We start from the raw sequence: 72,089 nt of genomic DNA, 5'->3' as shown, positions 1-72,089 counted from the left end.
TATATGTTTCATATATATATATTTATTGTTTGCCAAACGGAAGTGTTGAGGTATGGTTAACGTTCGGTCAACATCTGATCTCTAGTTGAGTAGTGGGTGTGAACAAATTGAATACATTCAACGCCTAATAGGTGCTTCCCATACAATGGTGGAAGGTTGTGATATCAGTGATTCTGCCCCAAAACAGCTTTAAACTGTGGGATTAGTGTGTTGGATTTTCATTCTTGAACAGTATTTCAGTACCACGGCATGTTTAACCTAACGGGGGAGGACAGACCTGAGAGATGATGACCTCAGACGTATACCACGCTAATAAAACTCACAATAACGGGTATGGTACTGACGGACACGGAAACATGATAAGCGCAAAACGGGAATCGAACCCGGAATCAGTTTTCTGTCATTCCCAGTGAACGCAGCTCTTCACATCAAATCCTTAACCCGTGCCAATGCAGCGTTAATCAAACTCACTCTTTCATTATGAAAAAGCTCATACTCACCAAACTGCGACGATGTCCAGAGTAACGTTTCCTTCAATGTCTGTGCTTTATATACATATTGTATAAGATTTTTGGTCCTCCTTTTTGATACTCTATCATTCTGTGTGACAGCCTGAAGAAAAAGCAATCTGGCATTATTCATTTACATATGGTTTTCTTTGGTGTTATGACACATATGATTGATGTATGATGCTGAGTTATTCTTTTTAATTTAACAAATAACTCGCGACGACGTCATCAATGAAATGATAAAACGTTTTAGGATTCGCATGACATGTATGGACTTTTGAGAAAGTAGTTCGTGGATTGTCGTAATTTGCATGGTTATCAGATTTTGATACCAAGTTTATCAGATTGCTTTATTGCACCGATAACACCCTCCATTAGATGATAAAACCATGTACTGCAGCATATGACTTGTTCATCCTTGGTAGACATAGATGCATTGTCCTCAGCAGATCCCCTAACTCTTTCTGCATTAGATAGCGATACAACTGAATCTGGCCCAGATTATTAATGAGACTATGGAACAGTTACGGAAATCTGAATTAATACTCCTCTGGTGATAGGATGTGTCTAAATATGTTGAGGTGGTCTCACTTGTCTCCTTAAATTCAAACTCAGGTGGGTAAATCAGCGGAAGGCAATTGGATATATGATGGTTATTGAACGATATTGGATCATGGAAGTACCGGATGCTTAAGTGAAACTTGTCCAGATTACCTTGTCTTGATTTTGCCAACCCACGCAGAAATTCTTATTCATGTGAATGAAGAGACAGATCACAAATAGTTTCCATGGGGATGCCTACTTGGCGAAATGTTTTACCACCAAATTTCACAAAGATGTTATCGATGAGAAAGTTTTGTACTTCACACATTGTTTTCTCGGTAAACTTCAAATGACATTTGCTGTCTTTTGGACAGATCGTCCTGAACCTCTGAAAACAGATATTAAAGCACATCTTTGTTCACCACGTTTGTTTACCAATGGATCAATTCATGGATCAAGGAATGACGTTTTTCCTTACGTTTGTCATGTGGATTAGTGGTATACAATGTTGAAAATGTAATGTTTTGACAGAACGGAACTCGGTCCGTTTCTGATATATTGTAAACATGTAAGCAAATCCTTTGAGGTTTTGAGAATCCACATTGTATTCATTCCGCTTGCCTCAAAAACTTTCTGTGAATATCAAACAAATCCTTCCTTAATAGTATTAAGGATTATGGGTAATCTTTGAGACAGGGATTTGGTGGTACATTTGCTGGAACCATAACTATATCTCTCCTTGTGCAGAGTTTTATTGTTGTTTTTGAATCCAGTTACTGTACAAAGGAGGAATTGACGTTTCTTCATGTTTAAGAGTCAAGCGTCACGTATCCCAAGCCCTTTGATCAACCCTTATGTAATGATGTTTACATGTTTAACACAGGAATGGTTCACAAATGACAGTTAGGACGAACCTACTAACATTATGCCATACATTTAACCTGGAGTCTGAATCATTATGCCACTAATGTGAGTACAAATCAAGGAAAGGGGAAGAAGACACTGCGTGTTTGGAACACTAGCATTTGTGGTTAGCGATACAAATGACTCACATAGATTGAACGATATCAGTTTGTTTCAATACAATTATTTGTTATTGCCAACTGACCTTTATATGGACTGATAATATATATATGTTATCTTGTATCTGCATGGATATCCCCAGTAAATGATGAAAACAAATGTAATTAAAGGATCAGTAGTAGGTTATGCTGGTTTTGGTACTCCCTCCCCCTTGTATATGTGCTGCTACACAATCATGTATATTCCTAACCACAACCGGCCTTCTAGGTAAATTCCAATGTATAATCGACATATAGAACCAGTCCCAGTATAACCCAAAAGATAACTAAAACAAAAACAATACCAACAATAGTTCAGATTCTCTACCACTTCTGGGAAATTACCAAATTCAAAAATCATACGAAAATTAATAATGCAATCCTCTTTCTGGTTTTCATGCTGTTCTTTCAAACAATAAATGACCCGGAGGGATCGTATGCGAAAAATACATTATATCGGAAGGCGCATGTAAAATCTCCAAATAATCATCCTCATTGTTTGTTTGTTGATTCGATCTATGCAGTATGAACAGGATGACATGTATCAATCAAGTCAGCGAGCCTGACCACCCGAGCAGGTTTGTCGCCTCTTACCACAAGCATGGGCTGCTGAAGACCAATTCTAACCCGGATCTTCACCGGTCTTATCATCATCGAATATGTCCTGCTTCTTCCAAAATTCGAACAACTGCTTGGTTCTGTTTCGTGGACGATTTTGACATACTTTGTCTCTGATTCCAATCCAATCAATTCTCATGATTACCAATAAAAAACGCCCATGTCAGAATAATGTTTCGCTTTGTATAAAAATGTCCTCCTAAAAGAAGTAGGGGAACCTGAACTTTTAATTTGGATAGGAATTATAGCGTTAACAAACCTTTCAAACACAGATATCTTAGGAACACACCACCATTTCTCTTTATCACCATCCATGGGACGCAACGCATGGGATGCACGTGCACAACGCAGTAGCCCCATACACGTGCTTGGGATGTTATTCTTGATTTTGATAACTGTAGACCATTAATTCTGACAATCATCTTGCATCACACAGTTGTTAGTGTTTCAAGCCGGGTTTTTTGTTTAAAAATGAAAATCGTAAACATGAAAATTTCACGTCATACTCCAATCATCTTTCAAGAGCGAATACTGTACAAACAACTATTGTCATAAAGAAGTGCAAGTGGTAATGCACTCTCAAGACATTTATTATTATCATATCAACATTGACTGACTCCGATATATCTCCCAATGGTTTCAATCGTAAATTAAAAATGACGTTCCCCAACTTTTTGAAGAGTATATTATAGATAAATCTCGCATACACTTTTCCATAACTCTTTACATGGAATATATTTGATGTTATGCGCTTTGAAGCTTTGACATTTTAAGAAGTCGCTAGTGTAATAAACTTAATGTTTGGTGATATCCAATACGCAACGACGTATTGGCCAGACAAGATATACTCATGAATACCTATTGAAAGGTGAGGATCATCCGTTTTGCATCCCTTGTGATGAAAGAATCACGGTCAAGCATGTCTTGCTTGAATGCTTTGAGTATTCCATCACAAGGGATAACTATTTCAATTCAAGAGGCACCCATGAAGGGCCACCTCCTCGTGGTGGGTGCTGGGTCACGCTAAGCGCCCTTCAACCCCCCGTTGTGGACCCGGGGGGATATTTGGTCCACCAACCCGTTTGCCGTGGGTTGCGCCCCTGTGTCGGTGGAGGACGGGAGGACTGGAACCACTTCGCCCCTTACTTCACCTAGACGGGTGGTAGAACTGGCCCGATTATATCAATCTGCTGGTCACGCCATGCCCTGTGCATAGTGAATATTTTTGCACATTTAACTCTTTTGGGGGTTTTGGCCATTTTGATTGTGTATTTATAAATTCTTGATCTATTTAATTGCCTAGAGTCCTATGCCAGAAGGCGGTGGCTCATGGGCCAATCTGGCACTATTGACCTCCGGGTTCTGTTTGTCTTCAGGTAAATGTCTAGGGCGGAACCAGCCTTACTTTTATTCTGTTTGATTATTGTAGCTACCCGTGTCTCTTTTGCTGGAGTATAGCATCCCTGTAACCCTGGTGTTCGTAGTCGGCTTCCACTTCGACACTGTCCTTGTTGACACTCCATGGTGGGTGGGGAACAGGGATGTTGAATGATTTTCCTTATCATGGCATCCTTACAATCCACTGGTTCTCGATCGAAAACTAAAAGAAGGCATCTAGATACCGAAATTATTTCTTCTGATGACGAAACTGCTTCACAAGGTAATGCTGACTCATGGCCACGGTTTCTGGTGGTCGATGGAATTAACGGGACACCTCTTAAGATTAATCCTTTTGTTGTGTCCAAGGCTGTTGAAGGGATTTGTGGAGACGTCAAGAACGTAACGCGTCTACGAAACGGATCCCCGCTAGTCGAATGCTCAAGGCGACCACAGTCTATGAATTTACTCAAAGCTACCCATTTTGGAACCACTGAAATATTCTGTTTCCGTTCACAAATATCTAAATTCTTGTAGAGGTTTAATCCGTGATCGTGCCAGATGTCTGTCTGACATGTCCGAGGATGAGATAGCGCTAGAGCTGAAGTCTCAAGGAGTGACGTCTGTGAAAAGATTTACCAGGAAGGAGCAAGACAGGGTTGTTCAAACGACCACTTATCTCATTACATTTGCCCTACCCAAAGTACCATCTTCAATCAAGGCTGGTTATTTTAACATTGGAGTTGATATATATATATACCGAATCCACTCCGTTGTTATAACTGTCAGAAGTTTGGGCATGGGGCCAGGTCCTGCACTAAATCTCCAATATGCTCTCGTTGCAGTAAAACTCATGAAGGTATTGATACCTGTGTAGATGATATTAGGTGTGCTAACTGCAATGGTGAGCACTTCTCCTCTTCAAAATCCTGTCCATTCTTTCAGAAACAATCACAGATTACCAAACTTAAGTATACAAATAACATTTCCTTTTCAGGCGCAATTAAATTAATGACAACTCAAACTCATCCAACCGCACCGCCACTTTCTCACTCTTACTCTACTGCCGTTACTTCCTCACAGAACACAGTTGACGCAGCATGTCAGACAGACATCTGCTGGGTCACTGACGAGCAATCAGTTCTAACCGAAGGCAACAAATCGTCAACGTCGGCATCACAGACTTTGATTCATTCTGAACCACAGACTGTACCAGTACCAGACACTGAGATTGAAACCGAGGCAGTGAAACAATCACAAAATAAAGTCAAACTTACAAGCAAAGAAAGGAAACTATTACAGAAGAAAAGTTCTAGGGCCCTCAAACCTGTGGAGGTGCCATCCCCATTGACATGCCCTGTAGAGATTCATAACAGCTATGAACCTTTAGACATGGAAGTCAATCCATCTCCGGTTACCCTGTCGTCACAGGACAGGCGGAGGAGCTTATCCTCCTCACATTCACGTGAGAGATCTCCAATTGTACCACCATGAGTCAGTTGGCAAATATAATTCATTGGAACTGCAGAGGACTTAGAAATAATTTTAATGAGATACAGTTGATAGCTCAAGACTTTTCACCATCGGCATTATGTCTACAAGCGACTTATCTTAAACGTACTGATACAGTTGATCTAAGGCAGTACACATGTCACCACTCATTTTCTCCTCCAGGGGACAAAGCAACTGGGGGTGCTTCTATATTAGTCAGAAATCATGTCATTCATAGTGACATTCCCCTGAATACTAATCTTCAAGCCGTAGCTATCCGCATTACTTTGCACATTGCATTTACCTTGTGCTCACTGTACATTCCACCTTCATCTGCTCTTCACCAATCTGATCTTCAGAATCTATATGATCAACTACCTAAGCCCTGTATCATCGTGGGCGATTTGAACGGGCACAACCCTCTATGGGGCAGTACAAGTACAAGCAATAAAGGTAAGGTAATTGAAGATTTTATTTCTGATAGTAATTTATGTGTGTTTAATGATGAATCAAGCACCTATTTGCACCCTGCTACAGGAACCTATTCTTCACTTGATCTGTCCCTCGCAGATGCGAATATTTACAACGAGTTTGAATGGTCTGTTCATGATGACCTTTGTGGCAGCGATCACTTCCCTACTGTCCTGAAAGCTATCAGACCGGATGATGATTCCCCTTCATCACGGTGGAATTTCTCCAAGGCCAACTGGTCCTTAATTTGAAATAATGTGTGTGGACAAATTTATACCGGACAACTTTAATAATGTATCAGATCCAATACAGCTGTTTTCCGCTGAACTGAATGAAATTGCTGACCAAACAATTCCTAAGTCCTCTGCAAATCCTCACATTCGTAAACCATGGTTTAACAACGAATGCAAACAAGCCAGGAAATGCAGGAAGAAGGCAGAAAAATATTTTTGCCGACATCCTACTGTTCATAATTTAAACAATGTTAAAATTACCAGTGCCAAGGCACGACGGGCATATAAGCAAAACAAGCGCCATTCTTGGAGAAACTATGTCTCCAAAATTAATTCGCGCACACCAATGTCTAAGGTGTGGAACATGGTTCAGAGAATAAAAGGCAAAGGCTCCAAATCTGCTGTTCATCATCTTAAATATGGTGACAATTTAATAACTGATAAATGCAACATTGCAAATAAAATTGGCGAAACTCTTGCCAAAAATTCATCATCGGCAAATTATGTCCCGTAGTTTCAGAGATATCAGAAACAACAGGAAAAGAAAAAACTTACTTTCGACTCCAATAACGGTGAAGATTATAATGAAGTGGTTTCATTACATGAGCTACATACTGCTCTTGAGCAAGATCATGACACTGCAGCGGGTGATGATAATATACATTAGCAGCTATTGAAACACTTACCGGAACCATGTCTGATGACACTTTTTAGATATATTTGACAAAATATGGACGTCTGGGGAATTTCCTCCTTCATGGCGTAATGCCATTGTAGTCCCAATACCAAAACCTGGCAAGGATCATACTGATCCGTCAAATTATAGACCGATCTCTCTAACTAGCTGTGTCTGTAAAACCATGGAACGAATGGTGAATAATAGATTAACTTGGTATCTTGAAACCAATAACCTCATAACAAATATTCAATGTGGTTTCAGGAAAAATCGTAGTACCATTGATCATTTGGTACGCTTAGAATCCTTTGTTAAAAATGCAATCGTAAATAAACAACATGCTGTATCAATTTTCTTTGATCTTGAGAAAGCTTATGATACAACCTGGAAGCATGGCATTTTGAAGGATTTACATGATTTTGGTTTAAGGGGTCGTTTACCTCTTTTTATTTCTCAGTTTTTAACCGACAGGCAATTTCAAGTCCGAGTGGGTTCAACCCTGTCTGACCATTACAATCAGGATCAGGGTGTCCCACAAGGCAGTATTTTGTCTGTAACATTGTTTAGCATTAAGATCAACAGTTTATCCAAGGTTTTAAATGATTCAATTGATGGATCACTTTTTGTGGATGATTTTAATATTTCTTGTCGCAGTAAGAATATGCATACCATTGAACGGCAACTACAGTTGTGTTTAAACAAAATAAATAAATGGTGTCTTGAAAACGGCTTTAAATTTTCTAAATCAAAAAACTAATTGCATACATTTCTGCCGTAAATATAAACCACATAAAGACCCAGAACTGTTTTTAAATGGCACTCCCATCAAGGTTGTAAAAGAGGCCAAGTTCCTCGGTCTCATTTTCGACTCCCTGAAAACTAAATGCCTGAAGGCACTCGATTTATTGAAAGTCGTGTCTAATTCAAGGTGGGGAGGGGATCAAGCTACGCTCCTACACCTTTACAGATCCCTTGTCCGCTCGAAGCTTGATTACGGCTCTATCGTATATGGTGGGGCCTGTAAAAGCAACCTCAAACTACTTGATTCTATCCATCACCAGGGTCTAAGACTTTGTCTTGGGTCTTTCAGAACCTCTCCCATTGACAGTCTCTACGTTGAGGCCGATGAGCCATCTTTAAAACTTCGCCGTATCAAATTGTCCCTACAATATATCACAAAGTTATCTTCTAATGAATCCAATCCTGCTCACACTTGCGTTTTTAATCCTCTTTATGAGGATTTGTATAATAAAAAAAACCTTCACTTGTCCCACCTCTTGGGATAAGAATCCAACAATATATTTCTGCTGCTGGCATTGAGTTGGAGAATATATCTCCTTCCAGTCTTCTTTCTTCTCCTCATTGGCAATTGGTTAGGCCACAAGTCGACCTAACACTCACTAAATTTAAAAAATCAGAAACTAATGACTTACACTATAAACAAGAATATAATCAATTAAAAAGTAAATATAATGCATATATATCCTTATTTACAGATGGGTCCAAGGATGGTGGCGCGGTTGCTTGTGCCACTGTCATTGGGTCCAGAACAATATCTTCCAGATTACCCAATGACAGTTCAATTTTCAAAGCTGAAGCAAACGCAATCCTAACAGCTCTCAAATATATAAATAGACACCCTAAATATAAACAATACATAATCTTTTCTGACTCTCTGTCTTGCCTTCAGGCGATTAAAAATATTTCTTGTAAACATCCACTTTTAATAGAAATTATAGAATTATATAATGATCTTGCAACTGGCCAATGCGACATCGTCCTCTGTTGGTTACCCAGTCACGTTGGTATTTCTGGGAATACAATGGCCGATCTTGCTGCAAAGGCAGCACTCAAAAAATCTGTGACATCACTTCTTATTCCTTACTCTGATTACAAAGCAAGCATTAGAACCTACATCCGTGATCTGATGCAGAAGAAGTGGGACACCCAAGTAGGTATAAATAAATTACATGAAATAAAACCCTATATTGGTTACACCTACTTGGGTTGTCAGTCCAGATTTGAAGAGGTTATCAACTGATTTGTAAATAGATATATATTTTGTTATTGGTAGTTTAAATTAGTAACTGAGATTGTTAGTGGCTGTACCCTCAAAGGGGGGTTGAAGTAGCGTAAAATTATTGTCCTCCTGAGAGGGTACGAAAGTCCCAAAACATTTAGTCAATTTAAGTGTACCAGGTTTTTAATCCTAGAATATGTGTAATTTTAATTTATGGCTAGGTTTCTCTTCTGTCGCCAATGGCTGAAGGGTTGGTGTAAATCCAGCTATGGTCCATGCAGGAAGCAAATGTACTGTAAGTCCCCATGGTCCCTAGTATGGTGATCTACCTTCAGTTGTTGGTGATCAATAGCCTGTTTTTTATATTGTATCGTCTTGTATAGTTCAAATGTTTTAGATTTAGTTACTAGTTTTATATCTATATCTGTGATAATCTAGTTATTTTACTGTCCTTCGTCGGCAGAATTTTATAATTTCACTTAAATTGTTGATATATTTATAACTTGCTTTAGTCACGATATGGCTGAAATATTGCCGATGTGACGTTAAATATTAACTCACTCACTCACTCACTCAAATCAAGAACTAAGAAGGATATTTTTACTAAAATAAGTTCTCATGTTATTATTGCATTTTAAAAGAATTAGATTTGTTAAATGATTTGTAAATAGATAAATATTTTATGATTGGAAGTTTGAATTAGTGGCTGTATCCTCAAGGGGGATCAAAGAACTGTAAAATTATTGTCCTACTGAGAGCACACGTAAGTCCACAAACATTCAAAGTAAATTGAAACTCTCCACTAGTTTTAATCGTAGAATATGTGTGTTTTTAAATGTATGGCTAGATTTGTCTACGTTGCTAACGGCTGAACAGATGGTGTAAATCCAGCTAGGGTCAATGCAGGAAGCAAATGTACGGTAAGTCCCCATGGTCCCTAGTATGGTGATCTACCTTTAGTTGTTGGCAATCTATACCCTGTTCTTTTTATTGTATTGTCATTTATATTTCCAATATTTAATATTTAATTACTAGTGTTAAATGGATATCTTTGATACACTAGTAGTTTTACTGTTCTTCGTCAACAGGTTTTTAATTTCTAACTTTATTGATCTTTAATATAATTATAAACCGTTCTCTTTACGATATGGCTGAAATAGTGCTGATGTGAAGATAAATATTAACACACTCACTCCTTCAAATACGGAAATGCACATAAACTAGACATATACTAGTACTGAAAAAATGGTAATAGTCTTCTCCTTCCTGCTTTTTGCGCAATTTCCAAAATATATATTTATTACTTGTTCATACTACCGCATTCATAATGTTGACTTAGATTGAATGATTGGGTGAGTGAGTTTGATTTTACTCCGCTTTTAGCAATATTCCAGCAATATCACGGCGGGGGACACCAGAAATTGGCTTCACACATCGTACCCATGTGGGGAATCGAACCCGGGTCTTCGGCGTGACGAGCCAACGCTTTAACCACTAGGCTACCTCACCGCCCTCTCTCGTCAGGAAGAGGCTCCAAATATTAATTGATTGTAAGACACCTAGATACCAGGCTTCCCCAACAAAAAATTTTCACCACATAAAATGACTGTATTACCCAAATTTACTAACGTCAGGAACTACTCCTTTCATCCGGCCGCCACATGAACAACGTTTGAAATCTACGTATCATCTGGCCGTCAGATTTACACACGTTTAAAGGGGGGTTAAAATGAATGAACATTCTACTCTGCATTTACATGTATTTCACAGGTGTGTAAATCTGGCCATTGTTTTCATTTGTTTCCTAACATGTGTAACAGATGTAAATGCTGTGATTGTAGGACATGCATTTCAAAACCTTTGAAATCTCGTATGAACAGGGTTAGGTTTGTCATATATTTAGTACATGCGTAAATGGTTGGAAAAAGGGTAAATATAGTGTTACAAGATTAGAACTGCTTTAACATGTATTTCAATGGTTCTGTAATGTAACCGTCACATAGGGTTTGTTAGCGCGTCCGACCACACCATAATGTACTGAGATAATTAGAAACACATGGTGAAGTGATACCCATGACTGAGCACCACTAATAACATGCGTGTCTTTCTTGACACACACATGGTGTCTGTTTAAAAGGTTCAAATATCGGGTTTATGGGCCAGAGCGATATGTATGTTAGGGAATGTGTATGTGTGCAAGGGAGAGGGTGTGGCATGGAGTAGTCCTAGGGTGGGGTGGTGGTGTTGGGGTACTGATAAGTCTTTCTGACCAGTAGGTATTATGGTTTATACTTTTTGTAATGGAAATTACATAACAGTTTAAGTAACTGACCTTAGGTACACTTCTTATATATGCTATACAAGGAGACACTGCTAATTACAATAAAACACAGACAGATGTGTTCACACAGACATGAACCGGTAGGTCCCTAATTTTAGTGCTCACTTGTATGAGTTATCCGACTGATCATAACTAAACACATTTCATTGTCTATACTTTCATAAAAGATGATTACAATGTATTAATGATTCCCGGTGTAAAGTACTGTTGTAAATGTGTGAACATGCACATACTTGGTATGACCTCTTTTTGATTCGGAATACAGGTATTATCCCATACGGACGTTTTCTCAAATTTCAGTTACCCGACGGAATATACTGTAGACATATTTTGTTTCCATCTCTTGGGTAGACTATAGAAAATTGTAGTGATTGTAATTAGCTCATCATTTTCATAATAGACCTATTTTGTTTCCATCTGTTGGGTAGACTATAGAAAATTATAGTGATTGCAATTAGCTCATAACTAAGCACTTTCGATAATTATTGAAAGCTTACTACCTGACAGCATTATGTTGCTCATGCGTTTTCTTTTTTGCTTTTGCTTTTTGATATCTAATTTGTTATACATTTTGGTATCTTAATATCATGGAATATAATGTGTACTTATTATGAAATCTATCAAAGTACCGAAACGTATTATCTGTTTGCTTTACTGTTATTGGGTGAAACTGTTAAAAGTACCTTCGTACAGAATTTCCAGGAAATAGAAACTGAAAATTACTAAATAAATGGAAAAATAAATTTATATTCCTCTATTTATTTATATTCCTCTTTTAAAATTATGAGTGTGCAGATCACGTCACTAACATACCAACTGAAGGATATATTGTAACAAAACTGGGTTCAATCTTCAATGTGTAATAAATGTACCCATGTATATTCTTTAACAGTATCAAGGAATGATGAGGGTACGCTCGTGGTTAAAATGTTCGCCTGTCAGGTCAAAAACCGGCACATTAAGACTGAGAATATTTTATTTTGATAAAAGGCAAAGATCTTAATTTCAACTGAAAAAAGAGACGAAGTAATTTGGAAGATTTACAGACTAACAACATCTATATTGGGGCTACAGGTGCAGGAAGCATCTTCAATTATAAAATCACAGTTCACAAACATTAGATAAAGGTTTAAATGACAAGCATATTTATTGGTATCTTGCCAAGCTCTGTCCTCTCTCAATGCAGTATAACCAGAGTGCTGTGGTCACTACCTCAGGTGGCCAAATTCAGTCATCCCCTTACTTTACAGTATTTTCTTACAAACATATGTATGGAAAATTAACTTTTACGGGTGTGGAAAGAGTGGGGGGAAACACGTGCAAAGTATTAGTCAGCTGAGATTATCCTTCAAAAACATCATTTGTACAACAATCACTTATCATTATGTATAATGAAAGCATTACAAAAAGGCCATATTTCTAGACAGCATAACATCACCTTTGGCCGGAGTTTCAAATAATATGGCGCCGAAAGCCTGTCAGTTAACGCAAAGGAAATAACCCATGTGTTTTAAAATGATGCCTTAATCATAGTCACTATGAAGTGCAGGTTGCCGTGCATTTTCTAGTTTGTCTCACAGTCCCTGAACCTCATTATTTCCCCTACTGCCAAGCCCTCTCTGCAATGCTAAAGCCTTAATTGAAGCATGTCTAGATCTCCACAGTTCCAGGGTCTGTTAACATCTGCAAGAAACCTAACTTACTTTGGGGGTCGGGTTACAAAGTAAACATATCTAACTGCCATGGCTAGCCGGACTTAATCTCGTGTCTCCCTGGGGCTCCTTTTCAATTTAAATGGGTTTGTTTGTTACTATCAAAATAATATATATTCAGACACTAAGCGTTAGTCTATGTATTTTCCAATATGATGGAAATACTAATATTTACCAAATAAAATTCTAAAGGAGCCTTTCTTCAAACTGTGACTTAACGCCATACATAGCTAGACTTGCTTAGATGATAGACTTCATATAAGGCATCATCGATATTTCACAAACATGGTACAGGACCCTTAGCCTCATTAGCTTGGCAGATGTAAATGTTACTGGAGATATTGGTCCCGCCAGCTGTGCACGTGGGTGTTTGGTATCGCACTCCATAACCCGAACCCTGCAGTGAGTTTTTTCTAGAGACGGAAGGGGAAAAAATATATTTAGGTGACTATGATACAGACTGGGAAAAGATATGGAAAACCCAAAATGTGGTCAACAAACCATTGTTTGGGTCTTTTAATTGTAAATATGATTCAAATAGCTTAACCTAGATTTCGATATCCTCCGAATGTACTTTTGGTGGAAAATATTCATTTAACCCGAGACAAGGACGAATGTTTATATATAATTTAAAAAATGTAACAGCACTAGTATCCATTTTGTCTTTTGTCTTCAACCCGTCAGAACTAGATTAACAACTAGTCTCTGATATGAACATATTTAACAGAACAAAAGTTCATAATAAAAAAAAATTAATACAATGAAAAGGAGCCCAGAGACTTTCTCCTGAAGCCGTGAAAATCTAGACTTGCCACATTTTGTAGACTTGCGTGGGCTTGGATATAGTTGCTTCAGGGTCTGTATGCCAGACGCCGCCCCAACATACGCTCAGTCACATGTGTCTCCAGGTCACGGAGAATCAGTGGTTTGAGGCTAGTATTGCAATTCTCGTGCGTTTGCCAGGCGCGTAGCAAGCCATTGTTTTTCGTGTAAGCCCTAAGGTCTGCAAAGCCTTATGTTTAGGTGGTATTGAGGGTTTGCCCAACTTTCATTTTTTATGAGACCTGAAGAGTTTGACGTTTGATGATTTTAATGGCTTCAAAATATTGTGGAAAAACGTCCGCCTGGATCCCCTCTTAAATTTCATTCTAGTCAAATCATATCACCTGAATATATATTCCTCATCTGATAAGGACGAGTTTTAACGTGTTTTGTTAGACGTTATGTGAGTGAGTCTGCGCAATTGGGAACCGATGACATTTGTCAACCAAGTCAGCGAAACTGACCACCCGATCCCGTTAGTCGCCTCTTACGACAAGATTCGCCTTGTAATGGAACATGGGTTGTGCCACTCGGAAAGAATGTTTTGCCCTCTTCATTAAAATTTAGAGGGGGTATACGGACGGATGTTTTACCACCATGGAAATTAAACAGGGATTTCCTCATATACAAATATGTTTGGACATCGTTTACACATGTCTGCTGCACTGATACAATACCATACATCGAGTATTTGGTGTTTATTTTCTAAAATAAATTATATACAAATGAAAAACTAACAACTGCATTTCAGTGATGTTTCACATATAATCACGACTGTAACAAAACATCCTCATACATGTCGATGGAAAAACAATCATCACTGAAAGTTATGATATGAAGAATAACCTGTTTACTGTACATGGTAATGCTTTAATCAAAGAATACTGTAGTAGAGATATTTCAAATTTTCTAATGGAACGTGATTGTAGGTATTTTTGGCCAAACTTAGAAGAAAAATATGTTTTAGCAAAGATCATGTGTAAGCTCGAGCTGTTATTTATAATGGTAGCTACGCCCCTGTTTGCATGTGTGTTGTTGACGCGGCATGGGCGCCTTTTAACATCACTGTTTGATTATGATTCACAAACATATGCCCATGATATCGTCGTAATCGTGCCACGGATTAGCACATATTTATCATGAAAACAGGTTTTTATGTAGGGATCTTGAAACTCGCTTTTACAAAGGCCTATAGGTTCGATCACAATTCATTTCGTTTTACAGCTTCTCTTTTCTTAACACGCTCATGTTAAAACTGATTTAAATTATAATCACAGATTAAAGAATAACACAATAAATAGAATGCCAAATTATCATTACCATGACAACCCTGTGATATTTCACCTTATCTAAGAGAGTAATGCAGATGATACTGTCGGCCGTAAATTTTGATAAGTTGCTTCATCGCTATCAATAAACACTGGGTATTTATACAATTATATGTGTGATCAAAGGCCATATGATAGATTATGTGGTCTCTGGTGTGATGCAGGAGAACTTGCGTCGCTAGTTTTCCCGATAATCTGAACACATGTATGTACCGTGAAATCGGCAGATACCTTTAGAAGAAAGTGTTTGCCCTACCTGAAACAACGATGTCCAGTGTCTATAAAAGGGATACAATGAGGGGATGAATGCCATGTACTTTTATCTTGGCCCGTTTATGATGATACGTACTGCGATCTTTCACAATAATCCCTCTGGCTATCAGATTGAAGGTACGTTTTAAACATAACCGGTATTTCTATTATTGCATGTATAAAGTTCTTCGAACGTTCTTCATATACGTCCGTCATATACATCGCGCACTACCCTTTTCTCTTTTGATCTCCTCAAACGACTGTTACAAGTTCGAAGAATCCTGGTCAAAGTAGAAAAGTCTTAAGACTATTCCCTACATGTCTGTAACTTACACATTGTACCCTAAATGGGTTGAGCTTTCGTTCGGGGGAATATCAGAAGGACAACGATACAGTTATTTCCAAAGTTGTAGAAAGATCTCCACTTACTTAGGAAAACACTGAGATATTGTATTCATGTCGGAATGATATTTTCAGCCCCTGTCAGATCTGAACATGAACATGCGATGTCTGCGTTTGTGTCAGACTAAAGGCCTACAAGATGTTTAGCAACACTTGGGCGTAATAGCCATAGATCTTCTCCAAACAAGCGAATATACATCTTGTGAGAATGACTTCTCCGACAGGGAAATTTACACAATGCGACATCACAATTACTTACGTGATATTTACTCGCAATCTGAGTTATGGATCGTCACTTTAAACAGGACAATATAGACGAATTTCACAAAAGGCACGGGAACCAACATGCCTATGATATTTTCAGAGAACGCACCCGCCTGTCCTATCCGTCATAATCGCTACTCGATAAAACAATTTTTCATTTCATGTCTCACAGAATATATAATTTGATATGGCATTGTTTGTTATCGTATACTTTTGCGTTAGTGAAACAAATTTTAAAGTTTATGTATGGCGTTATTACAGCAAAGGATGAGCGAATGGAGAAATAACATTGTTCAGGCACGGTGAGACTATTAAGAAGGTCACACGCAGTGTAATAAGATTCGAATTATGTACTGCCACAAAATATTTTACAGTAGCTGAACAGACTTAAATTACGAGTTGGTTCGTGTAGCATATTTGGCTGTGCTCCAAGAGATACAAAGTGCTATTCTATTGGGGCAGCTAGTGACACTTGCGAGGACAAAGGGGCAACGCATCGCCCTTTGTTCACCACTGAACCTTTCAATCCCTCGAAACATGCACCTCACAAGATTTGCCAACGCCACAGACAAGGCGTAACTGATACTGGTAGCAAGAGCGAGTGCAGCTTAATAAGGCGAGTTAGCTTGCGTAATACAGCTTTCTTTGTCAGGCTCTTTGGTGATAAGAATGTTGAGGTCATGTGAACGTAGATTTCAAACGTACTAAAATGTGTGAAAGTGAAATTACATGAACCCAGTAGTTCACATGATGGAAACATATGATCATCTTGCTTGAGTACAGGTAACATGAGGTGTATGATCCGTTCATATACATACCCCTGGAATCCGGTATGATAAATAAATATCTAAGGTGTGTAAACATTTGCAAATTTGAACATTTACATGTGTTTCCCCACCTAAGTAAATTCACATATTTCCAACCCGAGTAAACTTAGAACGAAATCGGAACTTTCAGCACCCATTGAAGTTCAAAGGAATGCATTGGAAATACTGTATGATCATGTATTCACCGAGGTATCTGTTTTGCAATTCATATTTGGAAATCCCTGACAATCCAGTCAGGGCATACATGAACGAGGTGCTTGTGCATACGAAAATGTACGATGAGCATATGTTTCAAAGGTATAGATTCATAGGAAATATATGCCCGAAGTTAGGAAATATCTGAAAACGTAGATCCGGTCATGGCATGTATTTCCTACTGTATTTACGTAGATTTCAATGGTTTACTATAAGGCTTTTGCTGCTGTGTTTGTCCCTGATGGTTTTCTGTTTTGTTGATAGTCTGTTGGAGTCGACTTACCAAGGATCATAATGCATGTATTTTGAATTTTTAACCCACGTTCATGGAATTCTGAAGTATTTCAGTACGTCAAACTACGTTCGAGAACAAAATAGATAACAGATTTTGTGGGGTGGACTGACCACGTACAGTCCAGATTTGTCTGGTTAATACTAACGGGACATGGGGAACTTTGGTGATATTGAGTAAGTGAGTTTTTTTAACGCCGTTTTTTTTGTCTCATAAGGTTGGACTAAGTGCTCCAGAAGCAATAAGAAACAATTCCCTAGTCATAAAAAGAGTCCGTTGAACGATATTAACGTCATCATAATCATAAGTCTATGTGCGAGGCGAATCCTTAAATCGTTGGCATCTGTACGACGTTACATCGTTTGGAGATCCTGATTATTATAACAGTTATGTTTTGTGTTGTATAACAAAACCAGGCCGACCTGCACACAAAGTGAGTCAGACTTTGGGTGAGACATTACTATCCAGGAATAGTCTACCTGCAGCTCAGGCTTAATTATTCAATTGACGGACCAGACCTTCCAGTGAGTGACACCATGAGCATCTATCTATGCAGTTACCCACCAAGTCATCAATCCTGATCACCCGAGCCCATTAGTCCCGTCTTATGACATGCATGGGTTGCTGAAGACCAGTTCTAACCCAACGACATAGCCTTGTAAGAGGTGACTGATGAAAGGAACAATCTTTCCACTTTTAAGGTTTTACGAATATCTGTGATGTATTCAGTTGTAAGATCGTGAACGGAACAATTTCACAAAACTCAAAGTTATGTTCTGTCAGATCTAAAATCTTAGAAAATCAGATACAACAAACTTCACAAACTTTTGCGATACATTTTATATTCAGGTCATATTAGTCACATAAGCAAACATTTTAGTCCTGCATTATGGACAATGCGCATGGACAATCATATCATCCTACATAGCCCTTGCCGCCGGGGTAGTAGAATCCACCACGACGATAGTAATCTTGGTCGACGGCTTGCCTGTTGGACTGTTGTTGATCGATGGTGGCATACTGATTGAAGTCTTGGTAGTTGTCAACATTATTTCCTGGATATCCACGACCGTATGGTAGTCTTGCAGCTGCCCCTCTTTGATATGGTGGCACATCAACTGGCCCTGATGGGTAAATATATGTGGCTGAGGCCATCGCCACCAGAACCAAACAGAGAGCAACGGCAAGGGTTTTCATTGTTGATGATTCTGTCAAAAGAATTAAAGTTAACTGGCTGATCGCCTAGATAATTAACAATTGTCAGCTGCTTGGCCAATTGTAATAAAAAGTAGAATGAAATTAAACAGTGTTTAATAAACTACGTACCAGTAGACTGTCAAGAAAGAACCTATTCCTAAAAGAGCGTTTCTGTAGGTTTAGAAATATGTTTATATGTTTCATATATATATATATAAACTCTGTCAAAAAAGAAACGCAACCCCTGTATTTTAGAGATTTTGATCTGAAGTTTTAGGACGACACGGCATTTTTATTATTTAAGACAGAAGTCTGAAATTTGGCATAATAATAACCCAGATGGGCATGTTTAAAATTGTCATTTCAAAAGTCATCTCACAGACACCAGTTTGTCACCAGGGGGGCGTCTTTCTCAGTATCTCGTATGAGCACCACGCGCTGCAAGCACTGCACGGCATCTCCTTGGACAAGAACGGATAAGACGCCGGATTCTTTCCTGGGGAATGGCTCTCCACTCCTCCTGCAGTGCAACGGCGAGCTGTTGCAGCGTCTGTGGCGGCGGCTGACGTTGACGTACGCGTCGATCCAGAGTATCCCACAGGTGTTCAATAGGGTTGAGGTCTGGTGATTTAGAGGGTCATGGCAAGACATTGACGTTGGAATTCTGCAGAAAGTTCATTGTTGCACGTGCAGTATGAGGCCGGGCGTTGTCCCGTTGAAAAATCTGTGTCTGTTGGTCAATAATCGGGAGAAGGTGAAGCTCTAACACGTGGTTGATGTAACGTTGGGCTGTCAGGTTCCCTGGAACGATCACCAAGTCTGATTTCTGGTTGTATGAGATGGTTCCCCAAACCATGACGCTTTCTCCGCCAAATCCGTCCACCTGTCGGACGCGGATGGGCGCAAAACGTTTATGACGTCTCCTATACAGACGCTGTCTTCCGTCGTGACGTTGCAAAAGAAAACGTGATTCATCAGAAAACCAGATTCGCCTCCAGTTTTGTAAAGTCCGTATCCTTACGTTGTTGCACCACCTGAGTCGTCGGCGTCGATGTAGGGGCGTAGTACAGGTCCAACAACTGGTCTACAGGCACGTAAACCCGCTTCTTTCAGACGGTTCCTAATCGTTTGAGCTGACACTCTCCTCAAACCTGGTATTTGTGTGGCAGTCACGGTTGGTAGGGCATGCCGATTACGCAGGTGATGGACCCGGATGTACCGATCTTGAAGGGGTCGTGATTCTTGGCCTTCCACTTCTCGGGCGATCGTTGGTCAAATTGAAGTTGTTGTAGCGGCTCCAAAGTCGGGATATCGTTGTTTTGTGAACATTTAGGTGCCGTGCAACAGTTCCAAAACTTTCTCCGGCTTGAACACGACCAATGGCGATATTTCGGTCGGCAGCACTCAATCGTGGCATTTTAACACAGCTTTTCGGCGACAAATGAATGAATATAATACGGAACCACATGGGCTTTTATACACCCCTACATTAACTGCCATTTTCATGATTTGCATGTGTTTTTTTTGTGCGAAGTCACCATGAGGGTCATTTCATGCGTTGTGACGGAATAAGCAATAAAATACACTTATGCGTACAAATGCAGTTGTTTGGATGGTAATCTTCATTAATTACGTGTATCATTTCAATACATTCGAATAAAATTTAGTTTGGAAGCAATAACTTCATTCAAACGAATTTTTCATATCTGAGGACAGGGGTTGCGTTTCTTTTTTGACAGAGTTTATATTGATTGTTTGCCCACCGGAAGTGCTGAGGTATGGTTAACGTTCGGTCAACATCTGATCTCTAGTTGAGAAGTAGGTGTGAACAACTTGAATACATTCAACGCCTAATAGGTGCTTCCCATACAATGGTGGAAGGTTGTGATATCAGTGATTCTGCCCCAAAACAGCTTTAAACTGTGGGATTAGTGTGTTGGATTTTCATTCTTGAACAGTATTTCAGTACCACGGCATGTTTAACCTAACGGGGGAGGACAGACCTGAGAGATGATGACCTCAGACGTATACCACGCTAATAAAACTCACAATAATGGTATGGTACTGACGGACACGGAAACGTGATAAGCGCGAAACGGGAATCGAACCCAGAATAACAGGTTTCTGTCATTCCCAGTGAACGCAGCTCTTAACATCAAATCCTTAATCCGTGCCAATGCAGCGTTAATCAAACTCACTCTTTCATTATGAAAAAGCGCATACTCACCAAACTGCGACGATGTCCAGAGTAACGTTTCCTTCAATGTCTGTGCCTTATATACATATTGTATAAGATTTTTGGTCCTCCTTTTTGATACTCTATCATTCTGTGTGACAACCTGAAGAAGAAGCGATCTGGCATTATTCATTTACATATGGTTTTCTTTGGTGTTATGACACATACGATTGATGTATGATGTTGAGTTATTCTTTTTAATTTGACAAATGGATTATTTTACACTGTACTGTCACATATAATTACTCATCCGCTTTAACATATTTTGAAAGACTTTATATAACGTGTAGATATAAAATTTGAATATTATGAATTTTATAAAATATTTTCCAGGTGATATTTTATAGGACCTGTAGGAACTTCCATGGCAGAAACCAACATTTAATGTAGAATGGAAAGCAATAGAGTCATGAATATTGAAATGCAACCAACATGCGTCTATTTCTGCACTTGTGCGCGGAAGACATTACTAAAAATTTAGGCTTAAAAAAGTCAATAGGGACTTTATCATGTCACTTACTTGAGAAAAAAAATCGAATTTGCTTGATATAACAATGCAGTATCCACATAGTCTGAGGTCCGCCCATTACGCAGACAGGCATTTCGCAAACGCCTTAAAACAACAACATTTGCGGTTCAATGAACAGATTAGCTTCTATCTGTTACCTACCATTATAATGGAATAGTCCAAATAAAAACACAAGAAAAAACTGAACTTATATTATTTACTTTGAAAGATGGCCGAAAAGACATTTATTTGAATTTTGATTGCTGCAATATAAAATATAGTTGATTTTCATAATCTCGTCTTACGGGTGTTGGCATTATCATATTGAAAACATTGTCAAAATGACATCTAAAATGATTGGAGCATTTCAGAAATTAAAGTTCCTACTAAACAGAACAACACCAGTTTTTCTTCAGGGTTTACTCCCACCTGTAGTAGGCAACCTGACAAGCTATGAGTTAACAAACTCCAATAATTTTAGCCAACCATGTACAAGACTGAGGTACTCAGCATCATCTGCTATTCCATCAGCAGTTAAAATATGGAATAATTTTTCCTTAGCTATTACAATTGTGACTATGTTGCATCATTTAAATCTTATATCCATGTGCACCTAAATATTATTCATATGGAATGTATTACGATTACACTAAATAAGGATTTATTTAGAATAAATATAAAAAAATGACGCATCATGTCAATGTGGCCATGGATGTGAGAATGTTTTTCATTGCTTCCTTGAATGTCCATTGTATACTATTAGTGAGTGAGTGAGTTTAGTTGTATGCTGCACTCAACGATATTCCAGCTATATGGCGGCGGTCTGTAAATAATCGAGTCTGGACCAGGCAATCCAGTGATCAACAGCATGAGCATCGATCTGCGCAATTGGGAACCGATGACATGTGTCAACCAAGTCAGCGAGCCTGACCACCCGATCGCGTTAGTCGCCTATCACGACAAGCATGGGTTACTGAAGACCAATATTCTAACCCGGACCTTCACGGGTTGTATACTATTAATAGACATAAACTGTTACAATCTTTAGAAAGTATTGTTAAAATTAGAACACTGATTGGTATTCATCTTATCTTACATGGTAATGCAGGTCTCTCATTTACTGAAAATCTTTCATTTACTGAATGTTTTCAAATTTGTAATATCTATATATCTCAAACAAAACGTTATTTCTCAGTTAACTTCTGTTGTAAATTTCCTATTATTGGGAGAGGGCTTTACTAAGTTGAATAACTTGTGCCCAATCATTTTCTTGAATGGATAAATTATGTTTCAATCAATAAACACAATCACATCTCTCAGTCACAAGCCCGTTTTTATATTCGATAGTAATTGATGGTAAAAACAATTTTGAGAAGAGACGGCAGATTATCATTTAATCACAACAAAGTTCTATTTTCGCACAATCAAACTTCTCAGTAACGAACCTGTTTCAGGCTCACCCTACTCTACCCCTAGACAGTGGCATGTTCCATTATACTCGTAGTTTACCCTAATTAACCTTCTAGTTCATTGTCTGTCAATCAACTGTCTGTCAAATGGGTATCTGTCAATTGGGAAATAACCCATAGTCTAAATGTATGTGTATCATGGTATATCTGAAAGCATATCTTTAATCTGACGACCGATCAGTCATTTTTAACGAGCACCTGCTTTTTTATTCCATATGTGGTATTGGGTTACTCGACTTGTATGAGCTAAGGTTCAACAGCCTCCATGTTTAAAATGTCAGCGATTAAATACTTCTTGCCCTGATGATGTATTGAATTTAAATTACCTACCTTTTCACGTTTTTCCATAAATTACTGAAAAGCCATCCAGGTCTTCACAAATGAGTGATCTGTACAAAGCAAATCCCTCTTTTTCAGATCTCTTATCCATGTGGCGTTTGTTACGACTTGCAAGAAGCTTACTGTTTTTATGCCTTGAGATGTTTAATGTGTGGCAAGAATGTCAGATGATGGTCGGAATATATCTTGGCCTCCTCAGTTAATTGTACAGGGCAGCCAGAATATAAACCTGAGTCCTGGTGTAGGTATCTGTATTTTTTAGAAATGTGTACAATTTGTTGTAGTTTTGGTAGCCGTTGAGAAGTAGCCATGCCGTTGTATTTTATTTGAAGCCAGACATGTACAAATAAAGGAGAAGTTACAAAAGAGAAGAAGGTGTTATTTGTACATCTGTGGCTTCGACTCCCTTTTCTTAGTCTTCTGAATGGCTTCATCAGCAATTCTAGTTATAAATTGCGTAGATTGATGCTCATGGTGTTGGTCACTGCCTGCTCCAGACTCGATTATTACAGACGTCGCCATATAGTGGAATATTGCTAAGTGTAGCGTTACACGACAAAAAAACAAGACAATGACTGGTTTTCGAACTCATATGTATATTCTCATGATCTGAAATTCTACAAATACCAAGTTCCTTGATCGAACAATAAGTGTGGATATATAGAGGATACTAAACGACCTTCCGTGTATCCATTTTTATTAAACGAGTTAATGATTTGGTATCAAACGAGCGAAAGCGGGTTTGATACTAAATCTTTCACGAGTTTAATAAAAATGATATTTCACGGAAGCGAATTTAGTATTCTGTTTATTACTCTCCAACATAAACAGAAACTGCCTACGAAGTGTGATGACTCTCAGCTTTCCACGAGTCAAGCAAGGTCTAATACCATTGTGACAGAGGTATTAGCATTGTAACGACATAACTGGAAACCATTATGACGTCATACGTATAGCGTTATTACACTAGTGTAATATTGCCGTAAAAACATTACACTGCAGTATCTTCCACGGGTAAGTAATACGCTTACATATAATGGTTATGTCATTTGAGGCCTTGTCAGTGAGATCAGATACAAACATTTCATAAAGAGCAGTCACACCTTGGATGACAGAGCGCTGGAAGAGAATTGGTTTATTCCAATTCTGTTTCCTCATGTTCAGTTTGCGCATCCTACACATGACAGCATCACGATGACAGCATTCTACAATGACTCAGTCCATTCTGGAAGACCTACAGGTTCCCCTTCTTTTGAAAATCTACTTCGGCAGTAATCAACTGGTAGTTTGTTGCACACGATGTATCGCTTCTTGTTGGAATAGTCCTCCTGTAGGGGTACGTTAGTCGCAAAACATTCAAGGTAAATTTACACTTACCAGAAATTCTTAAACGTAGTATTTTCCTACAATCGCCAGCGGCTGAAGGGATGAGGTAATACCAACTAGGGTCCATGTATGTAGCAAAGGTATCGTAAGTCCCCATGGTCCCTAGTATGGTGATCTATCTTGAGTCGCTGGTGATCTCTAGCCCGTTTTTATATATTATATTGTTCATAAGATTTGTTTAGTTTTACAGTTACATGCTAGTTTTAATTCTCTATCAATGATAATCTAGTTATTTTACTGTCCTTTATGTATCTTTATTTATTATTAACTTATAACTTGTTCAGTCGCATATAAGGCTGAACTATTGCCGATGTGACTTAAAATCTTAACTCACTCACTCACTCTTGTAGGAAGAACTGACGAAGGTTGCTATTCTCAATGATGGAGAAGTCACTTGTGATTTCCTTCAGTTATATCTAAATAAGTCTCAGGACATGTTTCAGGAGTGATGGTGTATACTAGCAGCATTGGTTGCATACATTTAGCATATAACAAAATACCTTGTGTAGCCTTTGCCATTATTTAAATAACATTGCCTTCTTGCACATTTCTTTTTTTCTGCAATGCAGTAATGGGGAGGTTGTGGCAAACAATTTGCACTTTGGGTTAAAAGCACCAAACGTGGAGTACTTATATATTGAACCATTCCGAACATTTCTGGATATGGATCCAGCTCATCAGTGTCCCCTGGTAATTTTAACTCCAAGGGCACAATTTGCCCAAATCCTACAATAACCGCCCCAGTACAGGTACATTTTGGGAACCCGTGAAGATCCGGGTTAGACCTGATCTTCAGTAACCCATGCTTGTCGTAAAAGGCAACTAACGGGATCGGGTGGTCAGGCTCGCTGACTTGGTTGACACATGTCATCGGTTCCCAATTGGGCAGATCGATGCTCATGCTCTTGATCGCTGGATTGTCTGGTCCAGACTCGATTATATACAGACCGCCACCATATAGCTGGAATATTGCTGAGTGCGGCGTAAAACTAAACTCACTCACTCACATATTTGGATGTTAAAGATGTTCGGTTAGACTAAATGTAAGCTTAGTATCTGGGTTACCAATTAACTGATTCATAAAATTGTGAAGTGCCTGTAAAAGATCAGAGTACGAATTGGTCTTCCGCAACTCTTGCTTGTAGGAGGTAACTAATGGGATTAGGGGGTCAAGCTCGCAGACTCGGTTGATGTATGTCATCGGATCCCAACTGCGTACATCGTTGCTATGAAGCCAGTCACTTACAGATATGTAGGAAGGCGTGGTTATTATGAGACCACCGTTATACAGATTGACTATTGCTGGGTGTGGCGTTAATCAAATGATTATAAGATGGTGAACGTTGCCGTTCTTCGTTTGTGTCATGTTCTAGATCTTGCCGATTAATAGCATACAACCCGTGAAGGTCCGGGTTAGAATATTGATCTTCAGTAACCCATGCTTGTCGTAAGAGGCGACTAACGCGATCGGGTGGTCAGACTCGCTGACTTGGTTGACACATGTCATCGGTTCCCAATTGCGCAGATCGATGCTGATGCTGTTGATCACTGGATTGTCTGGTCCAGACTCGATGTTCAGGAATGTGTTTTGGTATTTTTCAAATGGCACTGCTGATTTTGATCAAATGCTTGGTGTACCTTGGATTTTGTAATATATACTCTTAAAAATGTAGGGGAACCTGAACTTTCAATTTGGATAGGAATAATAAGCGTAAGCAAACATTTTAAAGACAGACATTTTATGAACGCACCAGAATTGTTCTTTATCACCACCCCAAACACAGCGCATGGGATGCACGTGCACAACGCAATAGCCCCATTACGAGCATGGGGTGACATTCTTGATTTCGACGGTTTTCAAGGAGATCGATAAATCCCTGTAGACCATTAATTTTGACAATCATCTTGCATCACCCAGTTGTTAGTATTTGTTTCTAGCCGGGTCTTTTTTGGAACGCATGCAAATTCACGTCCTACACCAATCATCTTTCAAGAGCGATTACTGTTCTAACAGCTATGGTCATATGGAAGCCTAAGTGGTGAGGCACTCTCAAACATTCATTATTATCATATTAATATCTATAAAGATTGTAACCTATTACAAATACCTTGGTTTGCTATTCTCCTGCGTATTAAAATGGTCCAAAGCTTGCCAAACACTGGTGTCGCAGGCAGGAAAAGCTGTTTTACCTGTATATCAGCTATTTAGACAGTATAAGGACTTGCCATTCTCCACAGCGTGCAAATTGTTTGACACCAAGATATCTCCAATACTACTGTACTCATCTGAAATATGGGGTTCTGCTTACCAGGAAACTATCGAGAAATTTCATGCGTCTTACTTCAAGAGATTTTTAGGAGTTGGGAAGTTTGCCGCAAATAAAGCAATTCTTGGAGAAACTGGGCGTTACACCATGCATGTTTGTGGCCAGTGTAAAGTAGTTAAGTATTGGCTTCGTCTTCTAAGTCAAGACCCTCGGAGATATCCACACAATTGTTATTTAATGTTGAAACAATTGGACGAGGATGGAAGACACACCTGGGCGTCTAATGTACGAAGTTTGTTATTTATGACTGGATATTCCTATGTTTGGCTGGCTCAAGATGTTGGTGATCCGAAACATTTTCTTTACATTTTCAAGCAGCGCTTAATTGATATGTATTTACAAGACTGGCATTATTCAATCAATAATTCGTCTTTTCTTGAGCACTATAAACAAGTGAAGTTATCCCTTCTACAACCGGAAATGTACATATCGTCGCTAAGGGATAGAGACCTGAGAAGAGCTTTCTGTAAAATGAGAATATCACTCCACGATTTTGCTATAAACAGGAAAAGGTGTGAGAATGGTGTAAGTAACCTAGATACAATTTGTCCTCATTGTTATTGTGGTAGGGAAGATGAGCTTCATGTATTACTTGTTTGTAGTAAATATTCATCTCTAAGGACTAGATTTTTGCCAAACCATTCTGTCATTGCTATTCATAGTGTGATAAACTTGTTAAATAGTACAAATATGAACGTTATTAAATCTGTTGCATTATATCTTAAAAATGTTTTTAATATCAGGTCCCACACGTGACTCAGTTGTATTATGTCGTGTTGTTGTACAATAGGCCATGTGGCCAGAGTACTGAATAAACTACTTGAATTATTATCATATCAACATTGATTGAATCCAATATATCTCACAATATTTTTCAATCGTTAATTACAAATGAAGTTCCCCAACCATTTTTCAAGAGTACATATACTTAAATTGATGGTGCACACATTATGTATTTCATTTAGATTCGTGTTTCTTGTCAACATAGTATAAACATAGACATACATCCTTGATGATATTAACAGTTTTACTCTGTAATATAGATACAAAATTAATAATTGATGGACATTTACTAAAATATTTGATATGTACCTATTTCTGATATGAGAATATGCATCACAGATATAAAACACATGCCATTCATCTTCAACAACGAAGATACCATTTACAGTGGAAACCTGATAAGTAAAATTTCAAGGGACTTGCCAAAATTGTTTACTTTTCAGGTATTTTACTTATCCAAACTTATCAAAACCTGCAAATGACAACCATATGCGTGTATATGTATGCATATGTAACAATGATCAGGGCTTATCTCCAGTTGTCAGTGTATTGTCAACTGCTTGATGCCAGCGAGCTGTAAGTAGGATGTTTGTTTGACTGGAGACTGACACGACTGCCCCTCATGTCGTATTATGTGGTGATCGCTAATTTAGTTATCCAGTCTCCTTTGTTAAGTAATTTACTTCCATTGACCGTGAGGAGACGTTTAGTTAAGCGGTATTGTTTACTTATCCGAGTTTAGTTAACCGGATTCTAATAGTGATAATTAATGAAGAAATTTGCCTGGGACCAAAGAAAAGTGTTTACTTATCAGGTCTGTTTAGTTAAGCGGTCTTTACTTAGGAGGTTTCCACAAAACAGGCAATGCCTTTCATTATATGCAACATTAATGTATCTAGCAGTTTAGACTGCTAGTTTAAAATTACAACACCGAAATCGAGCATATATAATATTTAAATATTGAGGGATCTCAGCTCTCTAAATTTAATAAAGACTTGAATTGCTTATGATAAAACCATTTATGGCTGCTATCCAAAGGTGATTGCCAAGATTGGAATAGATTATCATGTAATCTCTGTTTAAATGATTCAATAAATATTTTGTGATCACCAATGTCCTGGCTTATCCAGACAAATCCAAAACCAGATTGAAAAAGAATATTTTTAATTTTACTTGCCCATGAATTTCGTCCTACGCTGTCTAAAGATAATAACATTCACTTTAAATTCACTCTCATACCAGTTTGCTCACAAAATTTACCAAGTACATTAATCCTTTTTCGCAAATGTGCACAGGTGTCAGTTATTGCTGACAAATCATCAGCAAACATAAAAGAACAGAGATTACTGATAGAAAAAGAAACTGTAATACCTGGACCTCCTTCCAACTCCATAAGACTGCATAACTTATTTATGAAAATAATAAAGATATGAGGGCTCAAAACACAGCCTTGACGAGTACCGATTTTACAAGAAAAACTAGTTGATAGTTAATACCTGTGAGAATGGCAGGACAGTGATCACTCACACACATTCAAGTTCATTGTATAGTTTTGAATCCGTGAACGACATGTCGAAATCAGAACACGTTCCAGTGGCTGGACGTAGATACCTGCTGCGAAGATAATTACATGTACAGACATGAAGACATGTAACTGTGAAAAGTACATACCTCCAGTATTTCCCCTTATTATGCACTTCAGATAGTGGGTTTGCTTATAGCTGGTTCACATCAGGCATGATTATGCAGGGCTTAGGGTGCTGACGTAATTGATTTGAAGATCAGAGGAACGAGATGTTACAGGAAGCAAAGCGTAAGGGCAACGTGTGTAGTAAGATTAACAGAAACAAAACACCTTTATCTTACCTTCATGTAAAATACTTTAATTTCCTTGGTCGATGACGCTTTAACAAGTTTCCGTGTCTGCCTACCCAGGAAGGTGACAACTGGAAAAAATATTACCCGCTGCCAGGGTAACCACCAAACTCTCCGCCGAGAAGCTGTACATATCGTTAACAATCGTATGACGTCAGAATATGACGCATGCAGTTACGGAGTTCGAAAGCCGTTTGATTAGCTGATTTTGAGTTCACTATTTACACATTCATTTTACCGACTTTCACTTCTTTATGTAAATTTTTCTATACATTGAATCGTTTGCACACTCAATTTGAACATAGTTAAACATTTTTATGGAAGTTTTAGGCTTGTCAGAATATGTTTCACTGAATTTAAAAATCCAGTCGAGAGACAGACGCCATTTCGTTTACATGTCATATAGTCGGTAGCCAGCTTATCGATCTTCAAAATAAAATAAAATGATAATTTGTACATAGATGTACGCCTATCTGTAGCGACCGCCTCCGTGCTGTAGTGGCTAGAGCATCCGCCCGGAGAGCGGAAGGTCGTGGGTTCGATCCCCGACCGCGTCATACCTAAAGACGTTAAAATGTGGTACTTGTTGGTCCCTGCCTGGCGCTCGGCATTAATGGGTACAACAAGGACTGGTCGGTTCGGAGTCAGTATAATGTGTCTGAGTGGGGTATTCATGCTTCACTGCGGTATGGTATCTCAGTGGGCTAGCACTATAAAAAAAACAGCTTAAGTCTGGGCTACTACAAGCAGCCGCACATACACATACACACGCATGCACGTCGTCATATGAGCGAAATATTCTCAAGTACGACGTAAAACCCAATTTCACCTCACCTCACCTTTCTGTAGCAGTGTCATCCCTCACCAAGATTAGAGACCTCCCAATGCTAAAATTCCTTTTCCTCTTTGAAATTAAATAATTACGTTTGCAGGATTAGTGGTTTGTCTCCCGAGAATATCTCAAACTGTACATTTAAGCAATATGTGCATATATGCCATAATTAAAACAAGGTGACGTGTCTGTACCTTATACCACATTGAAATATATTCAGTTTCTATTTTAATGTAAATACAGTACCAAAGCTTTCACGTAACGTAAATGTTAACTCACTCACTCACTCACTAGTTGAATGTAAACACGGATTACCTCTCCAAAGAAGTCCACTGGATGAATGTATTTCTATGATTATCATGGATATATATGTGTGTATCACCATTATGAAGATGCAAATATCTCTGCTCTAGAATTAATGTTTCTTTCGATTAATCATTAACCGTAAGCTTAATATGCAATATTACCTGAGCAGAACTGATCTTCAGCAACCCATGCCTGTCGTATTGCGTGAGTCCTTATGGGTAACTTCCTTGACTGGAGCCATGATCGTATCCCATTTGCAGAGTTATATGCTCATGATGTCAATCACTGCATTGTCTGGACCATTGACTCGATCATTTTCAGAACTCGGTCCAGAACAACAAGCGTAAATGAGAATATTGGAATCCTGTGAAGGTATTGGCCTATGTGCAGGGACATTTGCTTGAAATGAAGAACACGATTAGAAAACTATGTAGGCATGATTTATTCAGTCATACAAATCATATATTGAGGGATTTTCCTGCATTACTGACAATGAGCACGAACAACCTTGATATCATTAATAACCCTTGCCTCCAGTGCGAAAGCCGCCTGTGCGATAGCCGCCTGGGCGATAGCCGCCTGGCTGATAGCCGCTATAACCGGGGAATCGTCCACGAGAAATGGCATCTTGGTCAACTGCTTGCTTGTTGGACTGTTGTTGATTGATGGTGGCTACCTGCTCTGGGTATTGGTTGTTATAGATATCATTCCCTTCGTTTCCACTTGGGTACCCTGGTCGGTATCCCGCTGAGTAATCTGGTTGGTATCCCCCTGAGGACCTTGACTTGTATCCCCCTGGTTGGTACGTTTGGTAGCCTGAGCCACCACGACCATAGTAATCTTGGTCGACGGCTTGCTTGTTGGACTGTTGTTGATTGATGGTGGCATACTGATTGAAATCTTGGTTGTTGTCAACATTATTTCCTGGATATCCACTACTGTATGGTTGTCTTGCAGCGTCCTGTCCTCGATATGGTTGCACATAAGCTTGCCCTGGTGGGTACGTATATGTGGCTGAGGCCATCGCCACCAGAACCAAACAGAGAGCAACTGCTACGGTATTCATTGTTGATGATTCTGCCAAGAGAAGAGAAAGTTAACTACTAATAATATATGCTTATATCATTATAAAGTATAAAGTTAACTGCTTGTTTTGTAATTATAAACGTTAAATTTAACTGCTAATATATGAAAATCATTAAGTATAACGTTAACTGTTTGTTTTGTAATTATAAACGTTAAAGTAGTGCTGGTTTGGTAATTATGAAGCATAAAGTTTACTGTTTCCTTGATAATTATAAACTTAAACATTAACTGCCTGTTTGATAATTATATAGTAGATTTGATAATGTTTGTTAACGCCGCATTCAGGAATATTCCTGTTATATGACGCCGTCTATAAATAGTCTACTCTGGACCAGACAATCTTGTCATCAACAGCATGAGCATCAAACCTTGCCAACATTATTTTTTTATTTACGTCCAAAGTTGAACTATACTAAACCACAAAAGAAATTTCGCACCGATAGCGGTTTCTTAAAGCACACGCTTTAATTCACTCTTGTCTTGGCATCAACAGTATGAGCATCCAATTTTTATTAACGTCCAAAGTTGAACGATGTCTTTCAAGTGAGGATTTTTTTATTTTTTGTTTTGTTTCCATGAACTTACGCTTATGGTGTTCAATAATTCTGAACTATGGTCAATGTGGCACAACCCGCCAGATGCTTATAATAAGAGACGAATGACGGGATCGGGGGATCTGGCTCGCTGACTTGGTTGACAAATGCCATCGTATCCCAGTTGTGTAGATCGATGCTCATGCTGTTGATCACTGGATTGTCGGATCGAATGTTTACAGACTACCGCAATACAGCTTGAATATTGCTGAAAGCGGCGTTTAACAACAAACAATTTTGCACACTTTATGGTTCAAACCCGATATGAACTTGAAGCAATTGTTAGTTGTCGAGTGATATCTTGGCTGGTTAAGACTGAACAGATGTTTCGTTGTGTCGTATGAATGCAAGCTGGATCGAATATCAAATATCTAACGCCTAATATGCGCAGCATCTTCCTTCCGTGTTATTGTATGATACCTTGATGAAATCAAGTAATCATTTGAGACGGCATTAAACAACATGCACTCACTCATGTAAAACAAGGTTAACTCACCACACTGCGACGAGGTCCAGAGTGACGTTTCCTCGACTATCTAAGCCTTATATACACATCACATTAGAAGTTTGGTCCTACATAAAGGTTTTGTATTCGATCATTTTGTACGACAAGTGTCAAGGTACGGGGCTGTTCCGTGAGTTATTTTACATTATACAACCAGAATGATCTCTAAAATATTTTTCTGTGATGTGTAGAAGATTAAAATGATTTATGTATTTGGTTTGCCATCTTTAATTGCCTTTTTACACTGCATGGTGGGTTGCTCGGATGATTCAAAAATTGAAAATATTTTAAAATACTAAGCATGGATTTATAATTTACGAAACGTACTAAAAGCGGAACTTGATGATGAACGAGCACTAACATTTCAGGTAAATTATTGTAAGAGGCATCCTCCCCAGTAACGAGCTTGGCACGTTAAACGATGAAACCTATCTGTATCCTGCTGTTAGCTCAACCTTCTTTAGATTTATCTATTTTCAACGTTTGGTTCAAATGAGTGATAACCCTCTCTTTGAAATGAGGAGACGGCTTTTGACAATGGGCGCCATAAGACGTGTCTTTTGTTAGTCGCACTGTTCTTTGACTTTGTTTTGTCGTGTCGAACTTCATACTGTATCAGGATCTAATCTTATTAAGGTAGGTTTGAAATGTTGGCTTTTTCGGTTGCCATAATTGCTACCGTTCTCTGTGTGTGTGTGTGTGTGTGTGTGTGTGTGTGTGTGTGTGGTGTGTGTGTAGGGGTGTGTGCGAGTGTCTCTGTGAGAGAGAGTGTGTGTGTCTGCATATGAGAGAGAGAGTGTGTGTGTCTCTATGTGTGTGAGAAAGAGTGTGTGTCTGTGTGTGAGAGTGTGTGTGTGTGTGTGTGTGAGAGAGAGTGTGTGTCTGTGTGTGTTGGAGAGAGAGCGTGTCTATGTGTCTGTGTGTACGCGCGTGTGTGTTGCAGCACGCACCTCATCACTGTTTGCAGTTTTCGTATGTATTGTTTGGTCATCGGGTGTAATTGACTCATTATGGATTGCTCGAATGGGGATGAGGATATTGCAAATGCATTTGACTGTGAAGAAGCATCTACTGACGCTGGATTTGCTGAAAAATAGATATGAAGGTGTCAAACAAAGGAAAAAGGTTAGCACCAAGGCATTATTATAACGTTCCAATAACATGTGTTGAGTTTTTTTCGCCTGTTCACCCGAGTCTGAGGCTGTCTACCTTGAGTCCAAATTTGTTGGTTCGTTATGTTCAGAAAAGAGTGGAAATATTTCATTAGCCAAAAGGGCAGAGAGTTATACACATTAGGTGCATTAGTGCATTAGTGCATGACAATTGTGAAAGATGATGGCGTGGCAAGTATCGAAAGTGTGGAGGAGAACACAGTGCTGGTTACCATGGCTGTGGAAGATTGATGCAGTCTGTTAACTGCAAGTTAACTGAGTTCAAGTTAAATTCTTGAGCGTGTGTGTTGTATGGACTTCGTACAATATACCACTTGCCGTTCCCGAGACGCTGTATATAAATGACAGATGCCGAACCTAAACAAACGTTTACTTCATAACTGAAACGAACTGCAACACACTGACACTTTACAGTGTAAATTACAAATTTTACTCGGACCATGTTCATGTGCACATCACCCATGAAGATCCGGGTTAGAATTGATCATCAGAAACCCATGCTTGTCGTAGAGGTGACTAACGGGATCGTGTGGTCAGGCTGGCTGACTTGGTTGACACATGTCATCGTATCCCAGTTGCGTAGATCGATGCTCATGCTGTTGACCACTGGATTGTCTGGTCCAGACTTGATTATCTACAGACCGCCACCATATAGCTGGAATATTGCTGAGTGCGGCGTAAAACTAAACTCGCTCCCTCGCTCTTTTAATAGCTCTTTCCCCATGTGAACCCAGGGTAGAATAGGTCCTCAGCACCCCAATGCTGGTCGAATTAGGTAACCCGTTTGCCATGGGTTGCGCCCAGTATCTGTGGAGGGCGGGATTCTGGTGATTAAGGGCACTGGTTCCAGGAACCATGATCCTTTGCCGAACACACCAATTCTAACTTCACCAAGACGGATGGTAGAATTTGCCCTATTTTATCAACCGGCTGATCCCACCGTGCTCTGCGCAAGGTTAGTACCTTTACACATATTTGGTTTTTAATAATTGGTCTTGGCTATTTCGATCTTCAATGTATAAATTCTAAATTGCCTAAGTGCTATGCCAGAAGGTAGTGGGTCAATCTGGCAATAGTAACCCCTGTATTCTGTGTTTCTTCAGAAAGATATTCAACAGCTACCGAAGTATTTTTGTGTTGTAGTATAACATCCCTGTAGTATAACATCCCTGTAGTATAACATCCCTGTAGTCTCGGTGGAGCAGGCTGATTTCCACTGCACCACTGTCCTTGTTGAAACTCCATTGTGGGTAGTTAGTGGGAGTGTTGAATGCTTGTCCTACACTATGGCTCTGTTTCATAGACATGATTCATCTACATTATCCGGTGAAGAATGGACGAGATTCATTGTGATCTCATCTACTGATGGACATCGTTTAAAACTAAACCAATTTGTTATTCCAAGGGCATTCAAGGTGTCTGCAGGGACGTGAAGGGCGTGTCTCCGAAATGTCTCAATATTAGTGGAATGTGCACGGGGACAACAACTTGACAACAGTTGTTGTTTCAGCGCACAGAACTTTTAACCAGAGACAGGGCTTGTTGTCTTTCTGACACAAGCGATGAGGAAATAGTCACAAAGGATGATCGCAGTATGATCACACGTAATAGGATAAATGTCCTGAAGTAAACTATTACGGACAATACAATATAAAACGAACTGTAGATGGCCAGCAGTGAAGGTGGATCACCATACTAGAGACCGTAGGGACTTACAGTACCTTTGCTACCTGCATAGACAAGATGGGTAGAGACACTACATGGGCACAAATGTTAACGTGAGGCGGGAGGAAAAACACCACTTTGGGCAAATATATAAATCAAGGCTAATAACATGCAAATAGGAAATCCTAATGGCAAATCACCGATTTACTGATGTAGACCGCTCACACCATGCTTAATCCCACTACAACGTAAGGCACCCGAAAATTCGCTCATACAGCGCAAGTGTCTTTTCTGAAATAATGTAATCTGAATTCTCATATTTAATTCCTTGTTGAACGGGGACGGTGGGGTAGCCTTGTGGTTAAAGCGTTCACTCGTCACTCTTAAGAAACGGGTTCGATTCCCACATGGGTACATTGAGTGAAGAACATTTCTGGTGTAATATTGCTGCAATGTTGCTACAAGCGGTGTTAAACTAAACTGACTCACTCACTCACTTTGTTAAACGAACTAGAAAAAGGTAATTTTCATAGTCGTTTTCCAAATCAAAATGTTTATAATATTATTAAAACATTAATTTTCTGCCTATTCATATTTTTTTGTATTTTCAATATTAATATTGTACGGAGAGCATCAGGATTTACAACATTTTTGCAAGAAATATCTGTTAGGTCCAAATGAAATACATCAGCCTTCAAGGCTAACATGGTTTGTAATTTTGAAAACTTTTCTGAATATACAAATGATTTTTTACCATATTTGTATCGCATTGTCTTAACATATTTGCTTAAGACAGAATATATTTGAGACAAACTGAAATCGATTCAAAGTCCTGAGGGAACGTTTCTTTTGTTTCTACACAATACTGATGTGCGGAGCCCATCCTATATCCAGCCTATTGCAGGTAAGGTCAAAGTGATGTCGAGGGCAAAGGGAACACGTTCCTCGTCGCAATGCTCTCAACAGCCAGACTTCTTTCCTCCATCGACATAGGGACAATCCACGAATTGCCTTATATAGTCGTTGACCCGTGAGGATCTGGGTTAGTATTGGTCTTCAGTAACCTATGCTTCTCGTCAGATGCGACGAACGGGGTCGGGTAGTCAGGTCGCTGACTTGGTTGACACATGTCATCGTATCCCAACGATCCCAGAACCATGCTCATGGTGTTGATCACTGGATAGTCTGGTCCAGACGTGATTATATACAGACCGCCGTCAAATAGCTGGAATAGTGCTGAGGGCGGCGTGTAACAACAACTAAACCAAACTAATATAGCCTTTCACGACAACAAATGGGCGCCGCGGACACATTCAAACCCGTCTCCCACGGTTTTTTTTTAAAAGAATAATGCACACTTAATTTGCACAACAGTTTATTAATGTCATACAAAAGACATACGCAGTATCTATAGTACGGCGTTATTGACATTGTGGATGAAGCATCTTAATAACGGTATCCCTTGCCACCAGGGTAATAGCCGCCGCGCCTGTATCCACCATAGTAGGGAACCCCATAGTCGTAGCCACGATTGTAGTAATCTTGGTCAGCGTATTGCTTGTTGGACTGTTGTTGATTGATGTTGGCTACCTGCCTGGGGTATTGGTTGTTATCCACGTTGTTGCCCGGGTATGCGCCATACCCTTGATCTCCTCCAACAGGTGGGTACGTGGCTGTGGCCATCGCCACCAGAACCAGACAGAGTGCAACAGCAAGGGTATTCATTGTTGATGATTCTGTCAAGAGAAGAGAAAATTAACTGCTTGTTTGATAATTATAAAAAGAGTATAAGTCAACTGGTTGCTTAGTCCTTCTGTCAAAAGACCGAGATGAAATCAATTTATCGTCACAATCATGGTGCATGTTTATTCCGTTAACATTTTAATGTTCTATCTAATATACAGTGCACGTCTAAAAGAGTAGGAAAATAACATTCTTTCTGTGGGACTGTGTTACATGTCTGTGGATTGTGTTGGAGACCGGACCCGTGAAGACATGTCTGTGGACTATCTTGTCGTAAGAGGGCCGGTGGGGTATCCTAGTTTTAAATGCATCCGCTCGTCACTGGATTGTCTGGTCCAGACCCCGCCAATATTGCTAAGTACAACTCACTCACTGTGGAGACCCCACATGAGTACAATGTGTGGAGCCCAGTTTTGGTGTCCCCCGTCGTGATATTGCTGGAATATTGCTGAAAGCGGAGTAAAACTAAACTCACTCACCCCAGCAAGCAAAATTAGGCGGGATATGAGTGTAAGCAGATCTTCTTGAGATGCAGCACGATGTATTTGGTATCGCTGGAATAACATGTAACCTCATCTTTCCCAGCTGTGATGTCTACTTTGTCGGACGGGTAAGCGACATTTTCAGGACGAATTTGATTAAAACATTGGGGCAGTTTGCAAAATAAAAAGGGCGCATTTCTTAAGTCTGGTGACCATTGTTAATTACGTTTTCTTTGTTTATTGCAGATGGCGAGCGAGTGAAATAATTGACATTATTTTATTCTTAAAAAGTAAATCTTCGACTGTAAGGAATTTGCATTATCAGTCAGTAAATGTAGACATCTGAGGGGCATTCGCATATAGACGGGCATATCATCGTAACCTGTTCGAAGGAATTCGTCTTGATGTGTACACATATATTTGCTGAACCCATTGCTTGTTCGATTTTACATTGATTGTGGTGGTTTCATCAAGCGAGATCATTGAATACACTGTCGAGAAGGTTGAAGTCCTATCATAAGCAATGACCCCGTCATGAACTAGTGTTTAAAAACAATTAATCGCTGAGAATAATTTACATGGCTAGCATTGAGGACAACCGTCAAAAGACGATGGGGTTTATATGCAATAAAAGAGGTACCGAAAGACCCCATGATCCAACTTGAGATGTGCAACTTCTTCTCGTCGCTGTTTGGTTGAAACAAGGCCGATGCGACGTAAAAGTACTCTTGAAGATCCGGGATAGAATTAGTCTTCATCAACCCATGCTATTCGTAAGGTGAGGTGAGGTGAAATTGGGTTTAACGTCGCGCTGGAGAATATTTCGCTCAAATGACGACGTGCATGCGTATGTATGTGTAGGTGCGGCTGCTTGTACTAGCCCAGACTGAAGCTGGTTTTATAGTGCAAGCCCACTGAGATACCATGCCACAGTGAAGCATGAATACCCCACTCAAGACACATTATACTGACTCCGAGCCGACCAGTCCTTGTTGTACCCATTAATGCCGAGCTCCAGGCAGGGACCAACAAGTACAATATTTTAACGTCTTTTGGTATGACGCGGTCGGGGATCGAACCCACGACCTTCCGCTCTCCGGGCGGACGCTCTAACCACTACACCGCGGAGGCGGTCGCTATTCGTAAGAGGTGACTAACGACATCGGGTGGCCAGGGTTGTTGTTTGACACATGTCATCGTATCCCAACTGCATAGATCAATGCTCATGATGTCAATCATTAGATTGTCTGGTCCAGACTCGATCATTCAAAGACCACCGTCATATAGCTGGAACATTGCTGTTAGCAGCGATTAAATAAACAAACAAAATTAATAAACAAACAAACGAACGGCAGAGTAAACCATATACTCACAAGTCTCCGCTGATGTACAGGGTGGCGTTTGCTTCTCTTGATCGGTCTTTTATACGTGTCCCTTTAGTTGCGTGGTCCTACTTTAGGAAAGGGTACTAAAAATATTAAGATTAATATAGATAATCAATCATTGTCTGTGACAAGCCATCACTATACCGCAAGCAATGGTAAAGTGACTTTGTGACATGAAAGATAATTGATACGTTATGTTACAAAAATATAATGAGGCCGGTGTTTGTAATTCATTAAGTTTCAATATTTTTATACAAGTGTAATCGATCAGCTGAGTTGGTATCACATTGTTTGAATTTATGATTGAATGGCAATGACATTGTATTGTGGTTTAAATATGTTTTATGTTTCCACGTAGTATGATACACATGCTGTTGCACTGTGTGTATGTGTGTGTGAATGTGCGTGTGTGCGCGCGCGTTTTTTTGTTTTGTTTTTTTCTTATTTATTATAAGTATATCTGACATTTTTTATATTTTCAAGTATATGTTGATATTATTTTCAAGGAATGATAGCTGAGTAAAAGAGCCAAACTAATAAACACTCAATTATACGAATGTATGCAGGTATGTATGAATTGACATCTCATGTTAAGACCCGTGAAGATCCGGATTAGAATTGATCTTCAGTAACCCATGCTTGTCGTAAAAGGCGAGTAAAGGGATCAGGTGGTCAGGCTCGCTGACTTGGCTGACACATGTCATCGTATCCCAATTGCGTAGTTCGATGCACATGCTGTTGGTCACTGGATTGTCTGGACTCTATTATTTACAGACCGCCGCCATATAGCTGGAATATTGCTGAGTGCGGCGTAAAACTAAACTCACACACACTATCCCATGTTAATGGTACAAGGTGTTAGCGATACAGTGGGCACGTTTAATAAACACATGCACAGGCAATACATATTTCGGGGACTGACAGCTCTTCTACTAAGTAGGTCTTCACAAATAGAATTCCAAATGGAATGGCATAATACCAGGGCCTACGAGTTAGGATCGAAACCAAGAAATATTTCAGTCGCTGTATTCAACTAAACAAGAATACATCAATCACTGGATTGTCTGGTCCAGCGGCGGTCCAGGTTAAATTAGTCTTCAGCAACCCGTGCTATTTGTAAGACGTGACTAAAGGTATCGGGTGGTCAGACTCGCTGTTTGTCACGCCATCCTTTCCCAGCTGCGGAGATCGATGCTCATGATGTCAATCACTGGATTGTCTGGTCCAGCGGCGGTCCAGGTTAAATTAGTCTTCAGCAACCTGTGCTATTTGTAAGAGGTGACTAAGGGTATCGGGTTGTCAGACTCGCTGTTTGTCACGCCATCCTATCCCAGCTGCGGAGATCGATGCTCATGATGTCAATCACTGGATTGTCTTGACCGGACACTTTGTCAGACCTGGACATTTCTGAGTGCGGTGTTAAACAATAAACAAAAAAAGAATTCACCAGAACTCTTGAATGGCGTGGATATAAATGGATCTAATATTCTGTGGGGTTGTTTGTGTCAATACGTGTGGGAGAGAAACACTGACATTGACGGTAGAAAAATGTAAAGAAGGCTGGAGACACTGGCGATTCGCACTTCCGCAAATGTAGCGATCGATAGTGGATTGGATTTCAAGGACCCTTTCCTGCGAATAAAGCGACATTTAACGAGTTAATCCTGCTCTCTGTAGTTTATAAAAAAATGTGAACGAGCAAAAAAAGCAACAAGCGACAAATGCACATATTTGCATGCATCGACACCTTGGCTGCCGTCCCCTGAAATAGATGGAAAAGGCGTCGAACCACCTTACTTGGAGTCTGCAAGCTTTACTTATTTATTCCGAAAGATGACCACAGTAAAGAATGTTCGAACCAGATGTGTACACGATCTACATTTATATGCCTAATACACATCATGCCTATATCTACTCGTTGAAAAAAGTAGGCGACCTGAACTTTCAATTTTGATAAGAAGTATAAGCGTGAACAAACCTTTCAAAGACAGACATCTTATGAACGCAACACTATTTCCCTTTATCACCACCCCTAAACACAACGTATGGGTGCACGTGTACAATGCATTAGCCCAATACACGTGCATGAGGTGCCATTCTTGATTTTGACGGTTTTCAAGGATGTCGATAAAACACTGTAGACCATTAATTTTGACAATCATCTTGCCTCACACAGTTGTTAGAGTTTGTTTCTAACCGGTGTTTTTGTTTGAAAATGAAAATCGTACACATGCAAATTTCACCCCATACACCGATCATCGTTCAAGAGTGATTACTCTACAAACAGCTATGGACACACGGAAGTGCAAATAGTGATGCACTCTCAAAACATTCATTATTATCATATCAACATTGATTAACTCCGATATATCTCCCATTTTATTTCAATCGTAAATAAAAGATGAAGTTCCTCTTCTTTTTTTGAAGAGTATACATGATAGTTCACTGAGAGGAGCTAATGCACCGCTGATGACCAGACCAACTGATGTTACCATGCGGACGTCACATGGCATTATCTCGGTGTGACCTGCAATAAAAATTCGCAGGATGTTATGACATGGCGCTGACGTGTCGGGGTGAAAGGTCCCTGAGCCTTGTTCATCATAGAAAAGTATAAAACGAGGGACAGTCAAAAAGTAGTCGGCCTGACCTAGTAAATGATACAAATGCAGCTGTTTTTTATGTTTTATTTTTCTACATATTATCAGTCAACCTCAAGCAAATTGGTTTTGCTACGCTCCAGCCTTACAATCCCCATTTTGGTTGAAATTTTATCTTGGTACCCCCCAAAAGCGCAAAATCTGCAATAAATGCACCACAAACTTCAGGTAACAAAATATGCAAGAAACATTTTGTGTGTTTGAGATAGGTAGACGTCCGCTAGAATCAAACTTAGATATTAAAGTGCATAAAAGCAATTTGAAAGTACAATCGCTTGTTAAAGTGATTCCCCCTTGATGTTTACTGAAACAGCTTGTTTTGGAAACACTACCCACCCCCTTTCAGACCACGAAATCATAAGGACATAACTTATTCTAATGTTTTCACTTTTTCACACATGATGCTAAATGTTCAAAGTAAATACTGAATGGTCACACGTGTCAACTCTCAGTATATTGTAAACAGGGCCAGCTTGAATATCTGGACACAATGTTTTTGAAAGACTTAAATGGGGGGCGTCCTTAAAAGAAACAGCCCCCGACTAAATATGAATCAAGCAATCCAAAGCTTTGACTCTTGATTATGACGGGAAGTCATCCAATACTATACTAACATATTTTATATGACATTATCTGAGGGCATACCATTATCCAAGAGGTACTAAATGACAGATCGTTTCTCATTTTCTGCATTTTTTCTAGAAATATTATACCCCAATGTATTGTGATGACTAATATCTCGTTAATCACATTACCCACATATGTGAAATTTTTATACGGCTTTGATAATTCCTACAAACTAAAATGGAAGATTTTCAAACATTGTACATCGAGAATATAGTTAGGCCGACTACTTTTTAACCGACCCTCGTACTTAATGCCAATCAAACAGATTGTTCCATCAGGCGATCTTTGCGTCAGGATGATCGTAACTCGATGTTTTAACAATGATTTACGACAGTCGTAGCGCTAAGGTGGCTTTTGTGTAATGGGACCATGAATTCTTGAATCCAGCCGGTGAGTGAGTGAGTGGGTGGATGGGTGTTGCAGTGTGTATGGGTTTTACGCCGCTTCCAGCAACATTCTAGCAATATCACGACGGGGACACCAGGAATTTGCTTCAAATATTGTACCCATGTGGGAATCGAACCCGGGTCTTTGGAGTGGCGAGCAATCCCTACAACCACACGGCCAACCCACCGCCCTGTGATCCTATAGTTGACAAGTTCCTATTTGTATTTTACAATCTGCGCTTTGACCGTTATATCTTTCGGAAATATACTGCCACACGTGTTGTAATGATGTATGAGCGATAACAACATGTTTAGCAATAATTTATGAATGTTATGACAATGTTATCTTTACGAAAATATTGAAAACGAAAAACAATGGTCGCAGTGGACCCTTGTCAATTCTGTACGTAAACAAATTCGGATTTTATTTAAGTGTTACAGGAAAACGTGCGAGAATGCGCGATCGGAAGAATGGTCCTTACAGAACTCCAAATACGGAAACTTCTGTTTTTGGCTATCCGCACTCTGCAATATTCCAGCTGCAAATAATTCGGTCTCGAGCAGTCAATACAGTGATCAACAGCATGAGCACCGATCTACGCAATTGGGAACCGATGACATGTGTCAACCAAGTCATCGAGCCTGATCACCCGATCCCGTTAGTCGCATCTTACGACAAGCCCCATTTTATGAGGACCAATTCAAACCAGGATCTTCACGGGTTACATTTCTATATGCGATATGTACTGTTGACTGAGATGGATCTGAGACCCTTGACAATCAAGTCAAAAAAGTAAATTTCAATGTGATTCATGCTTTGTTGCTCGAAGGTTTCTCTGACGGAAATGCCATTGGCGACACATTTTTGACATAAGAGTTTGTTCATAAAAAAAAAGATTTAGTTCAATCAGACCGCCTGTTAAGCCCATGAAAATGTATGTTCAAAGTTTGCCACGTGGAAAAGTGACATAATAGTGATGCACATGGAGTAGGCGCGCATCTGGCTGTCTGTTTGTACTAGGCCAGACTTATGCTTCAAAGAGTTAACGGTGCACAGACTCTGAACCGACCAGTTCGTTCCATCTTCCAGTTGTGGCGATAATACTGATAATACCCGATGAAAAAAGTCCGGTAAGACACGGAAAAACAATATCATACGAGGGGCTATCATAAAGGACAATGATCCGTGCAGATCCGGGTTAGAATTGGTCTTCAGCAACCCATGCTTGTCGTGAAAGGCGACTAACGGCATCGGGTTGTCACTGACTTGGTTCGACACCTTTCACCACATCTCCATCGTGTAGAACAATGCTCAGGCTTTTGATCACTGGATTGTCTGGCTGAGTGTGGCGTTAAACAACAATGATGCCACAAAATCCATATGAAGGTTTGTTTTGATGGGATATGTTGGAGTGTGAGAATAGAATTCCTTAAGCTGAAATATAAGGTTCATTCTAATTACAAACAGTTCATGAATTGATCATGATAGAGGCCTTATCAGTGAGTGTCTCTACTTAAAGAAACACCTGGAGTATACCGCCAAAGGGGCGGACAGCCTTATGGTTAAAGCGTCAAGAGGTAGATTACCGCATGGGTTACAATATTTAAGGACCATTTCTTATGTCCCCCGCCATGATATGCTGGATTATTTCTAACAGTAACACCATACTCACTCAATCGACGTCATAGTGGAGAGACGTACGACACTTTTTTCTGCTGACAATGCATCGTTATAAGAGGCAAAACCGGATATTGTGTTGCGTTGGATTGGGCTGGTTAATCAAACATAAAAAGCAAGTGCTATTTCTTCAGATTTGCAAGCACTAAAATCCAAAGTACAGTGAAGTCAGCATGGAGGAAAATGGTAACAAGGGGGGTTGGGGGACATTATGTATTCCTGTAGCACACCATAAACTGAATAAACTTGGTTAACAGGTGAGTTTGCATTCTATATTTATGATATATGACTGACTACCAACGTGCAACAATTACAAAGGACCTTGCAGATCGATCAGATTTCTTATTGCGGCAATACATATTTAGCACAGATTCTGTGTATATAATATTTACATATGCAGCTCGTGTTCTTGTATGTTGAATTTTTCGTCATTTTTAGACGTCTTTTAGCAGTCTGAACTGGACATGTGTTATGAGAGTGTGTTTTTGAGCGTCACATTAATTAATTTTTAGTTATTATGGGTCCCAAATGTTTAAAAGCGCTGAGTTTGATTTGAACTCGCATATTGCTTAGGCTATGTAACTCCGCCTGTTGAGAGTGGGCTGAGGAGCTGCGCTTAGAGTTACCTCCTCTTTGTTGTTGCTGTTGTTGCTTCCGGTGGAAGACTGGCATTCATTCGAGGTCTACATGATCGTAGTGTGGTCTAAATGACCGAAGTGAGGCGTAGCTGCTGCTAGAATTCTCGAGAACCTCGTCTCAACTGTCGTCAACATTCTTCAATCAGTATATCGACAAGAATCAAGACTGTGGTAACTGTAGACATTTAGTTAATATTTTAGATTTGTGACTCCATAATATTGGACCCGTGAAGATCCGGGGTAGAATAGGTCTTCAGCAACCCATGAGCTTGCCATAAAAGGCGACTATGCTTGTCATAAGAGGCGACTAACGGGATTGGGTGGTCAGTTTCGCTGAATTGGTTGACACATGTCATGCTGATGCTGTTGATCACTGGATTGTCTGGTCCAGACTCGATTATTTACAGACCGCCGCCATATAGCTGGGATATTGCTGAGTGCGGTGTAAAACTAAACTCACTCACCCCATAATATTGGATAAGAAGGTGCACTGTCATTCATTGTATCCTTGTTCATTGTTTGTTCAACATATTATTGAATATTTTAGACTTGCCTGTGGTTTATTCTGTGGGGGTGGGAGTGTGGGCGAGCTGGCTAAGGCGCCAGGCTAGTGGTCCAGCAACATTGAGGTGTCGGGATTGAGCCCACCTGTGACCGAGTGTAACAACCTTGGAGTCAACTTTGCGTGCAGACTCTTTCAGTGTTGTCACAACCCCTACACTTAAAAGAACCCACGAATCCGTTGGTATATGACCAGATGGTGGCCACATGAATACGTGCAAACACCTAGTTGCGGGTACAGCAACGTGCAGTATACTTTGACAAAATACTGTGACTACGTGTCCCAGTCCACCCAGCTGTGAATGGGTACCTCGTAAGGATGGGAAAGCCGCAATAACTCGGTGCGCCTAGTGGCCGCAAGAGTTTATGATCCCCAAGGAGTTGAGATTGATAATACATTGTGCCGTTTGAGACTGACATCCAATGATCGGGGGGAAAACAAAGCGCTTTTGAGCAGGTGACCAGGATATTGGCGCTATATAAATATATATAAATAAATAAATAAATTTATTTGCTGGTTCACCAACCTTTTGCTACGGCAATTCCTAAACCGTAACACATGAAGTTGAGATTGTGATATATCCCATATATCAATTATTATATATGAAAGAAAAAGAATGTAAAAAAGGTTGATATTCACCACCATACAGTGTTCGAAATAGCCACTGGCCCGCTAGCCCGTGGCTAGTAAAAATCCAGTCGGGCCAGTAAATCTGCACAGTCACTGGCCCGCCTGGCTAGTGAGTTTTCAAGGGGTCATTTTGTAAATACATGTATATCACTCTCTCCGACTTGCTAAGTTATAATAAACTTTTAAATCATGCAAGATTATGGCCTGATAAAAATGTTCATCATATTAGCAGCTTAATGATGAAACCAGTGTCTACATTCAAATTTCAGGCCAGTGAATTTTTTTGTTGGCTAGTAACTGTCAGGCATAGTTAGCCCGTCTGGCTTGCAAAATTTGGAAACTATTTCGCACACTGCCACCACGTACATTAAATACACATATTTAAAAGAAGAAAGAGGATGCCTGATAAGAATGATGATGATAAGTCATAAAAGGCTGTTTCGCGTTAAGCACGTATGAATATTGTTACACTTGTAGATGAATTATAATGTGACTGATATTTTCAATATGATATTTGCAGTCTTATATATTTCATAAGTTGTCAAATACTTCTATTTCTTTCTTCGTGTGTGTCTCTCTGTGATATGTACTCGGCGCCATTAATGAAGGAACAAGCTATTGGTAACACTATTTCTTAAAAGTTGTAAAATGCTTCTTTTTGGCTTTAAATACATCCAACTGAATGTTTTACAAACTTTCTTAACAGTATGGAAAACACATCAGGCCGTTGAAATGTCATTATTGCTTTCTTTAACGTCCGATACATTTGTTACAAATGGCACGTTTTTTTTATTCAAATTGTCAATGTGGAAATCCACCTGTCACTTAATGTCAATGATTTGCACGTGCACGTCGCTCTATCTGTGGAACGTGAGGGACAATACGCATGCATTGATGCTTTTTCACTGTCGCTCAATGTTCAGGTACCTCTTTGAAATCGCAGGTTCAAATGCGACGTTTTTGACACTTGCTGAAAGGGGTCAGGCTACAGGCCTTTTGGAATCTGATCAAACTCAGCGGAAGGTTGCTGTCCGCTTTAATGTGAGTCAGAGTGCTATTGGTAGACCGTAGCAGAGATTTCAAGCCAATGGGTCCGTGGAATATGCACGTCGACCAGGTCATCAAAGAGTCACAACCGTCAGAGATGATAGGCACATGATTAACACTGCGTTACGTAACATATTCCTTTACGCAACAAATCTACAGACAGAACACTTCAATGTTAACAATGTAAGGATATCCAGGAGCACCATTCGTCGATGTTTAAGGGCAGGCGGACTCCTTTGTTACGCGACCTGCAGTTCGTCCACCACTAACACCACGTCACAGGCAGGCGCGTTTGTGATGGAGTAGATACCATGGCTGCTGGAATCACCGTTAATGGTCTCATGTGTTCTTTCCAGATGAAAGCAGATTCAGTTTGTCCTTCCATGATGGTCGCATTGGAGAACGAATCATAGATGCAGCTGCGGCCACGAATGACCAATTTGGCGGGAGCTCGGTCATGGTTTGGGCAGGGATAACTCCTACTGGACGTACTCCACTGCACGTGGTCGACAGTAATCTTACCGTACAGCGTTATCGGGACGAGATTCTTGCTCCTATAGGAGTAACAATCCTGCAAGCTATGCATGGCTTTTAGGGTCGACTTCTTTATTGCAAGACGAAAACGCTAGGCCTCATAGGACCAGGATTATCGCGGAATTCCTTTGGCAGCAGGGTGTAGAGCGGATGGAGTGGCCAGCATGCTCGCCAGACCTCAACCTTATTGAGCATGCCTGGGATGAACTCGAAGGACGTGTGTACACACGTCACCCAGCACCAGTGGATCTCCCAGGACTCCGCAGAGCTCTAGTAGAGGAATGGAATGCGATTCCGCAAGCTTTCTTAATGAACTTGATAAAGAGCATGAGAACAAAGTGCACCTGTGTCTTGGACGCGCGAGGAGGGTACCCAAGATATTGAATGACCGGGTGCATCATGATTGTCATTTTCATTTTGGGGGGGTTGGTCTATACAACTGATGTTTTTTTTGCTGTTTGAACTTTTTTGTCTGTATGTAACGATGTGTCAACACATTACACATTATGATGACCCTCTTAGTTCTATTATTTCTGAGAACTTTTCTTTACATGTGTTATATATCATTTGACCCATTATTAATGACGCCTAGCATATGTGACCGCCTCCGTGGTGTAGTGGTTAGAGCGTCCGCCCGGAGAGTGGAAGGTCGCGGGTTCGATCCCCGACCGCGTCATACCAAAAGACGTTAAAATTTGGTACTTGTTGGTCCCTGTCTGGTACTCGGCGTTAATAGGTACAATAAGGACTGGTCGGTTCGGAGTCAGTATAAAGTATCTGAGTGGGGTATTGCTTCACTGCGGCATGGTATCTCAGTGGGCTAGCACTGTAAAACCAGCTTAAGTCTGGGGTAGTACAAGCAGCCGCACATGCACATACACACGCATGCACGTCGTCATATGAGCGAAATATTCTCAAGCACGACGTAAAACCCAATTTCACCTCACCTCACCTCACCTCACTCACCTCACCTCACCTCACCTCACCTAGCCTATGTAGTCCGTTTTATAGCGATGGTTGATATTGGACAAGACCTGTTGAGCATATGAAGTAATCTAAATGACACCTTCTATGTAATGATGTGCAAACTATCAATACCAATACTCTTTTGACGGTAGTATTAAATGAATCAAGCATCAAATACCAAATATCTTAAGCCTATGCTATTTGTTCAGCATGAAGTTCACACGGTTTACACAGTGAACAGTATGGTAGCAATGATAAACACCAATGTGCACCTGAGACAAGTTGCTAAAATTAACTGTCTGACATTTTTAATTTTTACAGATCTATTTTATTTAGAAATGTCGGGATAACACATAATACCAGCTTGTCCTTAGTCTTTCCATGTTGACATGTGATTGATCGTCTGCACTCGATTGATCTACTTCGCTGATATCGCTGCTGTCATGGATGCAGTTTACAAATATGTGTGAGGTCATTAAATGAAAATTCTCAAGGTGTTTTGACATTTTTTTAAAAACGTAAGTTGTCTTTTCAATAATTGTCGTCAAGATATGTTTCCTATTAAGATTCATAACAAATATAAATCGAAACTAATAGTTAACTGTACATCATCTTCGTCATCAGCATTCAGTGGTATTTCAAGCTCGCCATCAGGACTAAGCACTCCGGAAAAAGATTTTGGTTAAGCTTTCTGGTTAAAACGAAACAAGACCCAATGTTATACTCAAATGAATGTTGTAACATTGGTGGTATCGTCTAGATTTTCATCCCCGATTACTTGTTTGCTGTATATTTTGTACATCCATCAAACGGACTAATTTCATAGTTTCCTGTTGTTAACAGACCGGTAGCAATATTTTTGCAGCAAGCAAGCACGACGTTCTTGGTATCGCGGAAAGCCTGCAATAATCTCTACTGTCCCAAGTGTAATATAATCTCTACTTTCCCGGATGTAATTTCTACGTAATGTTTACTTTCCCAGCTGTTATCTCTACTTTCCCAGCTGTAATCTCTACTTTTCCAACTTTAGCCTCTACTTTCCCAGCTGTAATTAATCTCTACTTTTCCAGCTGCAATCTCTACTTTTCCAGCTGCAATCTCTACTTTTCCAACTGTAACCTCTACTTTTCCAGCTGCAATCTCTACTTTTCCAGCTATAATCTTTACTTTTCCAGCTGTAATCTCTAGTTTAAAAAGCTGTAATATCTACTTTTCAGCTGTAATCACTACTTTTCCAGCTGCAATCTCTACTTTTCCAACTGTAACCTCTACTTTCCCAGCTGTAATCTCTACTTTTCCAGCTGCAATACTTTTCAATCTCTCTACTTTCCCAGCTGTAATCTCTACTTTTCCAGCTATAATCTCTGCTTTTATCTACTTTCCAGCTGTAATCTCTACTTTTCCAGCTGCAATCTCTACTTTTCCACCTGCAATCTCTACTTTTCACACTGTAACCTCTACTTTCCAAGCTGTAATCTCTACTTTTCCAGCTATAATCTCTACTTTTCCAGCTGTAATCTCTACTTTTCCAGCTGTAATCTCTACTTTTAAAGCTGTAATCTCTACTTTTCCAGCTGCAATCTCTACTTTTCCAACTGTAACCTCTACTTTCCCAGCTGTAATCTCTACTTTTCCAGCTGTAATCTCTACTTTTAAAGCTGTAATCTCTACTTTTAAAGCTGTAATCTCTACTTTTCCAGCTGTAATCACTACTTTTAAAGCTGTAATCTCTACTTTTCCAGCTGTAATCTCTACTTTTAAAGCTGTAATCTCTACTTTTAAAGCTGCAATCTCTACTTTTCCAGCTGTAATCTCTACTTTTAAAGCTGTAATCTCTACTTTTCCAGCTGTAATCACTACTTTTAAAGCTGTAATCTCTACTTTTCCAGCTGTAATCTCTACTTTTCCAGCTGTAATCTCTACTTTTAAAGCTGTAATCTCTACTTTTAAAGCTGTAATCTCTACTTTTAAAGCTGTAATCTCTACTTTTAAAGCTGTAATCTCTACTTTTAAAGCTGTAATCTCTACTTTTCCAGCTGTAATCTCTACTTTTCCAGCTGTAATCTCTACTTTTCCAGCTGTAATCTCTACTTTTCCAGCTGTAATCTCTACTTTTCCAGCTGTAATCTCTACTTTTCCAGCTGTAATCTCTACTTTTAAAGCTGTAATCTCTACTTTTCCAGCTGTAATCTCTACTTTTTCAACTGTAATCACTACTTTTAAAGCTGTAATCTCTACTTTTAAAGCTGTAATCTCTACTTTTCCAGCTGTAATCACTACTTTCCAGCTGTAATCTCTACTTTTCCAGCTGTAATCTCTACTTTCCAGCTGTAATCACTACTTTTCCAGCTGTAATCTCTACTTTTCCAGCTGTAATCTCTCTACTTTTAAAGCTGTAATCTCTACTTTTCAGCTGTAATCTCTACTTTTAAAGCTGTAATCACTACTTTTAAAGCTGTAATCTCTACTTTTAAAGCTGTAATCTCTACTTTTCCAGCTGTAATCTCTACTTTCCCAGCTGTAATCTCTACTTTTCCAGCTGTAATCTCTACTTTTAAAGCTGTAATCTCTACTTTTCCAGCTGTAATCTCTACTTTTAAAGCTGTAATCTCTACTTTTCCAGCTGTAATCTCTACTTTTAAAGCTGTAATCTCTACTTTTTTAAAGCTGTAATCTCACTTTTCCAGCTTTGTAATCTCTACTTTTCCAGCTGTAATCTCTACTTTTCCAGCTGTAATCACTACTTTTAAAGCTGTAATCTCTACTTTTCCAGCTGTAATCTCTCTAACGCTTTAAAGCTGTAATCTCTACTTTTCCAGCTTTAATCTTTACTTTTCCAGCTGTAATCTCTACTTTTCCAGCTGTAATCTCTACTTTTCCAGCTGTAATCTCTACTTTTCCAGCTGTAATCTCTACTTTTCCAGCTGTAATCTCTACTTTTAAAGCTGTAATCTCTACTTTTCCAGTTGTAATCTCTACTTTTAAAGCTGTAATCTCTACTTTTAAAGCTGTAATCTCTACTTTTCCAGTTGTCATCTCTCCTTTTCCAGTTTATTTTCAAAGTGTTAAACGCAGCTCGTCATACCAAACACAGGATTGTATGGGCAAAACTCAGTTTTAAAGAGAACCCCGTCGGGAGGAGGATCAAATATGAATTATATAGTTTTAGATGTTTATCTCAGTTAGTGATCTGAGGGAGGGCGTGGAGCTAACCACCAATTTTATTGATATACCGGCTGTCAAACATAATCGACGAAATGGGATTCGACCCCACAATTATAGGTTTCTGTTGTGTCTAAGTGCCTAATTTTACTTGTGTGAACAACATTTTTCCTGAGAAACGTTCACTTAGACAACAGAATTATAGTTAATACCTTGCTGGTAGCAGAAACTCCATGAACAACAATCAGCGGGAGTGAGTGAGTGTGTATGGTTGTACGCCGCTGTTAGCAACATTCCAGCAACATCACGGATAGGGACACACAGAAATGGGCATCACACATTGTACCCATGTGGTGGATCGAACCCACGTCTTTCATGACGAGCGAACGTTCTAACCACGAGGGAGAGCGGAAGGTCGCGGGTTCGATCCCCGACCGCGTCATACCAAAAGACGTTAAAATATGGTACTTGTTGGTCCCTGCCTGGCGCTCGGCATTGATGGGTACATCAAGGACTGGTCGTCTCGGAGTCAGTATAATGTGTCTGAGTGGGGTATTTATGCTTCACTGCGGCATGGTATCTCAGTAGGCTAGCACTATAAAACCAGCTTCGGTCTGGGCTAGTACAAGCAGCCGCACATACACATACACACGCATGCACGTCGTCATATGAGCGAAATATTCTCAAGCACGACGTAAAACCCAATTTCACCTCACCTCACCTCACCTCACCTCACCTCACCTCACCTCTAACCACGAGACTAATCAGTTGTAGAGTTTACATGATAATACTTCATAACACACAGGGATATCACACTTCCGATATCCCTACTACACTGCTGATTGCAGTGTGAACTATAAACAAACAGACTTTGATAAATAGATCAGCATACGCGTCTTCTTTCACTGCACTCATGCTTATTGGCTGTTAATCTGGCCTTAATTCTCTTTGTTGCATTTAATTTGTCTAACTGACCAATGTTGCCTTGAGCGAATAACCATTTGATATTCAATATCAGGTTTGTTATTATTTGAGAAAATACTGAAACAGATTAATGTTTTCAAAACACATTATTCGCATGATGTGTTTGTAAAATGAAATGACTGACTGACTGAGTTTAGTTTTACGCCACTTTTAGCAATATTCCAGCAATATCACGGCGGGGACACCAGAAATGGGCTTAACACATTGTGCCCATGTGGGGAATCGAACCCGGGTCTTCGGCGTGACGAGCCAACGCTTTAACCACTAGGCTCCCACCGCCCCTTTTAAAATGAAATGTGCTGTTAAAGGAATAAATATATTTACATCGAGAAGAAACATCTCCTACGAATATGTCAAAATACTTCAGAAAATGACATTTCATACAATGTTCGATTTGCACATCCTTTTAATTTTTAATCACTTCGTTTTATAATATATTTTCCTATTAAGCTTTAATTTTGAAGAAAGACAGTACAAAGACCCATTGTATATATTTACAACTCCAAGGAAAGATCATGATCCACAATATTCAAACATCAATATCATCAACGTAAGCATACACGTGCACAGTCAGACACATACGCACGCACGCACGCACGCACGGAGTCACACACAAACCTGTTGTATGAGAAAAATCAACTCATCTTGATAGCATTAAGCCTTCAAAGGTACTATATAGTCTTAACTCCTTTAATTTGAAAGGAGAAGATCCACCGCAATGCTTCTCTCGCCATAGTTCCATTAATATCAAGCACATTGTGCCTGAAAGTGTTGATTTTTCACATATCAGACGACGCTGCTACTTCATATGAATTTTTTTTAATGTTCCTAACCACTTGATTCAAGAGTATCTAAAAGAAATAAAATTGTATGAAAAAATATAGATTAAAATATCAGAGATGCGTTTTGTTTACCCTTGAATGTGATATTTGACTGATGTTTAACAATACTTTTATTGTGTTCAGTATATTGTAAAACAAAAGGCATTGTTCACAGCAAAAAGCTGAATAATTGCTGATGTGGAGTTAAGCAATACTCACCCACTGACCCACTCACTCACTCTAAAAACACTCTGTAATACCTGTATATCTGTTTCCTTTCTTGGACCAGAACTATTATTTACTATACCGACCAAGAACACAGACAACAGTCTTAATTCATTTACGCTGTGGGGCGGTGGGGTAGCCTAGTGGTTAAAGCGTTCGCTCGTCACACCAAAGACCCGGGTTCGAATCCCCACATCGGTACATTGTGTGAAGCTCATTTCTGGTGTCCCCCGCCGTGATATTGCTTGAATATTGCTAAAAGCGGCGTAAAACCAAACTCACTCACTCACTCACTCATTTACGCTGCCAAAGGCAGTATTACCAACGTATGGCCGAGTTGAGCCTCCAGGCGTAAGTAGTCATATCACGACGTCATGTCACTGTACAGAACAATCAGGAATGGTATTGTGCTGCCAGACCAAGAATCCTGAATTTGGAGAAAGTGGGCTTCAATTCCATGATAATGGATACGGGCACATCTAATGGAAGCAACCCTGTTCGGGTAACTGCGACAACCGGATATTGATAATTGTTGAAAAGGCTAACCGACATACAGCTTTTCCCCTTCCAGTGTGGGAGGCGGGATAGCTTATTGGTTAAAGCGTTCGCTCGTCACGCCGACTGCCCGGGTTCGATTCCCCACATGATTTCAATGTGTGAAGCCCATTTCTGGTGTCCCCCACCGTGATCTTGCTTGAATATTGGTGAAAGCGTAAAACCTCACTCACTCACTCCAGTGTGGGATGAAATGACGACAACAATGTATTTGGATAAATAATTTTATCTTGAGCACGCAATTGAATTCATGATTCTGCCACTGCCAACATGATTCATCGCGGTCTTGTGTCAGCAGAGCTTGGTGCTGTCGTAGGTCAAAGGTCAAGGCTTGCAAACTCTGAAAAATAATGTTTCAATATTGTTAGTTGAAACAGAAGAGCTGAAGTGAAGTCTTCAGTGCCCCGCATAACGATCGTAGTGCTACGATCAATCTGTGGTGAGAGTACGAACAGTGTTTGAAAGAAGCATTGGCAAACTGGATTAAGAACCCGTGATACTGAAAACATGAAGGTGAATGTTCAGCCTTACACTTCGATATGGATTACGATATAAATAAAACTTGTCACTTTGAGTTGCACGCAAATATATATAATAATGTGTGAAGCAGGATAATCTCTTTCCCCTAATCGATCTAAGATTTGCTTAACCTTCTAACTTCGAATAGAAAAATAAACTAACAGTGACCAGTGCAAAATGTTTGGTAAATTATCTCACAAGAGTTTGGTATATTTTCCCCCACATTGGATACAAAAGCACTTATAAAATATCAATCAGTATTTGTCTGGAACAGAAAAAGGGTACCAACATCTGCTAGACGGGTTGCCCGGGTCTTACAATAAGGTGTCAATTCCTCTTAAGTACAAGCCAATGTGAGATGGTTTGTTGAGAGAAAACGACCTTCTGTTCATTTTCATTATGTCCCGAATTAAACCATTCCTATCTTAACAGCCAAACACTGATGCGGGGTTATGCATTTAAGACTCACTCGCTTGTACCCGTATGTACCATTTTCATAACTATTAGTTTGAACTATAACTCGTTCAAAATCAATAAGATAGGAGTGCATTGTATAAGTGCAGATAATCATAAGAAGCATCCACTAATAGCATTCACGATTCCGAATATACCAAGAGCATGTGTTACTGGATAGGTGAGGTGAGGTGAGGTGAGGTGAGGTGAAATTCGGTTTAACGTCGTGCTTGAGAATATTTCGATCATATGACGACGTGCATGCGTGTGTATGTGTATGTGCGGCTGCTTGCACTAGCCCAGACTTAAGCTTGTTTTATAGTGCTAGCCCACTGAGATACCATGCCGCAGTGAAGCATGAATACCCCACTCAGACACATAACACTGACTCCGAGCCGACGCAGTCCTTGTTGTACCCATTAATGCCGAGAGCCAGGCAGGGACCAACAAGTACCATACTTTAACGTCTTTTGGTATGACGCGGTCGGGGATCGAACCCGCGACCTTCCGCTCTCCGGTTAATGAATAAGTATTCATAGTGTTGGTGTTCGCGAAAGGGACAACATACCACAAATACGTCCAAAAGCCAAACCAAGCCTTTACCTGTTCTAACACGGGAAATTATGATGGAATGCAAAGGTGGCCATTTATTCGAGAATCTAAAATGTTTTCACCATCTCTAACATCAGTACATACCTCGTGTTAACCAAAATGTTTTGGTTGTGAGAAGTGCGGTCTTGGCCGAAGGACGTTCCCCGGACCAGTGCCGACAAAGGCCACATTGCCTGGGCCATCAAACGGAAACGGAAGTCCGGGAAAACCCCTTCTTCCAGCATTGTTGTTGTTGTGCATACGTTGGTTTGTATTGACTATAACATGGATGTTGGGTAGGAACGGATGACGGCCTGGTCTAAAGGTCCTTCTCACTGCACCTGGACCTCCGGGACCTCCGGGACGTCCAGGGCCTCCGGGACCTCCTGGGCCTCCAGGACCTCCTGGACCTCCAGGGCCTCCGGGACCTCCAGGACCTTCAGGGATTTGGGGACCTCCAATACCTCCTGGGATTTGGTGACCTACAGGTTCTTGGGGGACTGGAGGATATTGATCTTTAGAATAAGAATCTTTAAGATAGGAATCTGTAGGATAGTGGGCTTGGGCCATACCAAGTACGGCAGTAATCAGAACACCAGCGACAACGAGCCTCATCTTGGCGGTCTCTGAAATATATCAAAGGAACGTAGGCGTCCCAGCAAGATGGATTGTTTGTCATTCAAAACATTGCTATCTACCAGTCCAATTGACTCCGACGGTCCAGTAATTAGTATGAGCAAGGATTCACGTCGTCAAGGTACCAAATCGCACCCGCAGTTAACCAGGTCGGTATACATTTACATCAATCCTTCGGGTGTTGGCGAATTTTGTGCAACTTAACCACACATTAAAAGAACATATATTCTACGATCAAAGTTGTTTAACGCCGCACACAGGAATATTCCAGCTATATGGCGGTGGTCTGTAAATAATCGAGTCTTGACCAGACAAACCAGTGATCAACAGCATGAGCATCGATCTACGCAACTGGGATACAATGACATGTGTCAACCAAGTCAGCGAGCCTGACCATCCGATCCAGTTAGTCGCTTCTTACGACAAGCATGGGTTACTGAAGACCAATTCTAACCCGGATCTTCACGGATTGTAATGTAAAGGAAGTACTACTCTTATGTATAGGATATACTTGTGTATAGGATATACTTGTGTAAATGATATACTTGTGCAGAACAATAAACTTGTTTGAGACTGGTCATACATTTGGCTTTCGCAGTTTATACTGGATAAAATCAATATAACAGCTGACAGACTACCTTCAGGTCCAGTGAATAACATAATTCCTATTTGTAATTCTGGTAGTGGGAATTATACCCCTCCGCTTCGACATGCAACTGTGACACAAACCACTTACCTGCTTCCAGACTGTTAGCGACGTATGTTGAATCCTGACATTCTGTTATATAGCAACAGTGTATCTTTTTAAATCCTAACCAATCAAAAGTGACATATTTAAAGGAAACACCCTTTCACGTCTCCGTTGTTTTTTTAAAGGGTTCAAGTTTAATGGGACGTTAGTTCGCGACGACTTGAAACATGAGAAGTTTGAGCAATTACGCTTTCCGCCCATTAAGAGAACTTTATACGTTATGATTCACACTTGTGTAGAAAATACCGTCAGGATCAATCTACAGTGGTGCCCTTAAGGCATCCTTGCGCATTACGCACTTATATCAACATAGACTAGTGATAGGTTAATTGCGTTTATGAAATATTTCACAAGCAGCGTCAATACCATGTCAATCTCATGTCAATATAAGCCTTTCTTGCCCCCTTACTAACTTCATAATTAACGGTTTCAGCGACTGTATTGATTCTTATTTTATGCATACAAATTTGATTTTCTTTTACCATGTTAAAACACATCTATGTAAGGTTGACTTAGTCATAGAAGTTTGACTCTGGAACTGGCTGGATATAGATTGTGAGTGAGTGAGTGAGTTAGTATTTAACGTCACATCGGCAATATCACAGCCATATCGTGACGAAAACAATTTATACAATAAAAAGTGAAATGAGAACATTTGACATATATAATATATGTACGTTATAAAAACCTGTCGACGAAGGACAGTAAAACAACTAGAATATCTCAATTATAACTAGAACTAGTGTGGTGAGTTAAAACTAATAGCACTATTTGGACAATACAATATAAAAACAGGCTATAGATCGCCAACACGGATATAGATTGTGACTAAACAATGTATATCAATATTTGCATTGTTGTCGTTAAAGGATTCACGAGTTCCGTGCGTTTCATTTTGATGTTAGCGATGTATTTTGAATGTAGTTGGCGTTCTGCGTTCACTATTTCACCCCAAAATAACATTTATCATGTTTGAACATGTTTGTTGAGTGAATAAAGTGACATGCCATTGGTCACAATCACAGTGTTTCAGTTGTGTATGGTACAATTGTTCGTCAGCAGAGATCAATGTATCTCGTTTCAGTTTTGTGAGGCGGTTTGTCTTTATGGTAATATGTGTGATAAACACGTGTGTGATTATTGACCCACACATTCACTAAACCTAAACATCCTATTCGGTTTAGTCATTGGACCAATTTTACTGAAGCATCCCCATGGATCTGGTAACAATGTCTCATATATCTCTGGTTGTGAATAAAAGCGACAAAGTCTTTTCCAGGATCATAAGAAACCTCAGCCACAAGCTGAGTCATCTGCTTGCAACAAAATATGTGATGAGCATGTGTTTATCAACCACTATCAAACAGTGATGACACCAGGTGCGCGTATAGTTGCGTGTATTTTCCCCCACCAATGGCAATCGTCACAAACAATGACAAGCCAAATTGTTACCCCAAAAGCGAGGGAAAACATGACACAAACCGAAACAGGGTACACCATGGGACTTCATTTCAGTCACCAGCACGTCAAATCTGGAAACAGCGTTGGCTCGTCACGCCGAAGACCCGGGTTCGAATCCCCACATGGGTACAATGTGTGAAGCCCATTTCTGGTGTCCCCCGCGTGATGTTGCTGGAATATTGCTAAAAGCGGCGTAAAACCAAACTCAGTCAGTCAGTCAAATCTGGAAACGTCCTCAACATGCAACCATAAAAAGTATTCATGAGACCTTAAATGCTGATCGAACAGCTTCTGCGAAAGAGTCCATTGGCACTCTTTGAAATCTTGGTAAAGAAGGAGAGCATGCTCGACTGTACCCATAACGTTGGGAAACGTGAATACCAAAAGGTTGTAGCTGCAGTCATCGACCGATATGAGTTATGTAGTTTAACCCCCAATATCCAAGTGAATCTGATATATCACCATATTAATTTACATTGCAATCAGTGACTCGATTCCCGTAGGAGAATGTCTTATCCTAACTGTGTATATTAACTTTAAAGGTCGTGATATCGATACCTGCACTATCTGGTTCAAACTCGATTATCTACAGAATGATTACTACAGCTCGACTATTGCGGCGTTCAACAAAATGTGTTACATTTGTTATTTCATTTTTCAGTAAAAGAAACGAATTCGTGAAACTGTCTCCGTGGGCGATTAGTCCAATCAGTTTCTTTGAGTGGCATTTAGAAGCTGGCATGATGAACAGGAACGATTTTATCATGGATAGACAACTTCTTTTTTGCAAGTGCTTGGTAACGGTGTTGGCATCTACACTGAAACGTCGCACCCATTACAATAAAGCAGTTGTCTTTCCATAAAAGAATCAGTTCAGAATCAGCTGGCATGTTGGTTAGCTTTGAAGTTTACAGGGGTTTGTGTCCGGGCCTTTCAAGGAAAACAAAGCAGTAGCAGTGATCTAACCATCCTGTCTTCAATTTTAATCAGAGGTATAGTATTGCTATTTGAGACCGTACAGGAAACACCTGTTCTTACAAAGAGATTCTCCATTCCAGTTGCTACTTTTAAACGAGTCGTTTCTATTGTCTTTGTGTGAGTTCATCACTTTCGTCAGATGTTGTATTGGACATTACCAACAGCAAACGTCTCTTATGTTTTCTTACTGAATATTGCAATGTTGAAATGAAACACATTAAGCTGATTTAATGTCACAATGATTTATTGTGTCACGGTGTGCTCACACACCCGAAGTTTTGTTACATCATTCCTCTTCACTAGTTCTGAAACGTAAAAAAAGACGTTTACAGTTGAAATTGTAATAACAAATGTCAATATATTTTTTTTGAAAAAGGTCATATAGAGGTAATAATCACTTAACTGTTTATTTTCTGATTGGTCGTCATTTTGTTATTCTGGAATATCAAAGAATCATTGATGGAGACTAAAAGCAGCCATTGGTTTAAATGTTATTTGACGCGATGTCAAAACTATATTGATAGATAAATGCAGAATTAAAACAATAAGCGCATTAAATATCATACAAGTTGCTGACAGTAGTTTTCCAGCTATGTTTTATGTCATACTTCTTAAACGAGAGGGGTTACGGTTGGCCCAATTCTCTGTGATACAACATGTCCCTTGGGTAGACAGAAACCTGTGATCGAGGGTTTGAATCAAGGCTTTCATAACTATGCATCTAGATTGATTGCTAATCCTTATAAACAAAAGGGATTATCTCTAACCATGCCATTTATATATTGATTTAAGTAGGGTGAATTGATAAACGATCGACAAGTGTATGACTTTATTGCTGTTGTTTTTTTAGGTTTTTTTTGCATATTCAGAACAATTATTATTCAACAGAGATAACTGTTTACCTTTTGGAAAAATAGTTGTTCATTATGAAAAAGGTAGCAATTTTATAAGGATTTACTGTAAATTAATTTGAGCCAAGCTGTACTTTTCGAGACTCAGAGTCTCCCTAAAACGTATGAAAACATGTGTGCACATACTGACTCTACTGTTTTAATGGCCTTGGTTAAGGCGTCTTTAACGTGATCATAAGTGGAAAAGGTACTGTGCGCTAACGCTGTGCTTTCGCTGATATAACAGTTAGCTATTTATCGTTGCAATATGCAGTACGTCACATACCTTGGAGACGATAGTTTTGGACTTTCTTTTGGGGTGACTCAAAATATATATGTCAGCAGCATTGATGCCACTAGAATCTTGTTCGCCTTGACCAAACCTTCCTGGTCTGTTGTTGTTGACCATGTGTTGATCCGTGTTCACTATGACCTTAACGTCACGGGGATACGGAGGATAACGGTGGGGGAAAGGGCGAGGGTAATAGTTGGGGTAATAGTTGGGGTATTGCTTGGGGTAATATCCTGGGTGCCCATACCCGTAAGGTCTGGGGTAATACCGGCCTCGTGGTGGGTAGGTGGCCTGAGCAACACACAGCACCACAATGACCAACACAAAAACTAACACGTTCCTCATCCTGAAGGTATCTGAAACACAGATGCAAGTGAGCTTCATTCATCTGAATGTCCAGTGAAATTAAGTTAATTTGTTAATTTGTTCTCGTTACCCATGTTCCGACATTTTCTGAGGACATTTCCAAATTTGAGTTTTAGTGAGTTTTGTTTTACGCCGCACTAAGCAATATTCCAGCTATATGCTGGTTCCAAATTTGAAGCATTATTAGGATGCATGCGAAGGAGGATGACTTCAAATGTTCAACAGTCAACCTTCCCTTTACGTCGAGCAATGGTCTAACAGAGCTCCAGTGTTTACATTTCGAGTTTGCTCTTTTCATCAAGATTTTGAAATTTGTATCATGTATAATTGATTTAACCATACGTTCCCTTTTCGAACAATTGACTAGCCTTTGCATTTGTTTATGACCGGTGCCTCGGTGGGGCCGAATACGCTCACTTTTTCCGCAAACACGTGTCTTCACTGATGTTGATGTTGATTAAAAAAGCACATGCTCAATGTCCAGCCAGAATCGTGAGTGAGTTGGGTTTTACGCCGTTTCTAGCAGCATTCCATATTCCAGCAATATCACGGCGGTGAACACCAGAAATGGGCTTCACACATTGTACTCATGTGGGGAATCGAACCCGGGCCTTCGGCGTGACGAGCGAACGCTTTAACCACTAGGCTACCCCAACGCCCCTCTTTTGAAGAGAGAAAACGTTTTCCCAGAAGAGAATGTTCCAAAAGAAGCGTTTCATCTGGAATTAAATGTTTTCCGTATTTCTCTATACATCTATGGTAACTACTGTCTGTGTGTTGAAATATTCCGCCTCTATCAATATAATCGAATAAACAAGTAATACCACTGGATGGAGCCCTGTTACATCAGGTATTCTAATCTCCAGTTCAACATTTGTCAACAGTCTTGTGTTTCATACACACCGGAGTTAAAGTCATTTTTATCACATAAGATGGCACCATACACTACATCACAAATGAAATAATACTGATTCTTGAAAATAATTGCTACGATGTTTTTCTTCTAGCCTAGTTGTTAGAGCGCCCGCTCGTCACATCGAAGACCCGGGTTCGATTCCCCACATGGGTGCATTGTGTGAAGCCCATTTCTGGTGTCCCCCGCCGTGATATTGCTGGAATGTTGCTAAAAGCGGCGTAAAACTGAACTCACTCACTCATTGTTTTCACATAAAGAACTTACAGTCCTTATTGTCACTGTCATAATTTTTAAGAAACCCCAAGATATATTTGTAAACATCCAACAGTCTTATCATTTTGTAAATCACATGGCCAGTTTCTATTGAATATTATTGCATACAGTACACTTACAGTATATTGAATGTACCTTTAAAACAGTCAGTAGACTGGTTAAATACTCACAAAAGTAATTCTAATAATATAAATGCATTGTTAATTGATTTTTCATAACACAATTATGCACATTATATGGCTTCAAAATGCATCACAAGATTATGGGCAGCTTGATGCCATTATGTACCAATCTTACCTTGAAATAAGGGAAGCAAGTGAGACCAAATCATGTATTTTATATTTAGATCGATGCATAACCATTCAGAGTGACAAAAGGTCTCCACAAGGCTGTATGACAAAGGAGAGGATTTCAACTTCTAAACAGTTAAATTTCCCTTCATATGGAACACTGTTCCATCAGCTCCAGCATATGTTGTTTACATGACTTTTGAGGGACGATCGTGCATGCTCTTTGTCTCATCATTTTTATGAGCGTAATATGACTCTGCTCAGAAGTTGTTTGATCGGGGCAACAACATTCAAGGCCTCAGTGAATCTTTCAGAATGTTTTATGGCAGACATGTGGAGGATATTTAGAAAATTTAATGCATCGGTCATAAAACTGATGTCCGATGTTATTCGTTTACTTGATCCAAACATTAGCGAATTGTTTCAGGTGAACAAAGGACCAGCCTTTCCAAATGTTGATGACGGTGACACGGTTAGGGCAGGCAATATTTCGTCAATGTTTGAGTGTGATTTTAAAACACATTCTCATGATATAATTGGAATTGTACAATCAACCCTGTCAGATTTTTCGTATGGGTATGGAAATGTTCATGAGAGACATTTAGAAGTTGGTGTTCAAGTAAAACGCAAATATAATGAATGACAACTTCTTCTTTATTGCATGTCACACCGTTCTAGGCTATTCCTTGCCCCTTCGTCATGTAATTTGTGACGATTCACCTGACAAAGGGGCAAGGAATAGCCCAGAAACGTTGTGGGAAGGATATTATCGCCCATATCTATGTTGGGATAAAATACCAACAATCTGTTTTGTATTTCTTATGATTTGATAAAACATGATAAAAATAATAGTCAAATCATTTGACAACACCATATTTTGAATATGGTTCAACTGTAACTTGAAACTGTGTGAATCCTTTTAGAAACTCAATTAAACACAAATCCCATTCTACATGATTCCTATATCGTCACCAGATATCGTCGATTAAATGCGTCATCCTATGTGACCTTGCAAAAAATGGTGGTTAATAGGCTTTCATCAAATTGGCTGAGACTGTCAACTAGTGAGATCCACCAGTTCTCAATTACCTCGTGCGTCACTGAAGACTACCAGTGTTATGGATATTACTATACAGCATATAATTGAGATTACTTACCAGCTTTCAGCTAATGTTCCCCGGTGGCTGATGATAAATCTGTCTCTTCTTTTATAGCCTACATCAGGCTTAACCCTTCTTTTCACTGGTAAAGTTTAACACTTCAAGCGATCGGATATAACTTTCATGTCTTTGCCAGTTAATGATAAATGAGGCTGTTGCTTGACGTTAAGTTTCAGCAGGCTAATAAATATATTTATAGGCTGCGTCATTTTTTAAAGTGCTGCAGTTCATGTAATACAGCACTTGGAGTGTAACGTGGGATTACTTAGCTAATCGATAAAGACAGTGACTTAAATAGTGATAAATATACTTGATTCATTTCTGATAATCCTTCTTGTTCCTGCGCACAAGATTATGAGGATGTATTCATCTGTTTGTTCACGTGTCCTAATTATAATAGCATTCGATACGAATCATATTTTTATGCAAAAGGTTTCTCCCTCCGGGATGTGCTACCTGGGATTGACACGCTCACATCAAACAAATATGGCTAATCTACAGTCACTCCATCAATCCATTATTACATCAAAACCATTTGATTCATAAAAGATTTATAGTTTCTAATATTTTCCTATTTGTATCAACTGACCACGAAACAAAACTAAGATAAATTGTTGATATGTAACTGACTGACTGACTGAGTTTGGTTTTACGCCGCCTTTAGAAATATTCCAGCAATATCAAGGCGGGGGACACCAGAAATGGGCTTCACACATTGTACCCATGTGGGGATTCGAACCCGGGTCTTCGGTTCATATGAAAGGTTGTTATCATTCAGAAATAACTCGTTATAACTATAATGTACAACATTGCGCATAAATGGGAACCTTCACGTGTATTGTGGAGCGGCATTAATAAATGTTAAATACCCGGCTTCGATTCCTCACATGGGTACGATGTGTGAGGCCCATTCTGGTGTCCACCTTCAGCTTAACCAACTTTCTTAATCGTAGAATATGTGTTGTTTTATAATGACTAAATATCAGTACAAGGGCCATGCAGTGGCTGAAGGGATGGTGTAGATCCAACTGGGGTCCATGGAGGTAGCAAAAGTACTGTGAGTCCCCGTGGTCCGTAGTATGGTATCTAAAAAGGGCGTAAAACCAAACTCACTCACTCTGAACAACCATAATTTCTAAACACAAAATAATCCAAAATATTACCAGGGTTTGTCGTCTTGCTCATTTTGTCTCTCACACCCAAAGGATTCTGCTTCGTGGATAATCGGTTACAGTACAACCAGAAATTATTGAGAATTTAAGATTGTAATTTTAAAAAAAGATTTCACTCATTACTCACGTATTAAATGTGAATATTAGCAGAACATAACTCCAGATTCAAAGACAGGTGAACAGTTAGTATTTTGTCCAGTCACAATGGGCGGCAATGCAGGCTTCAATGCGGCGGGGCATACTACTGATCAAAGAAGTTAGAAAGTCGTGGTCCATGCTCTCCCAATATCGGACCACCTCTTCTTTCATTTCAGCAATATTTGTCAGATTTTTCTTATTGACACTTTCCTTCATAAATCCCCAAACATTTTCTCACTGTTCATATTCCCTTCAAATACACAGAGGGGCGTTGCCCCTAACACCGATATGCCACCCCACACGTTAAATTTCGGACTGTACTTTGGCGCTAATACAAAGGTTTTTCAGTTTGTTTGGTCCAAAATTTCAGTGTATTAGGAAACAGCCACACAGAACTTTCATCTGAGAAAATTACATTGTCCCAGTTAAAATTTCTATGCTGTAAGCACTAGTTCAACCTTTGCTCCTTTTGTTCAGGTTTCAAGATCGGTGATGGAATTCCTCGATTTTTCTGCCAACCCATTGCATGCAGCTCAGTTCTAATTGTCTCCTTACAGACAGCCACACTTCCTCTATCAATCATATCCAGCCTTAAGTTTTCTAAACCCCTTCGTTTGTTTTTAGAAACAACAATACCAAGCCGCCTCCTTTCACCGACAGTCAAGTTTCTGGGCCTACCTGCGCCTCCCTGGTGCTCAATGCCATATCCATTTGCAATATTTTTCAAAACACGATAAACAGTGGACAAAGGGATGCCTGTTCTACTTGAAATTACTTTAGCTGATCTGATGTCCTTGTTATAATACTCTAAAATCAACTTCCTCTTCTCTATATCATCCATACTGAGGATCACTGAAAATGTCGTCTGCTAGCAAGTAAACAAAGGGGGATAACTCTTCACAAACTAATGAAGAAGGATTAACGGAGTTGTCTCTCTTGAATGAAATCAAGCACTTGATAGCTGGTCAAGGTTGTTTATACTAGAAATCCAATTAAACATATTCCTACAATTCTCAATAATTTCTGGTCATACTATATCTTCTGACGATGACGTTTTATACGCGAAATGTTTGCATTATTGTTGCTAATAGTTTGTTATACGACTCAAAAGCTAAAACTTTCAAGAACCTTTTTGAGTGCATTCCCAAATATAAAGCATCAGAGACACAAATTGTGTCGATGCAATTTCTAATTTTGACTCACGTTCCTTGTTATTGTTCGGTGTTTTTTAAGGTTAAATGATTATTGTCTTTGCTAGTGTTTGCAAGGGGCGCTGGGGTAGCCTAGTGGTTAAAGCGTTGGTTCGTCACGCCGAAGACCCGGGTTCGAATCCCCACATGGGTACAATGTGTGAAGCCCATTTCTGGTGTCCCCCGCCGTGATGTTGCTGGAATATTGCTAAAAGCGGCGTAAAACCAAAACTCAGTCAGGTAGTGTTTGCAACATGACCCATCGTTGGATCAGGATACGCAACCTTTTTGACAGCTGTGATCATTAATATTTCACAGTGATTCATATTTCATGATTACGATACAGTCGCGATCCTTCAATGGGTCTGGTCCAGACTCGATTATTTACAGACCGCCATATGGCTGGAATAGTGCTGAGTGCGGCGTAAAACTAAACTCACTCACTTACTCCTTCAGTGGACTCTAGAATTCTGATGTGGATGACAATTTTCATGAATACACATTGTCAGAATAGCCATAGCAAAACAGTAGAGTTTGGGCTATCAATATCACTTTCCAGCTGTCTTTTATAGTAACTGACCCACTGATAAATTAAAATGCATTAATATGTTAAAGAAAACAGAGTACGAAACAATATATCATAAAAAGAGGACTTTGTGGTGGAACTAATGAGTGTAAGGTATCTGTTTAATCTTTACGAGGCCTAGGTACATCCACGTTAGAAAAACTACCTACTTCAAAAGCAATTTACTGATTGAGATGAATCGAGTGTCATATTGTCAAAAAGTAGGGGTTCATGAAATATATACATTGTATGTTAAAACCAAATACAATAAAGATGATAAATGTTGACAAGCCTCTTACGCAGGAAAGCGCAGAATACACAATGACATTTATAAAGTTGTCAAATGTAACATTTGCGACGAGAAAGTTTCTGCCTGTAAAACGTAACCCCTAAACCCATCCTATATTTTGGAAACCCGTGAAGATCAGGGTAAGAATTGATCTTTATTAACCCATGCTTTTTGTAAAAGGCCACTAACGGGATCGAGTAGTCTTGCTGGCTGACTTGGTTGACATAATGTCATCGTATCTCCACAGAGTAGATCGATGCTCGTGATGTCAATCACTGGATTGTGTGGTCCAGACTCGATTATTTACAGACCGTCACCATATAGCTGGAATATTGCTGAGTGCAGCGTTAAACAACAAACCAACCAACTATAGTTTGGACTACCGAGACAACATACTTACACTCTTTGTTGTCCCGTTTGCGTGGAGAGTGGACGTTTTCTCTTCCAGGTCAGTTACGCCTGACCACTCTCGAATCCTCAGGTCTCAACTCCAGCGGCACAACAACCACAGAATGCGATGTATATCAATGGAACCAGACCTTTCCCGCAAGTTTTGAAGATGAAAAGAGAGACAATGTCATTGCCACCTACCACGTTGATTGAACTTGGCCAGGTGCCGCAACAGGAGTGGGACAGACAATGGGGAGTCTGGAATGCCTCTTCGAGTGACTGAATGTTTTAGAAATTGTGGATGTATTAAACACATTTCTTAACCCGCTTTTTCTTCAAGGATGTTGGCGGTTATTACGTAGACTCTCATACTTCACAACTGGCTGCAATGTGTTCATTTCGATTGTAAATAGAAGCGGCAAAACCCTTTCCAAATTCATTTTTTGTCACTGATGCATCAAATTTCGAATGTCCTTCACATTTCTACCAAAAAAGCTTTTTGAAAGTTTTACTGAGGCCTTGAATGTTGTAACCTTGACCAAACGACTTCTGAGCAGAAAGAGCATGTCATGATCATGTGCGCGGTTGTATCTCAAAAGTTGTGAAATGTAAACACCTGGAAAAGACTGGAACTGTTGGAATATTGCTCGACCTGAAAGGAAACTTGACAATTGAGAAGTTGAAATCAACCCTTTTGTCATGTAGCCAATTGTAACGATTGTAATCCGTTCATTACGACCGTAACACTATTGGTAGAAAATAATATCTCATACAATGTCGGACAGTTTTATACATTTGCGAGTAGCCATTACTTCATTTAAGAATATAGTAAAAGCCTCGGCAAAACTGAGATATTCAGTCCTGGAGGCAGGAAAAAACTAATTCAATGCATGTTAAGAAAAACAGTCGAGTTAATCAATCATCTCCGATGTTCGCAACACCCACTAAGCATTTGAGAAGGTGCAAATGTTACGAAATGAATATTGGTTAACATTGATAAATGTATATTTAAATCACCATAATAAAATTTCAATTATATATAGCCACTAAAATATAATAAACATATTGCTGGAAGTCCTTGTGAACTATTGATTGAGAATACTGGGGATTTTCTTCATGGCTAAAGCGCATACATTATTTTCGGTATGATCAATAAATATATGAAACCAATGATCAAGGATCTGATCGTGTTAAGTGGGTGGTGTAGGTAGCTCTATCAAGTGTGTAATATACGTTCAATACATCTGTCATAAACACGCCAGTTGTTTAGAATGGGTTCAACTGATAAGGCTTAATTATGTTTTATCCTTAGCGTTACTGACTTAGCTACGTGTGCCGCTGATGTACTCTTGTTTTCAACTGTTATGTTATAAGGTAATTGAGTTTGTTCAAACTTGCCACTGTTCACCCAGCTGCAGTGTGTGAAATAGCCTCTGGCCCGCTGGACTGTGGCTAGTAAACATCCAGTCGGGTCAGTAAATCTCCACAGTTACAGGCCCGACTGGCTAGTTAATTTTCATGGGATCATCACATCTCTCCGACTTGTTAAGTTATAATACACTTTCAAATCATGTATGATTATGACTGATAAAAATGTTTATCATATTAGCAGCTTAATGATGAAACCCGTGCCATGCCGACAATATCATATTCTTATCTATGTGTGTAATCTTTTGCTTAGTTTCCACATTCAAATTTCGGGCTTGTGACTTATGTTGTGGGCTAGTAACTTTCAGGCATAGCTATCCTGACAGGCTAGCAAAATTTGGAAACTATTCTGAACACAGCCCAGCTGTGAGTGGGTACGTGGTGGGATAAGGCATATGACTGTTAACCGTCCAGCGAATCAAAGCCAACCCAGCTTGTGTTAACCGGGGTAATGATGTGACTATTAACACTATCCATATGTAGTATGGAGCATGCCCGTTCGGCGTGGAGTTCAACTAGGGTAAGTGGGGCGATTGGGTAGCCTAGTGGTTAAAGCGTTCGCTCGTCACGCCGAAGACCCGGGTTCGATTCCCCATGTGGGTATAATGTGTGTAGCATGACTCATGCAATCCAGCTTTGTTGAATCATAAATGTATGCAAGGCTGCTCTAGCAGCAAACGTAATACGACGTCGTTTGATGGTTGGGTAGACTGTCAGTTTTACCTGAAGTCATGGCGATGTCATCCTCGATAATCTCCGGGGTATACGTTACGATAACTCTCCACTATACCCTGGATGCATCAATGGCTTGGGGTGATGATTTTATTACCTCCCTTGGCTGGCTTTTTATCCAATCAGGTGCCTACGCTGGGAAGTTGAGCGTACCACTCACAACTCACTTTCGCTTCTTAAATTATCTAACCGTTTAAACTTGGCAACACAATTGATGCAGAGGTACTCTGTAAGAAGTAGAAGGAGTTCTTTTATATATTTTTTTAAAGTTTCAGATTTGTGAATTTGTCTTTATTATTTCCCTCAAAATCTGAGTGGCACTGCAAACAAACCTTCGCGACTGCGACCGCTATCTTTGTTGACACTGGCAAGCTCGGTTGTAACGGCGGCTTAGCTGATTGGCTACTGTGAGAATGCGGAGCCAGCCAAGGGAGGTAATAAAATCATCGCCCCAAGCCATGGATGCATCCAGGGTATAGTGGAGAGTTATCGTAATTCATCAGTTAATCTGAGAACCAAGCAACTAGGATGCAAGCCTTATATATTTTTAAACAACATGTAAACACTATGAATTCAACATGCAGGAAAGGATGAGCATGTGTTACGTCACCGTTTTTCGTTAATTGTTAATTTGAAAGGGAGATCTGAAACCAACATGTCAGGATGATATCAGGGAGTTGCATACATATGTATAACGATTATATATGTAAGGGTTTAATATAGTCTATTGGGAAATACTTTACCAGACCTTTGATTTCGAAACTGACTGTAAACTGAGTCCCATGGGGCAATCGCTCTTCAATGTACTTCGCCGGGTGGCGCCCGAGGACCAAAAACTTTATGACTGCTCTGTACTCGAGTTTATCCATTTCTGCCGTTTCAATAGGGGTACATGTGATCAGATGTCACGTGACCGGAAACGAGACATGTGCATGTCAATATTACGTTCATGTGAAAGATATAAACCATTCCTGAATATCATACAGTTATTTCTATCATGCATGTATCAGAGGTATTTAGGCTCAAAACTTTTTGATAGCCCCGCGTAAGTTTTCTGTTATCGTTTACTTTACATCTGCTGATTTTACGACCGCTTTATCTGCTTGTTAGCTCGACACGGGCAATCTATTGTATTTTACGACCGCTTTAAACAATGATAATATTTTTAATAGGCACTCGAATCATTTTGAGTGAGTGAGTTTAGTTTTACGCCGCTTTTAGCAATATTCCAGCAATATCACGGCGGGGGACACCAGAAATGGGCTTCACACATTGTACCCATGTGGGGAATCGAACCTGGGCCTTCGGCGTGACGAGCGAACGCTTTAACCATTATGCTACCCCACCGCCCCGGATCATTTTGTTTCTCATCTCAACTTACTGGAATCGACCGGTAAATGCTACCTCAAACATCAACGTGCACATGCTCCTAGTAAATTGGAAAGCAGCGGTATTAACAACTTGTACCGATTAGAAATAAAGAAACTGATGCCAAATTCCACAAAATGTTATGCGATGGATCCGCTTGATTGTTGTTCAATTATGTATTCACTATTGAAACCATTGTAACTGTTCCAGTCAGTTACAGGCACTGATTTGTTACATGCATTGATTTGTTACAGGCACTGATTTGATACAGGCGATGACTGTTTTTCTACTGACAAATTTGTTTCAGTGGCTTGTCTATCGTTAATAATATTAGATACAGTGTATGTTGCAGGTTGCACACAAGGCACTAATACAGTAGCCAGTAATCTGGACTGCTGCAGGTGGATGATCATATTGATCTGAAACGCATATATACACAAAGA

The 72,089-nt window shown here is 39.7% G+C and overlaps 1 protein-coding gene, 2 long non-coding RNA genes and 1 pseudogene across 3 annotated transcripts; all 4 read right to left on the bottom strand.

The window, feature by feature from the left end:
* Positions 1–37,071: 37,071 nt before the first annotated feature.
* On the bottom strand, positions 37,072–39,355 carry LOC124290863. The gene is made up of 2 exons (XR_006902063.1): positions 39,312–39,355; positions 37,072–37,449 (listed from the first exon to the last, which is right to left on the bottom strand). It is a non-coding gene; the product is annotated as an uncharacterized LOC124290863 (long non-coding RNA).
* An 11,066-nt stretch (positions 39,356–50,421) lies between these two features.
* On the bottom strand, positions 50,422–52,020 carry LOC124290832 (annotated as a pseudogene).
* Positions 52,021–55,008: 2,988 nt separating this feature from the next.
* Positions 55,009–56,984, bottom strand: LOC124290847 (translation initiation factor IF-2-like). The gene is made up of 2 exons (XM_046727692.1): positions 56,467–56,984; positions 55,009–55,138 (listed from the first exon to the last, which is right to left on the bottom strand). Exon 1 carries the CDS (start codon positions 56,974–56,976, stop codon positions 56,473–56,475), a length of 504 nt encoding a protein of 167 aa, XP_046583648.1. The 5' UTR covers positions 56,977–56,984; the 3' UTR covers positions 55,009–55,138; positions 56,467–56,472.
* Positions 56,985–60,413: 3,429 nt separating this feature from the next.
* Positions 60,414–64,397, bottom strand: LOC124290848. The gene is made up of 3 exons (XR_006902055.1): positions 64,372–64,397; positions 61,364–61,725; positions 60,414–60,492 (listed from the first exon to the last, which is right to left on the bottom strand). It is a non-coding gene; the product is annotated as an uncharacterized LOC124290848 (long non-coding RNA).
* Positions 64,398–72,089: the final 7,692 nt, after the last annotated feature.

Source organism: Haliotis rubra, unplaced genomic scaffold (genome assembly GCF_003918875.1).
Source record: "Haliotis rubra isolate DU_JTF1 unplaced genomic scaffold, ASM391887v1 Scf476, whole genome shotgun sequence".
In the NCBI taxonomy this organism is placed as follows: Eukaryota; Metazoa; Mollusca; class Gastropoda; order Lepetellida; family Haliotidae; genus Haliotis; species Haliotis rubra.
Note: the sequence above shows the minus strand (reverse complement) of the source record. Positions and strands in the feature narration are given on the sequence as shown.

Coding starts and splice junctions, on each gene's coding strand:
- LOC124290847 (XM_046727692.1), bottom strand. CDS start 56,976: ATGAGGCTCGTTGTCGCTGGTGTTCTGATTACTGCCGTACTTGGTATG.